Raw genomic sequence first — 72,089 nt, 5'->3', positions numbered from 1 at the left:
AATAAAAGTACTAAAAAGGTTTTTTTTTTTTTTGGCTTGCATAGTAATTGTGTGTGTGTGTGTGTGTGTGTGTGTGTGTAGATAGATAGATAGATAGATCGCTAGATAGATAGATAGATAGATAGATAGATAGATCTAACATCTGCACAGCTCTTGTTTGTGGTTCACACTTGTTTGGTCACTTGATGAACAACAATTTATACACTTGCATGTAGCAGGTGGTTTAAACTTTAACACTTGCTGCATGCAAGTGTAACTATGACCAAGTCACACGCTATGAGTAAATGTAAACCTAGACCTATTTTACTGCTGATTTTTAACCAATTTTATTCTGTTCATCTTATTTATTTCCATAAACTGTCAAACAAACATTTCAGTTGGAAACAGAATAACAGCAGTAACACTTGACTAATTTTAGACTCCTTAATCTCTAATCCATATATAAACTTAACAAATACCTTACTATTAACAAGCATCAAATTAGGTTAATTACAGGACATAACGTGTGACCATTAAAGGTACGGTATTAGAGATTAATATCTAAAAGATAAAAGACAAAAGCTCTTGTATATGGGTTAATGTCTGATTTTAAATAAAAGAAAACACACATGTGGTCAGAGCAAACCTGCCTTTAACTTCCTCATGATTGTGGTTAAAATCACCCTGTTATTTCGAAAGTGCTGAGGTAATGTTTATCTTTATAAATGTGTGAAAGAAACAAGACTGCACTTTTATGCACTTTTAACTTCAGTGTTTTAACATCCTGAAGGCCATGCAGCTTCTTCTCTTTGAGTTTATTGTACTTTATGAATATTTTAATTTTGTAAATTAATAAATTGACATTGTTTTATGACACAATGACGTTCCAAATTGTTTTGTATGTATGTGTGTGTGTGTTTTTATTTTATTATTTTCACAGATCTGCTCATATTTTGTCAAGCAACATAGACTTTAAAAGATCAACAAACATATTTTGATCATAAACTGTGATCTTGATGAACAGGAGTTATTACTGAAACTACCAGATTCTCCAGTCCTGATATCACTCTCTGCAACTCAACACTAACACGGATATGTTAAGGATGTTAGGAAAATATAAAGCATGATGTGTCTCTCAAAGTTAAAGTTTAAAGCTTAAATATCGAAATATAATAAAGCAAATGTACTGAAATTCAGGTCAACAGCACGATGAGAGTGTGATATTGCTTTAATACATCAGTTTAATGTATGTGCCGTTTATGGGCAAGTAAATTTAAAATAAAAATAACACCTAATTATGCATGTGAGTCCTGTTTAAGGATATTATAAGAACTACAACTAATGATGTGTTTTTTGGTCTATTTGTTATATCAAGATCCAATTAAAATGGATTAAGAGACTTTAAATTAAATATAATTTATGCAATTATGCTTTTTTTTTTTTTTTTTTTTTTTACCTAACATATGTTCCCTGGGAATTTAACCCACAACACTGCCCACCAAACGTTGCAAAAATGAATTGGAAAATGTAAATGTAAATACAGAAATGCATTGTCATTTTACATATTGCATTGTGATTTTGCATATTCCATTTCAAATTGAATATTGCTACCCATATGCTTCCATACTATCTCAGGGGGAAATAATAAACACTTTCAAAAAGTTGAAAAGATTGTAAAGCTCAAGTATTGTATTTTTATGTTTGTGACCACCAGAGGACAGCATCGGTCCTCTAAGGAACACGTCGAAGTGAAATCTGTTGAAAAAATACCTCACCTCTATCCTACTGGTGGTATTTGCTCATAACCTACCTGGCATATCCACCTTTTTCCTCAACGCGGAAGTAAGCCTATGGGTGAGACTAAGGCTTCATTAGGTGCTATAGGTAAATAACGAGGAGAATAACAACATGCAGTAAATAGTAAAACTGTTTGCTTTACAAACCAGTGTGTTCTCAATTAAGATAATAGATTAAAATAATATGATAGGACACATCAATTGTCAATTGTTTAGTACAGCTAAAAATAGCTGAAGGCAAATGAGACCGGTGTAGCAGTCAATTCGGTTCCTCTCTGGAATTCCTGTTTCCCCTCTGGTTGCCTGGTCCGTGTAATAAACCCAACCAAATAGTTAATCAAACATTTCCCCAAAGTAGCCTAAATTCTGCGGATTTGGCAACACTGCCGCATGCAAATACATCAAACACACCTGGACGTAAGGAAAGCAAAAAGAGACAAATCTCTTGCTGCACTGCAGCATAGTAAAATGATTCTCAGACTTCCTTTTATGTTCTATTGATTTTTATTCATCTTGCAATTGTTCCTTTATTTTTGCCTTATGTCCGAGTTTTTGCAGTTTAATTTTTCCACTGCAAATGAGTGTAATCTGTCCGTGCTGACATCCAAACTCAGGGTATTACATTACTGTTTCCATATAGAGCAACAATACATTTGAACTATATTCTGTTTGATTAATCTGTTTACCTTCTTACTGAAAACAGTGGAATACAGTTCCTCATATAGGTAAAAACTATATGAGGAAATTCTAAATTACAAAACTCAAGGTGTTTATCCATTTGTCTTAAAAAAAGAGAGCAGAAATATTTAATTTGCAGATGTTCCTCCACTTTCCAAGTTGATGGTAAACAAAGTACTATAAGTGATAACTTCTCTATACTGACACGTTTTCTCATAGTAAAGTGAGGTATAGTGATACTCCAAAACAAAAAGTCAGTTCTTGTCAAGACACTATACTTAACTGACTTAAAGCAATTATCACATTGACAATTACCTGTTTTCTAATTTCAGTTTAAATGGGTGTATTCCTTCAATTGGACCTTTAGAACCTCATTGCAGGTTATTTGTTTAGATTTTAACAATACAGCTATTTCAATAGATGGCAAACTTGATCACATCTCCTCAAAAAACAATGTAAAGTTTAGAAGAAAAGTGGTTGCTGGACAAAAAGGCCTGCCAATTTTTATTTTAGAATTAGAAAAAAGCAAGCTTGCCATTTCAGCTAGATTCTACTGTCCTGGAATGGGGGTGGATGTTAAAAAAATGGTTAAAAAGGCAACTAAGTATTTCCCTCTTCAACTTTGCTGTGAGACATAAACTGATTATGTTAACAGCTAGGATGAATTTAGTGGGGAAAGTCACCGCCAGGACCAACAATGTTAATAAGTACATTTATTGACCATTACACAAAATATGCTATGCTATTTTGACTAAATATTGTCACAGTGTCTGGTTTGTGTTCCCTGGGTAACCACTAGATGTCCTCCTTCCCCACGGTGTCTGTCACTTCCTGAAACACATTCCCCATGATCTCTGCCTTCTCACTGCACTCAGCTGTCACTAATCATTTATCATTGCACTCAGCCCATTCCCCATTAGCGTTTGTCATTTCCCTGTATATTCATACCCTTTCTATCTAAGTATGTGTCACGAAGTCCTTGTATAGTTATCACGATGTTTTCGTAGTCTTGCTCTTGCCTATGTTTTTGTCTGTTTATGTTGTTGGATTGCTGCTCTGGTTTTGACCCCTGCCTGGACTGTTTACGATTTGGATTACCCCTAATAAAAGACATCCCTGCACATGGATCTCTCTGTGTTTTCCTGTATCCCGATCGTGACAGAAGGACTCCATCAACACGAGATCCGGCGGTGTGTCAGTTGATGTTTCTTCCCCAGCCACCGAGCGGGAGAGAAGCAATCAGTTTGAGGGAACCCATCTGGTCGTGTTTCGCGGGACCAGGGGAAGTCACCGAGGAGGGAGTGGTCGAGAGGAGGCTCAGCATCGCTCTCCACCATGGCCCCCCTTCGACCCGGGGGTCGTGTGGGACGGATCAGAGTTGCCGTCTCACCATGGCGGACAGAGAAGGGAGAGGAAGCGCATGTCCGCCGAGCCAGCGCCACTGCCCATGATGGCCACAAGTCCAGTGCCATTGCACAAGATGACCGCCAGCACAGACCCAATGCACAGAATGGCCGCCGGTCCAGCACACTGCCCGAGATGGCCGCCGGCCAAGCGCCATGAGGCAATATGGACGCCAGCCCAGCGCCACTGCCCAAGATGGCCACTGAGACATTCTTGGATTATTTCTCCATGCTGAACAAGATCCTAGAGATTCCCAGGAGTGTTCACGTCACGTTTGCTGATCCAGAGACTGTTCACGGCACGTCTGCTGAGCCAGTGCCACGGTACAAGATGGCCGCCATCCCATTGCCACTGCACAAGGTGGCCGCCAACCCAGAGCCACTGCCCAAGATGGCCGCCGGTCCAGAGTCATGGCACAAGACGGCTGCTTGTCCAGGGCCTCTGCACAGAATGACAGCCACAGTTGACCACGTGGACCCGCCAGAGTCGAGTCAGGTTCCCGTGGACCCGCCAGAGTCGAGTCAGGTTCCCGTGGACCCGCCAGAGTCGAGTCAGGGTCCCGTGGACCCGCCAGAGTCGAGTCAGGGTCCCGTGGACCCGCCAGAGCCGAGTCATGGTCCCGTGGACCCGCCAGAGTCGAGTCAGGGTCCCGTGGACCCGCCTGAGTCGAGTCAGGATCCCGTGGACCCACCAGAATCAAGTCAGGTTCCCGTGGACTCTCCTGGTGCTCATGGACCCTCTAGAGTCAGGGCTAGTCACCGTTGACCCTCCAGAGTCAGGGCTAGTCACCGTTGACCCTCCAGAGTCAGGGCTAGTCACCGTTGACCCTCCAGAGTCAGGGCTAGTCACCGATGACCTTCCAGAGTCAGGGCTAGTCACACTTGACCCTCCAGAGTCAGGGCTAGTCACACTTGACCCTGATGTGCCCTTAGGGCCAGGCTCACAGAGAGGATTTGCTCTCCTGCCAGTCCGATCCCACTGTGGTGGTCTTCTGCTCCGCCCTGGGGGCTTCCGTCCCGACCACACGGTTATGGTGGTCTTCTGCTCCGCCCTGGGGGGCTTCCGTCCCGACAACACGGTTGTGGTGGTCTTCTGCTCTGCCCTGGGGGGCTTCCGTCCCGACCACACGGTTGTAGTGGTCTTCTGCTCCGCCTTGTAATCCTGCTCGGTTCGCACTGTCCTGGGTCCCTGAATGCCCTGACCCACCCTGATCGCCGGTTGTATTGTGTTGTTTTTTTTCTGGTTGTTTGTTCTCTACCTGTCCCTGTTCCCCTCTGTGAGCCTGGCCCTAAGGGCACGTCTGCCGGAAGAGCGCGCTCCCGTATAGCAGAGCAGAGAGATTCACTGATCAGAGCGAGAGCGTCGCGAAATGTCACAAAATGAGTGTGTTTTTGGTTGCCAGGGCAAGACAACCCTGCACAGATTACCAAAAGAGAAACAGCATTAAGGGACCAGTGGATGGAGTTTATTTTTACAGAGCATCAACGGAGTTGTGCAAGTGTTTGTGTTTGTTCCCCTGCATTTCGAAGATGCTTGTTTTACAAACAAGGCCCAGTTTGACGCTTGATTTGCACATTGTTTATTTCTTAAGGATAATGAAGTCCCAACGAAAAAGGGTCACGTTCGTGTGTTGGAACCACATGCGGTGAGTAAAACTGCTTCAAATATCTCTGTGTTGTTAACTTAGCTATCGGCGTGTAAGCACAGAATCTGACTGTTAGCCATGGTTTGTTTTGGTTGTCTTTTTTCCTCAGCTTCCAGAGGCTCTCAACGCAAAAGCCTACTGGCGCTCGTGATTCTTTAGCTCTGCCCACACGTCACGCCTCCAGCCGGTCGTGTTTTTCCGGGTAAAATCGGTACAGATTATCTTTCTCTTATGAATATAATAAAACCAAAGACTTTTTGGAGTTATGAAGGATGCAGTACTACTCTATAGGTACTCAAGATTAACAGGATATTGAGTGAAAACGAGCATTTCACCCCCCTTTAATGAGCAGAGTCAGGCCACCAATGATCTTCAGGAGCATCTTCTGGAATCCAGTCTAAACACCATGGGATTACCAGAGCCTCTCCATGTCTCTGCTGAACTACTGGAGCCTCTCCTTGTCTCGGCTGGATTACCAGAGTCTCTCCACATCTCTGTGGAACTACCAGAGCCTCCCCATGTCTTGGCTGATCTACCAGAGTCTTTCCTTGCCTCTGCGGAACTTCCAGAGCCTCGTCATGTCTCAGTCGAACTCTCTGAGCGCCTGACTGATTCTGTCGTGGCCACGGAGGCAACCCTAACTTGTTCAAGTTCTATGTTTCAGACTTGCCCAACCGGATTTGCTCTCCTGCCAGTCCGATCCCACTGTGGTGGTCTTCTGCTCCACCCTGGGGGCTTCCGTCCCGACCACACGATTATGGTGGTCTTCTGCTCTGCCCTGGGGGGCTTCCGTCCCGACCACATGGTTGTGGTGGTCTTCTGCTCTGCCCTGGGGGGCTTCCGTCCCGACCACACGGTTGTGGTGGTCTTCTGCTCCGCCTTGTAATCCTGCTCGGTTCGCACTGTCCTGGGTCCCTGAATGCCCTGACCCACCCTGATCGCCGGTTGTATTGTGTTGTTGTTTTTTTTCTGGTTGTTTGTTCTCTTCCTGTCCCTGTTCCCCTCTGTGAGCCTGGCCCTCCGTCCCTCACCCTGATCCTCCGCTGATCCACCTCCCTCCTGGTCTCCCTGTTTGGTGTTGCACTTCTGGTCTCTGTTCCCCGCTTTACATGTTCCTTTTTTTTCTGGCCCTCCGTCCCTCCCCTTGAGCCTCCACCTGTCCACCTCCCTACTGGTCTTGTTTTGTTAGTCATGTCTTGGAGCATCTGGTATCCGCTCTGTAGTGAGGGGGTATCCCTTACGAAAATTAACCATGGTTTTACTACATATAAAACCAAAAAACCATGGTTACTATAGTTAAATCATGGTAACCACAAATTAACCATGGTTTTGCTAAATTAACCATAGTATAACCATGGTATTTGTAGTAAATCTGTGGTTATACAAATGGTAGTCAACACGCCAAAAAACCATGGGTTACTACAGTTTTACTATAATAAAACCATGGTTATTTTTTGTAAGGGATTGTCACAGTGTCTGGTTTGTGTTCCCTGGGTAACCACTAGATGTCCTCCTTCCCCACGGTGTCTGTCACTTCCTGAAACACATTCCCCACGATCTCTGTCTTCTTATTGCACTCAGCTGTAACTAATCATTTATCATTGTAAATCATTGTCAGCCCATTCCCCATTAGCGTTTGTCATTTCCCTGTGTATTTATACCCTGTCTGTCTTAGTATGTGTCATGGAGTCCTTGTATAGTTATCCCAATGTTTTCGTAGTCTTGCTCTTGCCTTGTGTTTTTGTCTGTTTATGTTGTTGGATTGCTACTCTGGTTTTGACCCCTGCCTGGACTGTTTATGATTTGGATTACCCCTAATAAAAGACATACCTGCACATGGATATCTCTGTTTTCCTGTATCTCGATCGTGACAAATATGAAGCAGTTGTGTACTGCATTACTTTATTTCACAGGTTTGGGGCAACGAAGATCATTTTTTTCTGACCAAGGCACATAGTCTGTTAACCAGGTTTATAGTTTATTGAATAAAGAGTAAAAAGATCACTATGAATTAAAATTTTCATGTTTGCATAGGGTTCTGATTTATGCACAACATTTATGGTTCATTGTTTTGCACACACAAATATTTTTTAAGCTTTAAGTGCATACATAAATAAAACAACAGCAAAGCATATAATAAAAAGTAAAAATAAATTAGCAAAAATGAATAAGTATACGACAGTATAAAACAGAATAGCCAAAGCCTCAAGCACCACATTGTAATCGATAATAAATCTGATTGAAAAACTGAAAAAGGAAATAAATAGTAAGTTGAAAAACCTTTCGTCTTAAAACTATTTTCAAGTTTAGTATTTAGGATGGTATTTTGAACCATTTGACTTGCCGTACATCCAGTCGTGCTTCTTGCGCACGCTAGTTCTGATCATACGTATAGCACCTCGGCAACTACGCAAGAATTGTAGTTTGATTACGTAAAGGTGAACAGACATTCCGAGGGGAACAGAATCGACTGCTACACCGGAAGCTAGGACCATAGATTCTACAAATGGCGACGCCCATTTTTACATCAGGAAAAAGGTGGATAGGAAGAGATATGGGGGGGGGGGGGTTCGAGTCTCTGTCCTGTCAGGGATTGCCGGTGTGGGGAGTGAATAACCAGTGCTCTCTTCCACTCTAACATCCATGACTGGGGTGAGACCCTTGAGCAAGAACCGAACCCTAGGGCGCTGCAGCAAAAATGGCTCTGGTTGTGGGTTCATGCTGTGAGTGTGTGCACTTGGATGTGAGAAATGCAGAGCACAAATTCAGAATATGGGAAACAGTACTTGGCCACAAATCACTTCCCTTCACTACTACACTGGCAGCATGGTGGGTAGTTTTATAATCTTTACTCTCCAATCTCTCTCTAGTATGTGGTCTCTCTCTCTCTCTTTCTCTCTCTCTCTCTTTCTTTTTTTTATCCATGATTTTCTTGCGCTGGCATCTATGTTTATTGTGTCTATGTTTGTGTCTAGTCAGATGTTCCCCTTCAGTGTAGTTTAATAAACATCCCTATGTATTCACACTTGGTTGTCTGTGTTTTCTGCTCACATTACAAGGTTACTTTAACTTTCTGGTTTTGGTAGATGCTCTGGGAGCAATGTATTAGTAGTAAAATTATTTTTCATGGCCAGAGAAATAATTTTACTTAGAGTCAATAGACAGTGTCTTCCAGACAAGCAACTCACTTTATTGTTCTATTAATGATATCCCACATAGCAAATGGACTTGGCCCAAATGTGGTTTCAAGCTGGCACTGCTGGCCTCCTGTCGGCAATGGTATGTACTCTTTCAGCCAGAGGTGGGCCATGTGTGGCAATTACAGCACGGCGGGGATCCGGCAAACAATATCCAGGCCGATTGTTGATAGGGGGAGTTTGGCCCAGATTAGTCCAGTGATATGTGGCCCAAATCAGGCTAAGATCTGGCAGCATATTATGTGACCCATAATAAACAAGTTAAATACAATATTGCTTGATAATGGTTAAATGATCACAGACATTTTAATGAAGTGTAGTATTGTTAAAATATCCATAATATGCTATACATAATATGCTGCCAGATCTTAGTTCTGGAGAAGCCCATCAAAAGCCTTGGCCGCTGGTATGGAATGGAAGCCGTCGGCAGCGGTTGCGGCGGCAAAGGCTGCCCTCAAACACCGGGATATAGTGGGGCAGGTCCAACATGGCAGAGGGGGCCTTGGATTGGAAGCAGCAACACCCACATGGCAAAAGGCTACTCCAACCGAATGGCGGAACATGGTGGTGGAGGAGGTGCGCCACCAGGAGGAAGCAGCCAGGTGTGCCAAGGCTGTCTCCCAAGCCCAGCAAGGCCGTTGGATGAAGTGGGATGGTGTGGAGAGGAGAAAAATAACATGGAGTGAGATGTGGGGTATGGAGGCTAATAGACTAAGTTTCATCAACAGGGCCACATACGACGTCCTGCCCTCCTCAACCAACCTACATCTCTGGTATGGAGAGGACCCAGCCTGTCCCTTGTGTGCAGGTGCAGCCCCAGCAACCCTCAAACACATCCTGGTGGGTTGTAAGACAAGCCTAACTCAACGAAGGTACACCTGGCGCCACAACCAAGTGCTGAGGTGTTTGGCTGCTGAACTTGAGAACAAGAGGGCAACCACCAACGCCACGCCTCTAAATGCCCAATCTACCATCCCGCGGAGAACAACTTTCATGCGGGAAGGGGAGAAACAGTGGACTAAGCCATCACTCCCAGACTCTGGCCCACTGAACGCAACCCGGGATTGGGAAATGCGTGTAGACCTTAACCAGAGGTTCTAGCACCCAAAATTGCAGCAACCAACCTGTGCCCAGACCTTGTCCTTTGGTCCAAGTCCTGCCGGCGTGTCTTCATCGTTGAAATGACTGTCCCATGGGAGGATGCCATCGACGAGGCATTTGAGCGGCAGAGGCTGCAATATGCCAACTTAGCAGCTGAAGCAGAGGGGCGGGGCTTGAACGTGAAGGTGTGGCCAGTGGAGGTGGGATGCAGAGGTTTTGTAGCCAGCTCTACCACAAGGCCCTTGAAGGAAGTAGAGATCACAGGGCAGTCCCAACGGAGGGCAATCAAAGAACCTGCCGCTGTAGCGGAACGGAGCAGTTACTGGCTGGGGCTGAAACGTAGGGACGCAACATAGGCTGCCAAATGATCGCATGGTGCCACCACCGTGCGACACACACCCAGGTCTGATCAACCCGTGGTGGACCAACCCTGGCAGAAATGATAAGTGGCCGAAACACCCAATGAGGTCGGGCACACAACTGAAGATGTGTCACAATGATGGCACCATGAGAAATTTCACGTTAATGTAGTTTATTCCCAGACACAGCCAGAGGTTATGACTAGTAGTCCACCTCAGAAACCCAATGTATAACTTAGTTAAAGCTCAAAACAATAGTCAGCGGTTATGCTAGCACTATCTGTTTAGCCACCCTGACAGTCATATAATTATGTACAACTTAATTAAAGCTCAAACAATAATCAGCGGTTATGCTAGAACCACTTGTCTAGCCCTTGACAGTCATATAACTACTGATAACTTAATTAAAACTGAGACAATAACCAGCGGTTATGACCAGTACTTTGACTAGCCCCCCATAGTTAAGTACAACTTAACTAAAGTCAAGTGGTTAGTCAGTAATCTAAAATCTCACCTGATGTGCCCTATGCTTTTTTATGAGTTTTAGTATGCCTTTAGTAGCCTTCACTTAATCTACTTGAGAAAATAATTTCAGAGTAAATCAGAGTAAATCAAATGTAACAATTTATTATCAGTCAGGTAAGGATTATGCAAATTACAATTCAGAGATATCAAATCAATACAAGACATCAAATTTTCAAAGATGAATCTAAGAGTAAAAGATGCATACCTGGACACATTTCATGCTATGGGCTCAATCTGGCTACAGAAGGCCCTGATCCTTTTACTGCAGTCCTTTAAATACATCAGACCAAGACAAACATACCCCAAGATGGAGACAGGTCCCAAGACTGGGTGATTTAACAACTCAATGGGAACAGGGGGTAATTTACATGGAGGACCCTGGGAAGTGGCACTCCAATTAAAGTAGGCAAAATATCTCTTAACTCTTAGGATCTGTATTATCTTCTAATCTACTTTTGTAAGATTGAGAGCATTGTACCAGTTGCACTGAGACATTTCAAATGATACCAGACATGACTGTTAGTTCACTTGCATTGCCATTCTCATGTCAAATAATAATTTTGAGCTGACTAAGTAGAAGGAAGCATGGGTGAAGGGATTTATAATGAAATAAATGGCCAGAAGGGAAGGAGGTCTCCTGTTCTTGAAGATGCCAGCGCATGTTTGTATTGTCTGTTTCTCAGGAGATCAAAGTATCTCAGGTTCTTCCATCCTTACATGTTCATCTCACTTTGAGTTAATTTGCTACAGCATCTGAGCACTGGTGTTTTATATCAGTCAGAGAACATTGCGGATCCAATGGTTTTAGATATGCATGTGCATCACAAAGACTGTTCTTATATGCTGAATCCTGTTCTTCCACAGAGACTTTACCATTAATAATGTCATATACATTGAGTATGTTGTTTTGTTTCCAATGAACTGTAATGACTTCAACTTTAAGCTGAGGTTCTTCAGAAGAATACAGTAAATTGACAGAACTGCCAATATCACCCTTAACAGTGACCTGAGTCAACAAGTGGCTGACTTGAAGGAATGTGCTCTGGAGTTCAGGAGTGCTGTGGAGGAGCTGGATGACAAAGATGCTGCTCTTAATGACCTGTTTACCTACACCATTGATGAGCCCATCAGCACCTGGAGGAGGTTCAGCATGGAGCACCTGTCCTTTGGGGCATTTGTGGACTTTCTAGTCCACAACGCGAGGCAGTCAGAAGTGCCTTTTCCCATCATGGCTGCCATTCCAGAGTCTCGTCCTGAGATGGCCGCCCGTTCAAAGCCTCTTCTCATGATGGCCACCAATTCTGAGTTTTGTTCCACCTTGTCCCATCATGGCCACCACTCCAAAGTCTAATTCCATCATGGCTAGCACTCCAGAGTCTTGTTCCGGCATATAATCCGACGTCTTTCAGACAAAAGTGCACAAGAATACGTTTAAATATTCACCATCTTTCCATGTTTAAAATCACATTAACGCTGTTTGAATACAAACATTGATTTGTTCTAATGTACAGTTTCACCCATACCAACATTACAATAAATAAACCATGTGTAAATAAATACATTAATACATTTAAGTACAAATGAGTAAATATAAAAAACAAAAACAAATAAAACTCTGATGTTTCACTAAATACTGTCCTGGACATATTTCAGGTAAATACCACTTGCTTGATTAAAATTTCTACAAGAATTTAGTGTCATCATGTGGTAGAGATATGAATAGCAATACAAATGTGTCAATGGAATAAATTGTGATCAAGGACCAATAGTGTTCATATTAGTTCCATAAAAGTAACAATAGTATACTTTTAAAAAGGTAACAGCTTTAAAAATAATGTGGAAAGATCCTGGTTGTTTTTAACACTTTTTGCTGTGTATTTTCTGAATGATCTGCAGTGTTGGTCTTTTTATCTTTAATCATTTCTGTCTGTTCTCGATAGTGTGGCACATTTTAGTGAGGACTGTCTTGTGAATCTGTTACAATCTAAAGCAAGCTTTGCAAACGAACATGAGGAGGATCTGACAGGCAAGGGTTTGAATTCAGTGTACATTTTACAACTTTTACAACTTTTACTTCTACAACTTTTGGTATACAACTTTTTCTAACGCCGATATTATTATTATTATTATTATTATTATTATTATACTGAATACTTATGTCTGAATACATATGTCAATGTGATATTTCAGTTTCTGCCTTTTTAGAAAATTTGAATTTTTTTTTTTTTTTTTTTTTTTGCATAAAGCTGAATGTACTGAATTGTTTGTTTATGACAAAATGCATTGTAATTTACAATTCTTAGAATTGCACATAGGATTGTTATTTAAGTTATATATAAAATGTATGTATGTCAAATTTACATTTTTGTTGTTCAGGTTACAGGCCTGAAGATGGCTGAAGTGCTATCAGAGAAGCCCAGCTCTGACTTCCTCTTCTCTGTGTGCTTGAGGTTTCACTGTGTTTCCGCTCACAGTGAGAGATGTTTGAATGATCACAGTATAGAAGATATTCATCTGGATCACACGATGAAGATCATCCAGCTTCAGATCTGTGAGTTAATCACATATTAGATTGAATCAGTAAATGGGGTTTCTTTTTATTTAATGTCTTAATAAATGATTTAAACTATAAAATAAATTATTTCTCTCATAGATCTGTTCATGTGGTCTCAAGTCACAGAGAGTCTAACAAACACATCAGTAACTTTAGGAGCTGATGTGATTATAAGCTGTGATCTTGATATAAAAGATATTTACTGGTTCAGACAGAAATCACCGGATCCTCCAGAGTTGATCTTACGCACTTTCAGTAGCAGAACTGAAGGAGCTGACTATGAAAACAGCATCTTTGAAGACAAATACTCAGTGAAAACTAACAGTAGTCTGTTCATCAGAAATATCAGCGCTGATGAATTAGGAGTTTATTATTGTGTGAAAACTAGTGAACCACAAAAATTCAGCAACGGCACCAAAATCTACATCAGCGGTGAGTTACTTTCTCATTTCAGATGGATTTTCAATAATAAATATATTATACACATTTATGAATAACTAATATTTTTGAAGTGTCTTTGTTCTGTTAAAGACTGAAATTGAATAAAGACTGATAAAACCAAACGTATTGTACAGAATCAGTCTACAGGAATCAGACAGAATCAAATGCTGCTCCAGAACAGGAGACACCATGGGGAAACCTGACCATCATCACATCTGTTCTGCTGAATGTGCTTCTGATCATTGCATTAATAGGTTTGTACTGCTTTTACTGCGAGTATGTTCAGGTCTCACTGAACTAAATACAAGAAGACAAGACTCTAGATCTACACAAACATAACCATATTACACATGCTGTGTGAATTCAGTGATGGTTCATTCATTGTTTCAGGTTTGGTGAAGAGCAACACTGATGCAACTGGAAGATGTAAAAATGACTCAAATAATCTACAGGTAAGATGCTTGTTTAATAACTTATCTTGTTTTTGTTTTTTTTCATCCAATGTCCTGATTCTTGCAGTAAATCCATTAATTATCTGAATGACCAGAAATGTATAATACGTTCTGCTGTTACATGACTTGATGAAATACCTGATTGTGATTGAAAAAAGTAAAAAAAAAATAATAATAATAATGTAAAATAAATTCTCTTCATCTACGGTTAGAATTTATTGGCATTAATGACAGGATGAATGTACATTTTGTCTTACATATTATAATATCATCTTCTTTCAGTGTGCTGAAATAGATTTCTCCATGTGTGCCGGTAACATCAGGTCTTGTCCAGAGCAGAGCAAGATTGTCTACCGCCAAAGTATGATGTAAAATATACATTATAAATACAAACTGTGCCTTGTACATGTGCTGATATGTTCACACTTGTTCTTAGAGTTGCAAACCACAGGGCAAATGAGGTTTCTTATGGCTAAAAACGCTTTTTGCCGTTGCAACTTTCAAGAAACTTCATGCAACAAATTATACTGGATCATAAATCAGCTGGCAGTCCTGAATATATATTTCACTCCTTCATTCCTAATGTATGTAACATTGTCATGAAATCAAATAATTTTCTGCTAGTTCTTCATTTTTATATTTCATTATTTGTCATGGCACTGTAAATCAAGGAAACAAACCTTAATACATGTACTAGAGAGATATTTTGCCTTGCATACTAAATGTTTTGTATGTTTTTTGTACATATTGAAATGTCTATGTCTTGCACAGCTCTTGTTTGTGGTTTACATACAACATATTTCAGACACATGAGGTTTTCCACTGGTTTAGACACTGACAGACAACACAACTGTTCACACTTGCACTCAGCTGGTGGTTTAAACTTTTACTAAGTGAACATGAACAAGAAACACTATGAGCAAATGTTCACTTGAACCTATTTTACTACAGAGATTCTCAGTTCCTATTCTATGCAGCTTATTCATTTCCATAAAACTGTCAAACCAAAACAAACATTTCAGTAGGAGACAGAATAACAGAAAAAAAACAGTGTAGACAAATGTAACTTTCACATGTATGAATTTAAAGATTAATACTTATTAATAAAAATGTACCAATTGAAAAAGGAAAACACTACATGTGTGGTCAAAAAAAACTTACCTTTACTTCCTGACTGTGGTTAAAATAACCCTGTTAATTTAAAAGTTAGAAACACCATTGTCATGCTGACGTCTTTGAACATCCTAAATATCATACAGCTATACAAAACCCCACCTTTCGGTAGCATACTGTGTTCTGATTGGTCAACTGACATAGTTTTGATTGGTTGTTCCACACACAACTTCACGGTAAATAATGCGTAAGCATCTTTTTGGGGTGAATTATGTCTTATTCCTCTCATCGCGAAGCAAACAGTAAAATAAAAAACTTGAACAGTCTCGCTGCTTTTTCTTCTGTGTGGGTGTATTCAAACCGCGCGCTTCAGTTTGAATCTGAATAGCGAGTTCAGCGCGGGGGCGTGGTCACATTAGATATAATGAAGGGAGACGTGAAAAACAGACATCGCGTTGTTTTCATATGGATTACTTTATCACAGAATATCTGTTAGTAGCACTTGTTACACTTCATTTTAATGATGTGTTTGTAAATGAAGATCAGCACAGACAAAGGCTGCAGACAGCACACATACTGATAAGATGCTCGGGAGAAAACAAACACATAAATTCATAATCATACTTCGCGTTGTGATTCGGAGATGCTTGTCGGTCTAAATAAAGTTGGTAATGAACTCTCTTTTATGGCCAAACGCTTTGAAAATCCCGCCTTGTACTCACCAAGATTAGAAAAGCAGTCATCAGTGAAATGTTGTGAACACAACAAAAGGGATTTGTTGTACTGCTCTGTTATTGTGGTAAAAATTAATTTTTGCCATCGGTTCTTGTGATCTTCAGAGTTCCGTTTCTCCCAAGATGGTAGGCGGAGATTATTATGCAAAGTGCTCCTAGTGACCTAGATAGAGATGAGGAAAATATTTGAAATCTGATCTGAGTCTGATTCATAATGAACGAACTGAGTCTTTTCAAAAGAAACTTTTAAATCGGATCGCGAATCGCACCAAACGATACGTTTACGAATTAGAATGATCCGATTGCAGCTGTTCTGGAGTCGATCACTCACTGATTCAAATGAACCGTTTAGTGCGAGTCACCAGAAGTACGAACCGGGAGATCTTGTGAGCGCGCGTGCGTCTGATGTTGCTACAAGTAAGTTATGTCGAAAATTTTGGATTAATTATTGTAACTGAAAATCATATTTAGGTCAAAACTGTCAGTTGTTTGGGAACTAAATCCGTTGTAAAGAGAGATCTATTTAAGCCCACTGAAATGCTCGAGTGCAGACGATGCAGACAACAACAAAAAAACAACAACAACAAAAACCTTAAAACAACACAGATTAAATACAATAACTCATGCATGTTCAAATTCACCGCTGCCGTAATGTTATCAGTTTTATTAAAATGTCCTATGTGACGTCTGTTTTTATATGGTTTATCGACAGTAACGTTATACATATGTATATTGTTTGGATTAACTAGACGAGTAGACAGACATGAATGTTCATCGTACTGAAAATAAGTAAATATTGTTAGCTGATGCTAACTGTCTAGCTAACAAGCTTGTTGGTGCTAAGTTGATGTAATTTTTATAAATGTCCAAATATTTTTATTCAGCCACATATATATATATATATATATATATATATATATATATATATATATATATATATATATATATAGATTACATCTGGTTAGAAAAGAAAGGATGTGATGTTCAGAACATGGTAAATACAGTAATTATCAGTGGGAAGAGATGCACCCCGTTTGGCCAGGGGTGTTTTTAAACCACAGACAAGATTTGTGAAGAAAAAAATCATTATGAAATTTGTTTTATTATTTTTTTCCTTAAAATGTTCTTCCTAACTTCAGGCCTTATTATCATGTCATATATACAGTACAGACCAAAAGTTTGGACACACCTTCTCATTCAAAGAGTTTTCTTTATTTTCATGACTATGAAAATAGTAGATTCACACTGAAGGCATCAAAACTATGAATTAACACATGTGGAATTATATATGGAATTATATACATAACAAAAAAGTGTGAAACAACTGAAAATATGTCATATTCTAGGTACTTCAAAGTAGCCTCCTTTTGCTTTGATTACTGCTTTGCACACTCTTGGCATTCTCTTGATGAGCTTCAAGAGGTAGTCACCTGAAATGGTCTTCCAACAGTCTTGAAGGAGTTCCCCGAGAGATGCTTAGCACTTGTTGGACCTTTTTCCTTCTGTCTGTGGTCCAGCTCACCCCTAAACCATCTGGATTGGGTTCAGGTCCGGTGACTGTGGAGGCCAGGTCATCTGGCGCAGCACCCCATCACTCTCCTTCTTGTTCAAATAGCCCTTGATGCCTTCAGTGTGACTCTACAATTTTCATAGTCATCAAAATAAAGAAAACTCTTTGTATGAGTTTTCCAAACTTTTGGTCTGTACTGTAACTGTGATGTTCTGTAAAACAACTAACTTTAAAATACTTTGTTCTTACTGGTGAAAATCAGATGGTCATCTCTGTTTTCTCTCAGGTACATCACAGTGTAAGCTTCACAGTGAACATTACTCTAATCAGCGTAGTCCATATCAACAACAAAAATATATCTTGACTCTATATAGTGGTTATTTTGGAAAAAATCAAAAGTATTTTGAGCAGTAGGATTATAAAAAAATGTGCTAATATAAAATTAAATTAAGTAGCCTATGTAAAATTGCAAACATCTATCCTGCAGTACTTTTTTACTTAAGTACATAAACAATTGAGTACTTTTGTACTTTCACTTGAGTAAAATTGAAAAAGGAGTACTTTTACTGGAGTAATATTTTACCATATGTATCTGTTCTTTTACTCAAGTACTTGATTTGTGTACTTCGTCCACCTCTGATGGACAGTTACATCATACACTGTAATACAGGTAATTTTTGATTTCCCATCTGTGTGGCTCTTTAATCATTATAACCTACTGTAAAATAAAAATCTGTTTCTATCAGAAAGACTAACAGTTCCCTGACCTGCACTCTTTCAGTCATACCAAGGGCTTTGTTGGTTCAGTTGCTGCACATGCCCTGCTTTGTTTGCTTCCCCCACAGTGTTTCCTCTTCTGTGCTTGTTTCTTTTTCTTTTTTTTCTTTTTTTTATGGTCTTATGTTTAATGCTATGTTTAATTTATTATTAATAAAGAGCCTATTTTACCTTGTGTTTGATTCCTTGTCTCGTCCCTAACGCAATACCTGAAATTTCTGGGCCAAGTTATTATGAAATACAAATAATACCTAATTATGTATGTGAGATATTAAATATTTTCATAATTCATTATAGAATCTGGAATATGTAAAAAGGACGCTCTAACTGCAAGCTGTAGCCCCCAGGGGGTTCAGGCAAAATGGTGGTTAAAAACCAGAGACACTTGGGAAAATATGCATAGTACTTTTTAAGAATTGAATGCATGGGATGTGTTATATTCTAGCTCTGGAATTTGCTAAACTAAAGCAAGATGTTTTTTTTATGGATGTAGAATGGTTAATTTAAACAATTTAATAACTTTTCAAATGAAAGTATTTCATTCAAGTTGCCTGCCACCAAAGAATGAGTAGTGCTACACTGAGGGAAAAACTACATTGGACACATACAGTAGCATGTAAGTAAACACAGATGCTGTTTCAAAGAGGGTATTTGTATAAAAATCTTAATGATCTTATGTATTGTCTGTACTTGTGTCCTTTGGACTGTTTAAATATCATCAAGTATAATTCTAGGGTATGTTTCCCAAAAGCAATGTCAGGCAACTACAGTTACAGTTTTGATGTTACTAGTTTCACAATTCAGCTTTTCTTGAAAGCAGAGTTCAAATGAACTACAGAATTAGTAAACAGCAGCACAAACTTACATGGTTGAAACTACAGCCTTCAGCCTGTGGTTAGAAGCACAGTTTCTTGTTAGTAAGACATATGGACTTCAAAACACTGCTCTTGGTCTTCTGCTCCGCCCTGGGGGGCTCCGGTCTCAACCACACGGACGTGGTGGTCTTCTGCTCCGCCTTGTAATCCTGCCCAGTCGGCACTGTCCTGGGTCCCTGAACGCTCTGACCCACCCTGATCACCTGTTGTATTGTGTTGTTGTTGTTGTTTTTTCTGGTTGTTTGTTCACTTCCTGTCCCTGTTCCCCTCTGTGAGCCTGGCCCTCCGTCCCTCCGTCCCTCCCCCTGATCCTCCGCCGATCCACCTCCCTCCTTGTCTTGTTTTGTTAGTCATGTCTTGGAGCATCTGGTAGCCGCTCCGTAGTGAGGGGTTATTGTCACAGTGTCTGGTTTGTGTTCCCTGGGTAACCACTAGATGTCCTCCTTCCCCACGGTGTCTGTCACTTCCTGAAACACATTCCCCACAATCTCTGTCTTCTCATTGCACTCAGTTGTCACTAATCATTTATCATTGCACTCAGTTGTCACTAATCATTTATCATTGCACTCAGCTGTCACTAATCATTTATCATTGCACTCAGCCCATTCCCCATTAGCGTTTGTCATTTCCCTGTGTATTTATACCCTGTCTGTCTTAGTATGTGTCATGGAGTCCTTGTATAGTTATCACGACGTTTTCGTAGTCTTGCTCTTGCCTTGTGTTTTTGTCTGTTTATGTTGTTGGATTGCTACTCTGGTTTTGACCCCTGCCTGGACTGTTTATGATTTGGATTACCCCTAATAAAAGACATACCTGCACATGGATATCTCTGTGTTTTCCTGTATCCCGATCGTGACATATATGAAGCAGTTGTGTACTGCATTACTTTATTTCACAGGTTTGGGGCAACGAAGATCATTTTTTCTGACCAAGGCACATAGTCTGTTAACCAGGTTTATAGTTTATTGAATAAAGGGGAAAAATATCACTATGAATTAAAATTTTCATGTTTGCATAGGGTTAGGGTTCTGATTTATACACAACATTTATGGTTCATTGTACTGTATACTTATTCTAATGCATGTTTTGCACACACAGATATTTTTTAAGCTTTAAGTGCATACATAAATACAACAACATCAAAGCATATAATAAAATAGTACAAATAAATTAGCATAAATGAATAAGTATACGACAGTATAAAACAGAATAGCCAAAGCCTCAAGCACCACATTGTAATCGGTAATAAATCTGATTGAAAAACAAAAAAACATTTGACTTGCCGTACATCCAGTCGTGCTTCTTGCGCACACTAGTTCTGATCGTACATATAGTAACTCGGCAACTACGCAAGAATTGTAGTATGTTTGCGTAAAGGGGAACTATGAAGGTATTTTTGATTCAAATTAACTGAGCACCTGTGGCAGTGCGATTTGTAGTTGTAGAGAAAAGCCACACATGTGCATCAGTGAATCTGAAGTCACAGAGTGAAATGTTTTAAGAGTTGCAAACCTGTAGACATTTTTTTTCTCTCCCACAAACACAACACAACAGTTACACCTTCTCAATTTCTTCATTGCAGGTGCACAAATCCTATTCTACAAATCACACATTTAGAAACTCGTACGCTCACATTTTTGAAACAATTGCTGCAGTGAATGTGGTGCAAAACGCATTTACACACCCGCATCAAGAAATGTGCAGTCGTGGAGAAATGTTGAACATCCGCAAATCAGTATGTGAATTCATCAAATGAGAATCTCTAAACAGTCCCGCCCACTACCTCTACAGATGCACAAATCACTTTTGAACCAAATATCTCGGTGCAAAAGGGAGAGCGCGAAACTTGTCGCTTGAAAGCGAAAAAACAGTGTTTGAGCTTCATCGCAGCAGATTCAAGAAGCTGTAGTTATGTACTTTGTGTTTGTGTTAGAAAAATATACAAGACATTTCTGAGAAAACATTCTACAAGTGTGCAACTCTCATTTGATGAATTCACGTATTGATTTGCGGATGTTCAACATTTCTCCACAACTTCACATTTCTTGATGCGGGTGTGTAAATGCGTTTTGCACCACATTCACTGCAGCAATTGTTTCAAAAATGTGAGCGTACGAGTTTCTAAATGTGTGATTTGTAGAATAGGATTTGTGCACCTGCAATGAAGAATTTGAGAAGGTGTAACTGTTGTGTTGTGTTTGTGGGAGAGAAAAAATGTCTACAGGTTTGCAACTCTTAAAACATTTCACTCTGTGACTTCAAATTTACTGATACACATGTGTGGCTTTTCTCTACAACTACAAATCGCACTGCCACAGGTGCTCAGTTAATTTGAATCAAAAATACCTTCATAGGAACAGACATTCCGAGGGGAACAGAATCGACTGCTACACCGGAAGCTAGACCCCTAGTGTTTACAAATGGCGACAAATTCAGAATATGGGGATCTGTACTTGGCCACAAATCACTTCCCTTCACTACTACACTGGCAGCATGGTGGGTAGTTTTATAATCTTTACTCTCCAATCTCTCTCTAGTATGTGGTCTCTCTCTCTCTCTTTCTCTCTCTCTCTCTTTCTTTTTTTTATCCATGATTTTCTTGCGCTGGCATCTATGTTTATTGTGTCTATGTTTGTGTCTAGTCAGATGTTCCCCTTCAGTGTAGTTTAATAAACATCCCTATGTATTCACACTTGGTTGTCTGTGTTTTCTGCTCACATTACAAGGTTACTTTAACTTTCTGGTTTTGGTAGATGCTCTGGGAGCAATGTATTAGTAGTAAAATTATTTTTCATGGCCAGAGAAATAATTTTACTTAGAGTCAATAGACAGTGTCCTCCAGACAAGCAACTCACTTTATTGTTCTATTAATGATATCCCACATAGCAAACGGACTTGGCCCAAATGTGGCTTCAAGCTGGCACTGCTGGCCTCCTGTCGGCAATGGTATGTACTCTTTCAGCCAGAGCTGGGCCATGTGTGGCAATGACGGCACGGCGGGGATCCGGCAAACAATATCCGGGCCGATTGTTGATAGGAGGAGTTTGGCCCAGATCAGTCCAGTGATATGTGGCCCAAATCAGGCTAAGATCTGGTGACCCATGATAAACAAGATAAATGCAATACTGCTTGATAATGGTTAAATGATCACAGACATTTTAATGAAGTGTAGTATTGTTAAAATGTAGTCTTTGAAATGAAAAGTCAAAACAGAATGAAACATTATCATTTTGAAGCAATATTTAACCGTTATCATGTAATATTTATTTGGTTTACTATGGGACACACACTGATCTATAATAGAGAGTGGGGGTACATCATTTTTATTGATCCTGAAAGTGTTTTATTTTTATTTAAATCCTGTATCCATGTGATGCTTGGTGTGAGGAACAGATCCAAATTCAAACCGCATCCGTTGGCGATATGTATCTCCTTCCTCTGTAGCTATAGTAACATGTAAAAAAAATTATGTTAAGACGTTTTACAACAAGTTTTATGGCAGCGATATCAAATGCTCATTGGCTCTCGCCGGTTTCGTCAGAGATTGCGACATGCCGTGTTTTGAATGAGAAACGCACGCCTTGAAGGAGTGAATCTGGATAATATTTTCAGCCTATAAAAACTTAAATTATTCCCTGCTCCTCGCACTAATATTATATTCTGCCAGAGTGGACTGTAACTGCAATGTGTCATCATTTGGACTACTGTGGTACAGCTCTTTGACACATCTGTAATCAATGATTACATTTGTATTGTACATCTTATAGACTATATACTTTATTCACTCACTCTTTATTGGTTGATTTGTTCTTTATAAAAATTAATAGAAAAATCAATGCAATACATTTGTTTATTGCACAGTTACATGATTTGTGGGATTTCTAATTCTGTTTAATGTAGTTTATTCCCAGACACAGCCAGAGGTTATGACTAGTAGTCCCCCTCAGTTATCCAATGTATAACTTAGTTAAAGCTCAAAACAATAGTCAGCGGTTATGCTACACTGTTTAGCCCCCCTGACAGTCATATAATTATGTACAACTTAATTAAAGCTCAAACAATAATCAGCGGTTATGACCAGTACTTTGATTAGCCCCCCATAGTTAAGTACAACTTAACTTAAGTCAAATGGTTAGTCAGAAATCTAAAATATCACCTGATGCTTTTTTATGAGTTTTAGTATGCCTTTAGTAGCCTTCACTTAATCTACTTGAGAAAATAATTTCAGAGTAAGTCAATCAAATGTAACAATTTATTATCAGTCAGGTGAGGATTATGCCAATTACAATTCAGAGATATCAAATCAATACAAGACATCAAATTCTCAAAGATGAATCTAAGAGTAAAAGATGCATACCTGGACACACTTCATGCTATGGGCTCAATCTGGCTACAGAAGGCCCTGATCCTTTTACTGCAGTCCTTTAAATACATCAGACCAAGACAAACATACCCCAAGATGGAGACAGGTCCCAAGACTGGGTGATTTAACAACTCAATGGGAACAGGGGGTAATTTACATGGAGGACCCTGGGAAGTGGCACTCCAATTAAAGTAGGCAAAATATCTCTTAACTCTTAGGATCTGTATTATCTTCTAATCTACTTTTGTAAGATTGAGAGCAGTGTACCAGTTGCACTGAGACATTTCAAATGATACCAGACATGACTGTTAGTTCACTTGCATTGCCATTCTCATGTCAAATAATTTGCTACAGCATCTGAGCACTGGTGTTTCATATCAGTCAGAGAACATTGCAGATCCATTGGTTTTAGATATGCATGTGCATCACAAACACTGTTCTTATATGCTGAATCCTGTTCTTCCACAGAGACTTTACCATTAATAATGTCATATACATTGAGAATGTTGTGTTGTTTCCAATGCACTGTATTGACTTCAACTTTAAGCAGCGGTTCTTTAGAAGAACACGGTAAAACGAGTCAACAAGTGGCTGACTTGAGGTAATGTGCTCTGGAGTTCAGGAGTGCTGTGGAGGGGCTGGACTACAAAGATGAATTGATTGATTGAGTACTTTATTGAACAACGACAATCAACACGAAGTGTTCAAAAGGATAAAAACACAAAAAGCCCGTAGGCTTATTTCCATTGTGGTCCTTAAGATGTAAGATGAGTAACAGTACATGTACTAACAACATTTAGGACAATGAAGAAAGGTAGCATAAAAAAATACATGTAAATAAACAAACAAAAAAAAAAACACTAATAAAAACACAATAAAAAAAACTAAATTCCCAAAAGACAAACAGACACACAAGCAGACAATAAAAGTATTCCTACTACTTCAAGGATTTCCTTACTTTTTTTCTTTTTTTCCTCTTTATAAGTTTAATAACCAAATTTTTATTGAAGATTTAAAATGATAATAGGAAGAGCTCAACAGTTTAAGGTTTAAAGTTAACCCATTCCATAAGACAGCTGCAGAGTATAGACAAGTTTCCCGGGCACTTCCGGTTTACTTCCTGTTTCTGCCAAGAATTTCCGGCGCGGGCTGAGTAGTGGTGCAAAAATGGTGTTGGAATGGCAACATTCGACCGAAAAGCTTGTTAAAAATGGTGTTTTGACCATTCCACATCCAAGTAAGGTAACATCATGGGTGGACAACATGTCGATATGGCCCAGCATAACAACATCCAAGATCTTTTCTTATTTTATTGATTCCATGGCGGTGGGTGGGAATGCAATTAATAACCTGAAAAGCTCTGAGGCGTTTCAGTATCTCCATTCAGACAAAGTGGGCTGTGTACTTTTACACGATATGGGCAGTTTAATTTACCTAAAGGCCGATGTTCAACCAAGCCAGTCCGTTAACAATTCAGCGCATAACGCCTGGGTTTTAGTTACCAAGACGGGAGATGTGGAGACTGCAGGTTGTACCTGTATCGCCGGACCCGGACGTTCCTGTAGCCATTCAGCTGCCGTGCTTTGGAAGGTACGTTAGCCCATCTTATGCTTGTATTAAGATGTTTGTATGTAACGTTATCCGTGTGTTAATCTATAACAGAACACGTCGAGTAATACAAATGTGTGTGTGTGTGTGTGTGTGTGTGTGTCTTTATGTGTGTGTTTGTGTGCGTATGCATGTGAGAGAGAGATTGTGTCTAAGTGTAAGAGAGTGTGAACTACCCCTGACGTTCCCGCACAAGGTTGCAATTCTTAAATTTGATCTAACAAAGGAAAAGGTAAAATATTAACCATAAAAATTGTTTATTGCTTGTACTTGGGATGAAGTAAACATCTGTTGAGTTTTTTTTACATAAATTGTTTGATAATGTTGAATTAAAAACACAGAAATGCAGTGGGTATTTTCTTTTATTATTCTTTTCAACTCTTTTTCCAGATTTCTTTATCTAAATAAGTCTAAATATACTCAGGCATAAAGGGGTTAAACATTGATGTTAATGTTAATGTTATTTTGATTTACAAAATATTTATCTAAAAGAATTGTGCTGTGATGCTCAAACAATTATTTAAAAAGTGTGTGATTTTGTTTCTATCTGTCTGCAGGTAGAAAAAGCTGTGAGGCAAGGGAAGACAGGGCTTGCCTGCACTGTTGTGCAGAATTACTGGAATGCCGGGACAAAAAGCAATACTGGGCAGCAAAAAATCAGAGATGTGTCTTTCCGAAGACACAGCAGAAATAACCTATACCAACCAGCATCACAGGCCTCCTCCTCCAGCATAGTTTCTACACCTAGTCGCAAGGTAAAAGTCCATGAGACACTGGAAGAATGGCTAAATTACTGTCTCTCCACACCAATAGCGGCACTTTTCACTGCACCTGGCAGTGGACTAATGCAGCTCACTTTTAACACCAGCCTCCCTGCTCAGTCTGCCGAGACATCAAAAGCTCCACTGCCCCTACATCATGGTGATCACAACACACAACTGTAATGTGAGAAATGTAGGGCATTCTACACCACATACATTGACATGACCACAACCCAATTTGTGTACATTGAGCAGCACACAAAAGAACAGAGCAGGGAACAACTGTGGCATGACATGCGACGGGTACGGATAACAGCAAGCACAGCCAAGAATGTGCCAGTTCGGGCTACCACAGCACCAGACAAATTCTTGTCTGAACACCTCCATCCTACCTTTCAAGGTAACGCAGCAACCTGGCAAGGAGCAGAGGGTGAAGAGCACGCCAGGCAATACCTGCAAGACCAAGGTCATGACATCGATGTGAAAGGTTTGGTGGTTTTGCCCGAGTGAGCCATGGCTTGCTGCGAGTCCGGATGGTGTCATGAACAGAGACACACTACTGGAGATCAAGTGCCCTGTCTTAGTCAGAAACCAGTCCCTTACTGAAGCACTTGCTGCTAAAAGCAGTGAGATCAAACGTATGCCCACAGGGGAATTCCATCTGTCCTTCAATGGGCCAAAGGGATATTACATGCAGGTGCAACTGGGCATGCACTGTACAGGGCTACGGCAAGCCTTGTTGGTGATTTGGAGTACCACTGAATGTCTGCAGCTCAACGTGCTCTATGACCAAACCTTTGTTGAGGGACATATCTCAAGACTACACTCCTTCTATTTCACCCACATGTTGCCAAAAGTTGTCGATGACTTCGATGATGGAAGGCTGGAGTTGTGTTCCAGATACATGGATGCTGTAAAATGACCTGCTTATGTGTACTGGGGTGATTAGTCATTCCTTTTTTAACCCCTTGTCCCCTGTTGTCACAAATTTGTGACAAATCCTTTCTAGCTTTTATTTATTTTTATCAAACAGATTTATTTTCTTTTACTTACTTTTATTTATTTTTATATCAGTCACTTATTTCTTTATTTATTAATTTTATTTATTTAATATTTTATTCCAGTCTTTTTCTTTTTGTGATATTGTGAGATTTTTTTTTCCTATATTTACTTTGTTTTTATTTAATTATTTAAAAAAATCAACCATTAAGGAGTTAATGAAATTGTTTGTATGGAATGGGATCAATAAAAATTTATTCATTTCTTCTTAAATCAATTTGTTTATTGTCATGTGTCAATATTTACAATACAAGAAAAAGAATAGCACTCACATGTTTTTCTTAGTTAAAACTCTGTTTTTTCTTATCAAAAATCACAACACCAGAAAGGGAACAATAACAATAAATTTACACAGGTTTTTCTACCTGAAATTATATATATATATATATATATATATATATATATATATATATATATATATATATATATATATATATATATATATATATATATATAAAATAAAGGAATATGTACAATAAAAAAAATAAAAAAAACAACTGCAGGTAACCCAGGTTTTGATTTTCATAGGGACTTAAACCTCATTTGAAAAAGAATAGCACTCACAAGTTTTTCTTAGTTAAAACTCTGTTTTGTCTTATCAATAATCACAACACCAGAAAGGGAACAATAAATTTACACAGGTTTTCCTAGCTGAAAGTATATATATATATATATATATATATATATATATATATATATATATATATAGGTTTTCCTAGCTGAAAGTATATATATATATATATATATATATATATATATATATATATATATATATATATATATATAATAAAAAAGGAATATGTACAATAAGGAAAAAAAACTGCAGGTAGCCCAGGTTTTACTTTTCATAGGGACCTAAACCTCATGTGGCAGTCGGATGAGTCTGGCCCTCATGTTTGCTAAAGCAACACATATGGTAAGAATCTTGTCCAATCGCGGGATCATGGAGATGGGGACAGTTTGGGACAGAATTTTGAAGACTTCAAGTCCCTCTCCACATGTATACGGACATTGGCCACTCGTCTAGTGCGCGTTACCTCCTCATTGGTCAATTGACCACGCTTGTGGGTAAAGGCAGGAATATTCAATTTCACCTTCCTTTCATGTAGTACATCTTGAATTGTGAAACCCCTGTCAGCCATTACTTCATCACCAGGCCTTAGGGCCTCCAGAAACCCACTGTTCATAGTGATAAACTTGTCACTGCTTTTACCAGCATAGGCCTCTGATATAAACATTATCAGCCCATGAGGTGACACAGCAACAAGATATTTGGCAGTATTGGTTCCCTTGTAATGACTGAAAGTGGCACTCCTACAGTTAAGGTTTGTTGCTCTCTGAATAGCCGTTTCAGCACAATCGATGATGCAAATGGTCTGGGGGTGGTTTTTTTTAAAGGATGGTGGCATGTTAGCACGTATAACACTTCTTGGCAGCCAGGCAACCATGGGTTCAAGCTGCTCACCCAATGTATCAATCCAGTGAGCAATCACCTTACTTACTTCACCTTTAGACACTTTAAAGCGCTTTGCCACATCCCCTAACACAAGGTTCAGTTTAAGTTTCATGAGGGTCATCAGTATTTGGTCAACAACAGGAATACTACATGATGGTTTACTAAATGGCAACATCGTTTTCACCAAAGTAAAAAAATATACCAGACGCAGTCCTGTGTACAGCAGCAAGGTATCATCATCCAGGAGCATATCATCAGCCACAGTCTGACCCCCAGTCTGCGTCGATTTGTTCACGTGATCCAACTTTGCCGCGTAGCTGTGGTCAGTTTTTGTTAGTTCCTCCCATTGTGTTGCAGCATCTTTAAACTTCGGCTCGATGCACACTTCTAAAAGACAAACAGCATCAACTATAAATGTATACCCAGGTAAAAAAGTAGTATACTTTAGTGTATTTGAAATATGAATAAAGTACATGAATTATAAAAGAAGTATGCTTCTACTTGTTGTACTTTATTTAAAGAGTATTTGATTTGTACTTTTTAAAAGTATACTTCAAAAAAGATGTAGTTAAGTTCAACTTAATAGTCCAAACAGTAAGTATACTAATTTATCCGTAATCAAATTATTTTTTAAATATACTTTTTGAAAGTGTACTTTGTTGTTAATGTATTTTAAATTGTATTGAAGATAAACATTTTAAGTATATTAAATTTGACATACTTACAGTGGCAATTCAGTGTACTTATTGGAAGTATATTTTTTGGAAATTAATTGTTAGTATACTTTTTTAAAGTGTACTATGTTCTCACTTCATTAGAAGTGTGACGTCTGTACACTTTATACAGTACACTCTAAATTAAGTGTATTTCTAGTGGCATATCAGAGTACTCTCATAAAATATGTTAAAATAAAAAAATGTATAGTGGTAATTTTGTGTACTTTTAGTATGTAAGTTTATTTGTAATACAAAGTATAATTATTAACATGTACAATGATTTCACTTCATCTGTAGTGTAATCTTAGTACACTGTAAACAAAGTGCACTAAATATAAGTGTAATTTTTTAGCATATCACAGTACTGTCATAAAATATGCAAAGATGCAAACACTTTTAGTGGAAATTTAGATATGTATTAATTTACTGTAGCCTACTAATGGAAAGTGTATTGACATTGTTAGGCTGATTTCTTAAAGGGTCATATGCTACAATGCTGCAGTGAGTAAGACAAGTTAATTTTGTTTACTGTTACATCTTGTATTAATGCACACACACTTTATTGAAAGAAGGGTCACTTTATGTAACAGGTAAAGAACAGTAATTCTTTGTACAGATATTGTATTTACAAGTCAATTCAATAGGTCTCAGGAATTTTGGGACTTCTTTGCAGTATTCAATTTTCTTGATGCCACATTAGTCTCGTTCAATGTTGTTTGGCAGAGGAATAACATATACCTTCTCCCTGGATTCAACCATGACACATTTGCGTGTCAATGACTCTGGATGGATGGCATACACTATATTGCACTCAGACACTTCATACACAAAGCTTGATGCAATATTAAGTGTTGTGTCTCTGCACAGCTTCCTTCCAGACTTAACAAGCTCCTTGACCAAAACACAATGTGTTGCACCAGAAACAACCAAATTCACAATTCTGACTAATGTGCCATTCTGCAACTCAACAACAGAGTTGATTCTTTTCTGTAGGCGGTTGTTTGTGTCAGAGTGATACAGTATTCCATTCACAATGAAACGATTGTAGTAGGAGGCTTGTTTCACTCTAACACCTAGTAGGTCATCTATTGCAAACATGTGTAAAACCGAGACATCTTTCTGTACTGATTTACCAAAAACTCTGACATGGGCACTGATCCGAACTGATTTATCAGTTGAACACTTTCTGCCCTGTAGTTCATAGAAAAGATCTGTGACATACTCATTGGCATTATGCATAACTGTTGCTCCTTTCTTTGTGAGGCTCCTTTCCCTTAGGTACCTTTTCATTATTTGGACAGGGACATGAGTTGTGCCATTGAAATATGTCAACAGGGTGCCGTTAAAAGATTCAAAGGAAAATGTGGATGTGGCCCACAATGGTCCCCAGTTCCTCACACTTGCAGCCAAGTGTGTCATGAGGTGCACATTAAATGACACATTTGCTGTGCCATATAACCCCTGAAACTCCCTGACAAATTTTTTCAATGCCTGCTCGGCTATCACCACCGCTGCCTCTCTGATCCTTTCTTGCAGTAGATGATATACTGCAAAAACCAAAAGGAAAAGATGATTCCAGTATTTTCTGGGGAGGATCCCATTTAAAACTGGCAAAGCATAAAACAAAAGAAACGACCTCCACTCAGACGCCTTCCAGAACTTCCTTTCTTGCATAGATCGTGGTACTCTTGTGATCTCAGTTGGTGGTGAAATTTTTTTAAGCACTTCGTCAATCTGCTCAGTTTGGGTGCCTATGTACCAACCATGCTGATGGTTTGTGGAATCTAACCACAGAGAAGTCAGCTGTCTAGTAACTCCAAGGCATACACTATGCTGATATTCTGGAACAAAGCCTTGCACCATTTGAAATTTGTCTAGTTTCATTAGTTGACTTGGGCCTTTCACTCCCATTATGGGCTGCTGAGGTGTTGCATTCATGGCATTGTCAAAATGCTCAACTTCTGTACGAAGACGGGGTTCAGGAATAACATATGGATAGGAGCCTCCACCTCTGTGGTAACAGAAGTCACAGCCATAAATGCCATTAAACTGTTTCTTATTTTGGAGAAGTGGCCTTGCAACTGAATCTGCACTACATACAAGTGCATGCACCTTTGAAGTGCAACCATCTCCCCAGGTGATCCCATTACTTTGAAGTTCCTGTAGCTCTTGTACAAATGGAATTAGGAGAGTCTGTATATTAGGCTTGCTCTCTCCAAACCAAAGACAAGGAACACATATGTTGTTCTTCCTCTCTGTAGGGTGTAGCTCTATGATTTGGCACTGAATAGGCCATATTTGGCATCTAGAGCTTTTAAAAACAGGGATCCCATCACTGTTCCAGATCAGACTGATGTCATCATCACCTATTTCACCACTATCTTTAAGCCTCCTATACTCCCCTCCACATTGCACATCACAAATAAAACCTGGAGTTGATGTATGTCTTTGGATTTTGATGTTGGGATTTTCCAGAATCTCTTTAATTTGCAAAGATAAACTGATAACCAAAAAATATGAACCCTTTTCAAGACTAGCTTCCACATCAAATTCTGCCTCACACAGAACACACTGTGTCAAACCACATTCTTTTGTTCCAATATAATTAGAACACTGATAGCAGTAGAAATGGGGCACATACTCGCCATATTGGCCATAGGATTTATGGAAGAGATATGAGGTTGCTGGTATCAGTGCAGGGAAAAGTTCATGAAAAATTCTTAAAAGATGGTCCAGAGCAATCCCAGTCAGGTTATGCCTCAGGACATAAGCCATTAGAAGGAGTAAACTTTGACCTTTGGTAATTGGTGCTCCAGGGTACAAAAGGTCATCTCCACAATTTCCATCCTACAAAATGACACATTGAGATTGAAAAAAAACAAAAAACATTCAGTACAATGAACAAAACATTCTCAAGTATTCAGGTTTATCATATCTTGTCAAGTTTCTAATCATTTAAAAATGCCCTATATGAATGACACAGAACACATTAACTTTGCTCTACTACCTGAGCAAAATCTAACACTAGTAAAAGATTTTAATTATTTGTGATGTTATTTTCTAAATATGATTAAACATGAAATGTATGCATTATTCTGGGAACCCTTGGGATCGAGCACTTTTAAATAAGAGTTCATCTAACCATTTTTAGTTTAGTATTAGTCTCTGATGGGTCCCTTATGCTCGGTTTTGAAATTTACATACAATTTATGGATTCCTTGTGTGTAGCTAGCTTTGGGGGGGTCCCATTTTCTAGAATCTTGTGCCTTGCTGCACTCTTTGGGCATGGTTTTGTGTCAGCCAGAGATCTCAATTCAGCTTTATTGTGGCCTGCTGAGCAAAATGGAAGTGCCTGACATGAAAATAAAGTCTTTGTAATTCTATTCTATTCTATGGCAGAAGAATGAAATTTGTTGTTCAGATTGTGTGCATCGAGTCATCATAGCAAATCACTCCTGTAAAAGATACCCTAAACGCACAAAGATGAACGATAGCCTGTAATTAATTGTAATCTTACCTGTGACTGATTTGGGTTGGGTCTCTCAGCCTCTGGTTCTTGCATGGTCTGGTGGTCTCCTATATCAACCACATCGTCCTCAGCAGCTGATCCATTCTGAAGTTTGCACAAAGTGTGTGGCAAGTTAGTCACTGAATCTGGTGTTATTTTGGTATTGAGTGGGATCTTATAACACTAAAAGTTAAGCAACTTGCTCCAACCGCTGCACTCTGAAATTAGAAAACTGTGTTAGCTAGTTTGTTATGTTGTAGGAGTCAGTTCCTCAAAATACCAATAAACAAGCATAGTGAACAAATGTGTAATACCTGTGTCCTGTCCTGCATGTTTGTTTTTGTTTTTTATTCTGCACACTATTGCCACTAATCTATACGTTACTACTACTAGATATTTTGTTGTACTACACTCTGCCCCATATTGTATTGCACACACAAACACATATAGACAGAAACCCACTTTTATTGGCCATCCTGAACAATTTGGTGTATGATTTATGTGAATATCATACATTGTTCCATCAAATTGAAATTCAAAGTTTAAGTAAGCAGATCTGGTAGATTTTAAGTTTGTACTTAAACATTTCAAGTTAAGAACAATTAAAATCTTAATACATTATTTCATGCAATTAACTCAAAACCTTTCATTAGTATTAATTTATAGTTTTAACAAGCTAGTTTGCTAACAGATCAGTTTACTTAAAATATATTAGGTCTGTGAACTTGAAAGAAAAAGAAAGTATAAATACTTATAAATACTTATAAAAGTTAATTTGACTGAACTAATTAGTTTAATTTAAGTTTGTCCTACTCAAACCAATTGATTATTTTAAGCGTTAGGGTTTATAGTAAGTTTCCAAACAGACATCAGGTACAGACAGGAGTAGTTACAGGGTAGATCATTACATTAGCCTTAGACACAGGCCTACAGGAAACCATACAAATGTAAGTAATTCAACAATTGTTGGTCACATTGTTACAAAGTAAAAAAGTAAAGAATAGACAGTTAGGCTATAAGGAATGATTTGTGCATTGTCAGTGTCCTGACCTTACTGTCAGCTCTCTTTCTTTTTCCTGCTGTTGGCTGCAGTGGTGCATCATGGTGAGCTGGAGGCTGTAAGCAAAACAAAAGTCACCATCCATGTTACTGCACAAAATAAAATATAACCAAGTGTAAGTAATCTTATATTAAGATGAAAATATAATTTTGGTATTGTTTTTAGTGTCAAGGCAATTTGGGAATTAAGATTAAGATTTTTTGGCTGAAAACATTACACGTTGTAATCCATGCAATGTCATAATCATAAAAAAAAACTTTACTTCATCATATATGCTAGCATACTTCTCTGTCATGACGTCCTAAAATTCTGTCAGGGACTTCAACACCAGTGCTGCAAAGGTACTGCTTGTACCGTTTATGTCTTCTGCCTTTTCCCTGAAACAAAATACAATTTCAAGACAGTATAGCTTTATCCTATTATTACCATTATTATTTATTATTAATATTATTAGTAGTACTGCTATACTAGGGCCTTCTTCTTCTTATTATTATTTTTATAAGTATAATTATTATTAGTATTATTGTAGAAGTAGTAGGCCGACTACTACCATAATTATAAGAAGAAGAAGAACAAGAAAACATATCAATTTTTTTTTTAATAATGATAAAAAATTATAATTACCTTCCTGTGTCTGTATTCTGTTGTCCTTGGTATTTTCTTATTGGTGACCATTAAGTAGGATTTGTAGTTTGATTGTACAGGTGGCATATTTGAATAACTATTGTTGAGCACTGCAACAGATCAAGATTCAAAAATCAAGACTAAGCAATATGGCTACGAATGGACCCAGGAATTGGACCTACCCCCCAGTCGGTTCCCACATCCAATCAGTGTACGCAGCATTATCGACATCCAATCACGATGTAGAAGTTTCGGCGGCAATTAGCTATCCATATAGTAACGGTTAATGTTTGAAATTCTTCACTGAAACGCAGGCGGTAACAGGGTAAAGTTAGCACTATGTATGGGTTGTTTTATTTCGTTGACGGGTCCGTTATTGCAGAGAGTACATCTATTATACAGGATGCATATATAAATGCAGGTGTTACAGTGACCTGCAAGGAAGACATCCAGTCCCAGGAAGGCTGGATAGAGGTGATTTTGCCAGCTAAACGCAGGCAAGATCCGAAGCCGGTTGCAGCCAAACTGCTGTTCATGGCGGGTAAGTTCTAAAACATTGGAAATATTCGGAATACTTTTTGTAACATTAACTAACCGACTACTGTAATGTAATTTAACGTTACTGATGATGAAGTGCCTGAAACATGGCGCTTTTCCATTACATGGTAACGTTACCTATTCGACTCGCCTCGACTCTTACGAAAAAAGTACCTGGTAACTTAACGTTAACGTTAACGTTACCTGCTTACAGGTACTTTTTAGTACCACCTCAGCTAGGTTCCAAGCGAGCCTGAGCCAAAAGGTGACGTGAAAGCGAAGGGTGGGTGGGGGAGGGGGTTCCTTAATAAAGCGGGTTTTTTTTTTTTGCCAGCATCATTTGAAACAAAACGTGTCTTCTGGCTGTAGCAACAACAACACACATTCTACGTTGTGTGTGTGTGTCGCGTTAGGTCACGGCAGTTGGCGCCGCTTTTTTACAGTTCCGCGGAGGCTCCAAGCAGAGCTTTAGCCGTAGCCTACGTAACGTTACACACTATGATGGCTCGACGCACACACCAGCGCACAAGTATAATCATCAGGCCACTTACATAGGCTGATGTTTATACTTGTGTGCTGGTGTGTCCACCGAGCCGTCATATAAGACGACCAGCCATGCTGTTGAGGATATACTAAAATCTGCAATGGAAAACGGACGCACAATGTGTCGAGGCTAGACGAGCAGGTACCATCATGTAATGGAAAAACGCCATAATTAATAAGTCCTCCTACAGAGAACGCCCCCACACTAGCGTTTACAGACCCATAGCTTATCTTTGAAGTGTTTGGCTTAGGTTCTAGTGAAGGTTTAGCTAGTAACGTTATACAAATTCTGATAATTAGTTAAAACAAAGTTACTAAAGTCATTCGGTTGTCGGGGACAACATATTTATAAGGTGCAACAGGCTAAAATATAGGACAAATAAATTTTGAATGTACAGAGGGATGGACTCCTGCTGTAAGGTGGTATGGACATTAGTGCCCAATACTGATGAAAGTCATAAAGTACAAATAAAATTAAATGACAGTGACATTGCTGTCTTGAAATTATGTATTGAATACTTGAATTTGTATTTTATGTCTCTTATTCACAGAAAACTACAAAGAAGTAGTCCAGAAGCGTGTTGCTTTTCTCAAACGGGGGGATATATGGTCTTCCAGTCAGTCTGGCCAGGAGAAGGGGGTGGTGAAGCAAGGAATGACTGTAAGTTTGATTTATGACTTAACAGTTATGGAACATTGTGATTCCAGTAGGGCTGAAACGATTAGTCGACAATATCGTAAAAAAAATTGTTGAAAAATATTTTTGTTGTCAAGTAGTCGTTTTATTTATTTTGACCTAATTTAGAGCCTGCACTAATGCGGTTTGACCAATGTGGCACTGTAGCGCAAGACTGTAATTCAGCTCTCCTCGATGCAATTCAAGAGAAGAAGAGAAACAGCACTCAGAAACCAGGCGGCAAGGAAGTCGACTGGAAGTTGAAGTCGGCCGCATTCCGTCATCTTGTAGCAGAACTTCACTTGCGTTAGCATCCCATTGACTCCCATTCATTTTGGTGTCACTTTGACAGCGAACAACTTTACATTTGAGGCGTTTAAAGACTCTGTTTGTCCATTATTTATTTCTAAAGATACACGACAATGTATAAAGTGCTCCATTACCTTCTATGTTACATTATGGCCCCGTACAAACTTGTAAAAGTAGGCTAACGATTGCGTCATAACCACGCGTCTCTCTGTCGCATTACTGTACAGACAGGAGGAGAAGCTTGCAGGCAATTAACTTAATATGGCGTACTGGCGTTACATTTTAAAATCCTATACAAAATAATTAATCAGAATGCACGCACAGCCACTTAGAAGATTTACATCTGTCAGACAGGTTGCTGACGTCGTCAAGCTTAGCTTGAGTCTGCGTGTGAGAAACGGAAGTGCTAAAAAACTGTAAAAATGGGCTTCACTTGTCTTAATTGAGTTCCAATGGGGTCGCTGTGTCCATTTCTTTTACTGTCTATGTCAGAAACGCACCGAGCCAAACAGAATGGCATTTGGATATGAAAATATATGACACACGCTTTCCTCTCAATAACGAAATAACAACAAAAACAAAATTCACAGCAGTATGAAAGTAGCAGTTAAAAATGCATCTTATTACACCAATGTGGATGTTTGCACGAGCTCAGTAAAGCATTCACGTCACATCAATAGTTTTTCATTTAAATCAAGCAGCTTTATGGTATTAAACATTATTATTAAATATTTGATTAAAGTGATATTTTGGTTTGAAGAGATCAAAGCTTAATCTAGCTCAGGACCGTTTTGATTATCATAACCCATGATAAAAGTAAGGTATTTTAAGAGAGATTACTCTACCAGTCAAATGTTTTTGAATGCAACTTTAAGATTTTTTTTTTAAAAAGAAGTCTCTTCTGTTCACCAAGCCTGCATTTAGCAGTATTGTGCAATATTTTTACGATTTAAAATAACTACTTTCTATTTGAATATATTTAAAATTGTATTCCTGTGATCAAATCTGAATTTTCTCCAGTCTTCAGTGTTACACAATCCTTCTGAAATCATTCTAATATGCTGATTTGCTGCTCAAGAAACATTTATTATTATTATAGTCTATTTTGAATAATTTATCTTCATTTGCTGTTCTCATTCCTCAACGGTGTGTGACATTACTTAAAGTGGTGGTGTTGACATTTTCAAAATCATTCTCTTAAACAAGATGTATGTTGTCAGTCTGGTTCACAGATGGCCAAGATAGGCGAACAGCTCAAGAGGGACCTCAAACAGCAACCTCCAAGACAACTCAGTTCTACTCCTGCTAGATATGAGTCTGATTCTGATGAAACATGTTGTGATATTTTTGATCCTCCCAAAAAACGAAAAATGGTAAGTTTAAAAATGTAACTGACTTCATCAAATGTGCAGTGTTCCCCAGAAAATTTTACAGAGTTTACAGTGAAAATGCATGTACTATCGCACTTTGTGCTTTAATTTAATTATGTACCAGTACCAAAGTCCAAACCCAACCTACAAACCTATATGCCCTTGGTGCTCAGGGTACAGCTTGTGATGTAGCAGAACTGCATTTTTGTGAAAATGAGTTACTATTCAAGAGTGTATGAACTGTTAATTTCTACATACACTAACACCACTAAAATTGTGTTTTGGCATGTGTATGATTAGGAGTGTATAGCTGACATTGTTGTTTAAGGTAATTAGGTTGATGTTTTCTGCATAGGTGATTAACACCAGTGAGGAGGAGGAGGATGCCATCCCTCAGGCGGATTCTCAGCGGCCAGGGACAGTGCCTGCAGTTTTTGTTGAACTGGATGAGGACAGTTTAAAGGCTCTGAAAGGTGGGTGGGTGTATGTGTATGCTAGTAATGCCAGGGTTATCTCTGCCACCATCTAAACACTCCCATACACCTGCAGTCATTGTCATTGAGGCCCTGAAATCAACTTTATGTATTCAAGACATGCATCCCACTGTTAAAGGGTTAGTTCGCCCAAATAGCAAAATTTTGTCATTAATAACTTACCATCATGTCGTTCCAAACCCGTAAGACCTCCGTTCATCTCCGGAACACAGTTTAAGATATTTTAGATTTAGTCCGAGAGCTCTCAGTCCCTCCACTGAAGCTGTGTGTACGGTCTACTGTCCATGTCCAGAAAGGTAAGAAAAACATCATCAAAGTAGTCCATGTGACATCAGAGGTTCAGTTAGAATATTTTGAAGCATCGAAAATACATTTTGGTCCAAAAATAGCAAAAACTACTACTTTATTCAGCATTGTCTTCTCTTCCGTGTCTGTTGTGAGAGAGTTCAAAACACAACAGTTTGTAATATCCGGTTCAGGAACTAATCATTCGATGTAACTGGATCTTTTTGAAACAGTTCACCAAATTGAACTGAATCGTTTTAAACGGTTTGCGTCTCCAATAGGCATTAATACACAAATGACTTAAGCTGTTAACATTTTTAATATGGCTGACACTCCCTCTGAGCTCAAACAAACCAACATCCCGGAGTAATTCATTTACTCAAACAGTACACTGACTGAACTGCTGTGAAGAGAACTGAAGATGAACACTGAGCCGATCCAGATAATGAACAAAACATTGACTTCTTTCGGACAGTTTGATTCAATAAACCGGTTCTTTTGCGCTCAATGTAATGGCGTCATTGGCGATGATTGCCCTTGATTCAAGCCTTCGGTTTACCCACGCTCATAACACTAGCACAGAATCAGTTCAGAATCAATCACCAAAAGAATCAGTTCAGTTCAGACGCTCTGTGTGTCGGTCTGCTTCACGCTGAATCACACATGCGCAGTATCATCAGCTCCTCGGTTCTCGAATCGAACGCGTCTGACAGAAACGGGTCTTGACTCGAGAACGAGTCAATCGTTCGTTCGTTATCTGGCTCGGCTCGGTGTTCAACTTCAGTTCTCTCTTCACAGCAGTTCAGTCAGTGTACTGTTTGAGTACATGAATTACAAAAGTTAACAGCTTAAGTAATTTGTGGATTAATGCGTATTGGAGACGCGAACAGTTTAAAACGATTCAGTTCGATTTGGTGAACTGGTTCAAAAAGATTCATTCGCGAACCGGATATCACAAACTGCTTTGTTTTGAACTCTCTCATAACAGACACGGAAGAGAAGACAATGTTGAATAAAGTAGTGGGGTTTGGAACAATATGAGGGTGAGTTATTAATGACAATTTTGCTATTTGGATGAACTAAACCTTTAATTTGAAGAACATGCATGTTACGTGTTATGTCTTGGAATACAGACCTGACTTCCCAGATTACAAACTTAAAAATCCACTTAACTCTACCATTTTTGCCGTCATTGACTACTGTTAATACTTGTTTGAATTTCACTGATTAAGCAATATGGTAAAAGTGACAGTGGGTTGGTACTGATTAGGGCTGGGATAAACAATTATTATTATTATTTTTTTTTTTCAATTAATTTTGCGATAATTTTTCAGTTCATCGATTAATCTAACAACATTTTTTGCCTCTGGCAAATTGGCGCAGGTACCACTAATGTGACCACAAGACATATTGCGTTTATACATCTGTTCCCCTTCCATAGCGATTGAATATATAAAATTGTGTTTTCAATCATTTATGTAGATTTATTTATTTCATCCACTCCAAGAAATAGTTCCAATCTTCTCTGTTGCCAAGCAATGCAGCATATCAGTCAAGAGAAGGGTCCAGTAAGACTGGCTATGGCTTCTCTACACTACACAAGCTAAACTGAACATTCGCCCTACTCCATCTTCATACTCAATAATGGATTTACTGCCCTGTGGCTTTGAGTGAGTGGAACATTCATGTCAAACATGCATGCTAGCTGTGAAAAGTATGAGTAAGGATCCTCATCCAATCAGAAATAAATAAAAGTTAAACCAGATGTAGCTGTTGTAAAATGACATTTATATAGGTGCTATTTGTGTCACAATGTGATACTTATTCTTTGTGTCATAATGTGATACTGACCCTTTTTATACTATATCTTTATTTTAGAGCTTCCAGGACTGGTGTCTTCTCTCAAAACAGTCCTAAACAAAATGGAAGATTCACCTATGTCTTCCATGATTTCCAGCCAAAGCCAATCACCGCACACTGGCAGTCACACTGGCATTGAAGAAGACATGGTATGACTGAAGGACCTTATACCAATCCTTGTTTTGTCTTTGTTATGATTGGGTGCAAAAAGCATACACAAAAAAATCTTACAAGATCGCTCAAGTGACTGTTTGTGTTAAAACACAAGTGTTTGTAATTTACCTATTGTGTTTATCTGCTTGTGTGTTTTCACAGGTGTCATTGGGCAACTCATCAGTGCAAGTCCCAAAACGCCTCTATCAGAGGCTGAGTGGGAGGAGGATGTCCCTCTTCACACAAGAACTGGCCACATTGGTATTTGGCAGGGAAACTTTGGCCAAGGCAACCCTCACAGGGAAAGGAAAAAAAGGCGAGCTGAAGGAGCAGCTTGAGCCAGAAAAAACGAACGCAATCATAGGTACAGTAATGTCATAGTTATGAATCCAAATCCATTGTCATGATTGATTAACAAATCCATTATCATCAATGATTGTATTTCAATGTTATACATTGTCTATCCTGTTTTAATTCATCCCCATGTCTCTTTCCGGTTTTCACAGATGCAGTGAGGGAGAAAGTCGACTGTTCAAGGTTCCTCCTTTTGCCAATATCTGCTTTTGTGTGTTAATAATAAAGATCCTTTTCTTAAATTAAATTTGTAGTCTGTTGATTTAATGTACTTGAACTGAATTGTAATATAATACACTTGTAGTGTAATACCAACATTCATGCTTAAGTATAACAAATTGGGGATAAAATTACAAATGAGATGTACTTTCTATTTGTTTCACCTTAAACTATAATAACATTGTACTGAAAGTACGTGTCTATGATGTTTAGGTTGTAATTGAACTTCACTTTAAAAACATTATTATTGTCATAGTGGGACACTTTAAAATCACTAAATATAGTTAGGAAGTACATTTGTAGATCACTTGAAATGTTGCAGAGGCATACTAAATTAACAGTTTATGGTAATTATAAGTATGATAGCAATATGCACAAAATGTACTTAAACACAACTATAATTTGCACTGCAATGCCTTTTCAAGTGTATTTCCATTAGAATGTCAATACAATGCAATTGTACTGTTAGTGTGCTTAATTGCTCATGAATCTTGATTTCCATTAGTGTATTTCAGTGCACTTAAAGTTTAAAAAAAGTTGTTCCATTTTAGTATACTATTTACACTGGAAGTGTAATCAAATAGATGTTAAGTTGAAGTTAATGCATAATTGAATACACTTAACTATACTTGGATTTGACGAAAATAGTACAAAATGTAGAAAATATACTTAGTACACTTTATTAAAGTATATTTTTAATAGAATTATTTTTCACCTGGGTATACCAGTCTAACTAACACAGGACAGAGACACATATATCAACAGTTGAACTTATGCTACAAACTTTAGCTAACCAGAAAAATATCAAGATACACTTACCATCCGATTGCGTGTCACTTGTGTTTCTGTCGAGTTTACATCTCTTTTGCTGGGGAGGTCGCTCGTATCCCAACCAAAGTGCCGGGAAAGGGTTTTCCTCTGTGGGCTTTTTATCAATGAAGTGATAAGAACAAACAAACAGTCTTTTGGGCGGATTCTTCAACTTCAAAGCCGCTAGCCCCTTCCGAGATTCAACATCTGTTTTTGGTTTCTCATACAACGCATACGGGGGAGTACATTCACATTGGTGCCTTGTAGATGGTTGATGGTCGAAACATTCTCCTTCCGACCAAACATTCAGCAATCGCCACGAGTTGCTGCAACCGCGAACAGCACAATATGTCCCGGAGCCGTGTCGCCGTGTAATACCATCCATAATTTACTTTTTCTGCACGCTAACCAAAGACAGTAAAAGACGCTAACTCGCTAACCGGAAATTATCGGCAGACACAACCGGAAGACATTGGCAGAGTAAAAGGATAATGGCGGCCCGCCTATTTCACATAGGAAACTCGTCTATAGGAAAGAGTACTTTCCCAAACACCTCTTAAAGCGGCAGGAACTCCCCCTGGTGCAGTAATTGTGCGTATCACTAATTTTTGAAAAGTAATCACATAAATATTTGGGTGCCAGATTATTTCTTATTTTTTAAACTAAACACAGTTTAAGTTGAGAAACCCTCTCCTCCACTCTGAGCCACCCAAGACTTGAGAAATGGTTAGGAAGAAGATGAGTTCTAGGATGTAATTTAAGGATCACTCTGATTAGTTTATTTTGACAGATCTGTAGCTTGTCTTTAAGACCTTTAGTAGTGCCTGTGTACCAAGATGTACAGGCATAGTCAAGATGACATTGAACAAGCGCATCAGCCAGGATTTTTAATGTTTTACTATCTAAGAGGCTGGATATTCTTGCCAGGAACTTAGTCCTTTGGCTTACCTTTGAGATAATTTTTCGAGCCATAAGCTCCCCTGATAGTTTGTTATCTAATATACAGCCCAAGTAAGTAACTGCTTCCTTGGCTGTAATTTCAACATTACCTACGACTACCCTGAACCCCATAGCCTTTTTCAGTTTATCTCTGGACCCAAAAAGAATTGATTCTCTTTTGCCAAGGTGGATAGACAACTTGTTGTCTGTTAGCCAAACACTGAGGTTAACGAGTTCTGAACTCTGATTTGTCTTTATGAGAGACTAGAATAGCTGAGTCATCTGCAAATAAAAACAAATTACAGTTTATAGCTGACGACATATCATTGACATATAATAGAAAAAAAAAAGAGGACCCAAAATACTCCCCTGGGGGACTCCGCAAGTTAATTTAAGTGGTGAGGACAAGGACCCTTCCACATCTACCACCTGTTCTCTGCCCACCAGGTATGACCTTACCCACTGAAGAGATGCAGGAGAAAATCCTAGGGCTTTTAGTTTGTTCTAAAGGACATCATACTGAAACGTATCAAAGACCTTTTGAAGGTCTATTAACGCCATGCCACAATAATTCCCCTTTTCTACCTCTTTCCTAATAAAGTCTGTAAGATAAAGCAGACAGTTATCAGTGGAAATCAAATAAAAGGTTATGTTCTGCTAAATAACTGTCTAGTTGCTCATAAATGATCCTTTCCACAATGTTTGATATTGAACACAAGATAGATACAGGGCAAAAATTTCCAGGATCAGATTTGGGCCCCTTTTTATATAAAGGTATCACTCTTGCCACCTTAAATTTACTGGGGAATGATTTTTTTTTAATAGATAAATTAATAAGATAAGTTATGACAGGAGTGATTATTTCAGCAGCATCCTTAAGAAATCTGTCAGGGGTGTTGTCAAACTCAGTAGCCTTGGAAATACTTAGGCCTTTGAGTTTGTTTTAGTACCAGCTCCTCTGTTACTTGTTTGAAATAAAAAGTGTTTGGCTGAACTCCCTTTTCTTCATAAAACTTATGCACTCTCTGTGGATCACTAAAAACACCTGATGCACATGGAAGCTTCTGCATCAGATTACTTGCATTTTTTGTGAAAAAACTATTAAAAGTATCTGCCACCACTTTTTTATCATACCATATGGACCAATTAATATCTAGGCCTATTTTACCTTGTTTTTGCTTAGGGTTCTCTTTTATCCCCAAAGGCCTAAGAGTTGACCATAATTTCTTGGGATCCTTTTTATGCTCCTCAATTTTAGACATAAAAAAATCATTTTTCGCCTCATCCACCATTCGCTGAGCCTTATTTCTAATAACTCTGTATTCTTTAAAAAGAACAGGCAGTTTTGTTCTTTTAAACTCACTTAAGATTTTATCCATCAAGTAAATGGTGTCCAAAATATCATTATTTATCCAAGGCTGTGATCTTTGTTTAATCCTGGTCTCTTTTAAGGGGGCTATGTTGTCAAGTATTTTCAAGAAAATAGATTGAAAACAATCCCATGCTGTATCAACGTCACATATGTTAGTAATTTCCATCCAGTTTATATTATTAAGTATGTCCTGAAAATTATTAACATTATTCCCTTTTTAACTTCTGCTATTCACAGATTTGTGACATTTAATCTGAGCTCTCTTGACTTTCCTGGTACAGTGGGTTAAAAAATGGTCACTAATTCCATACACAATGGCACCACTTTGTAGGATTTTACTTGTGTCAGATACAATGATGTGGTCAATAGCAGTTTGGCTATGCTCAGTTATTCTGGTTGGAACGCTAATTAATTGAGTTAGATCATGCATTTTCAGAAAATCACAAAAGCCATTGTATAGTGGACCTTCTATATTCAAAACATCAATATTATTATCTGCCATTAAAATGACATCCTGGTTTAAAAAATCATGACAGCCTGCAGAAGCTCTCAAGAACCTGTTTACCTACACCCTTGATGAGCCCATCTGCATCTGGAGGAGGTTCAGCATGAAGCACCTGTCCTTTGGGGCATTTGTGGACTTTCTAGTCCACAACGCGAGGCAGTCAGAAGGGCCTCATCATGGCTGCCATTCCAGAGTCTCGTCCTGAGATGGCCACCCGTTCAAAGCCTCTTCTCATGATGGCCACCATTTCTGAGTTTTGTTCCACCTTGTCCGATCAAGGCCACCATTCCAGAGTCTCATCCCATAATGGCCACCACTCCAAAGTCTAATTCCATCATGGCCACCACTCCAGAGTCTTGTTCCGGCATGTAATCCAACAACGTAATCTTTCAGACAAAAGTGCACAAGAATATATGCTTAAATATTCACCATCTTTCCATGTTTAAAAACACATTCATGATGTTTGAATACAAACATTAATTTGTTCTAAGTGAAGTGACATTCAGCCAAGTATGGTGACCCATACTCAGAATTTGTGCTCTGCATTTAACCCATCCGAAATGCACACACACAGAGCAGTGAACACACACACACACTGTGAGCACACACCCGGAGCAGTTGGGGGTTCGATGCCTTGCTCAAGGGCACCTAAGTCGTGGTATTGAAGGTGGAGAGAGAGCTGTTCATGCACTCCCCCCACCCACAATTCCATCCAGCTCGAGACTAGAACCCACAACCCTTCGATTGGGAGTCAGACACTCTAACCATTAGGCCACGACTTCCCCAATTTCTAATGTATATTTTCACCCATACAAATATTTCGATAAATAAACCATGTGTAAATAAATAAAGGAATAAAGGAATTAAACTGCACTGGAACCAACAGAAAATAATGTTAGGAAGCAAATTTAAAGAACTTGTATTAACAGAAATTCTAGAAACATGACAGAGACACTATGCAGAAAGCATAGAGACACTGTGCTTTAAAAAACTTTTTTTTTTACCGAATTTTACATCTTCGTTAATTTCTTTCCTGTTATATTTTCCTAAATGATTCAATGTAAAGCACTTTGAATTACTACTGTGCATGAATGTACTGAATGACTAAACTTCCTTGCCTAAATTTGCCATTCTAGATTGTGTAGATGGAGGTTAACTTATTTATTTCTGGATCTATCTACAGGCAAAGGTTAGAATTCAGTATACTTTTTACAACTTTTACTTTTACAACTTTTAGTATACAACTTTTTTCTAACGCCGGATTTATTATTATTATTTTTTTATCCTGAATATTTATGTCTGAATGCATATGCCAATGTGATATTTCAGTTTCTCTCCTTTTAGAAATTTTGAAAATCTTTTTTTTTTTTTTTTTTTTCATTATGGAATATGTATGATGTCATATAAAAAAAAAAAAAAAAATAAAAAAAACCATTATATTATAAATCATTTTTTTGCATAAAGCTGAATGTACTGAATTGTTCTTCTATGACAAAATGCATTGTAATTCACAATTCTTAGAGTTAAGTGGATTGTTATTTAAGTTATATATAAAATGTATGTGTCAAATTTACATTTTTGTATTTAAGACATTTTTCTAAACTGTATTTAGTTCAGGTTACAGGCCTGAAGATGGCTGAAGTGCTCTCAGAGAAGCCCAGCTCTGACTTCCTCTTCTCTGTGTGCTTGAGGTTTCACTGTGTTTCCTCTCACAGTGAGAGATGTTTGAATGATCACAGTATAGAAGATATTCATCTGGATCACACGATGAAGATCATCCAGCTTCTGATCTGTGAGTTTATCACATATTATATTGAATCAGTAAATTGGGTTTCTTTTTATTTAATGTCTTAATAAATGATTTAAACTATAAAATAAATGATTTCTCTCATAGATCTGTTCATGTGGTCTCAAGTCACAGAGAGTCTAACAAACACAGCAGTAACTTTAGGAGCTGATGTGATTATAAGCTGTGATCTTGATATAAAGGAGATTTACTGGTTCAGACAGAAATCACCGGATCCTCCAGAGTTGATCTTACGCACTTACAGTAGCAGAACTGGAGGAGCTGACTATGAAAACAGCATCTTCAAACTCATATACTCAGTGAAAACTAACAGTCGTCTGTTCATCAGAAATATCAGCGCTGATGAATTAGGAGTTTATTATTGTGTGAAAACTAGTGAACCACAAAAATTCAGCAACGGCACCAAAATCTACATCAGAGGTGAGTTACTTTCTCATTTCAGATGAATTTTCAATAATAAATACATTATTCACATTTATGAATAACTAATATTTTTGAAGTGTCTTTGTTCTGTTAAAGACTGAAATTGAATAAAGACTGATAAAACCAAACGTATTGTACAGACCCAAATGCTGCTCCAGAACAGGAGACACCATGGAGAAACCTGACCATCATCACATCTGTTCTGCTGAATGTGCTTCTGATCATTGCATTAATAGGTTTGTACTGATTTTACTGCGAGTATGTTCAGGTCTCAGTGAACTAAATACAAGACAAGAATTTAAATCTACAGAAACATAACCATATTACTCATGCAAATTGTTTGTTTAGACTGTTATAATGTATGAATTCAGTGATGGTTCATTCATTGTTTCAGGTTTGGTGAAGAGCAACACTGGTGCAAATGGAAGATGTAAAAATGACTCAAATAATCTACAGGTAAGATGCATATTTAATAACTATTATCTTGTTTTCTTTTTTCCTCCAATACATGTCCTGATTCTTGCAGTGAATCAATTTATTATCTGAATAAACTGAAATGTTTAATATGTTTAGCTGTTACATGACTTGCTGAAATACTCGATTGTGATTAAAAAAAGTAAAAAAGAAAAGTGTTTTAAAAACTGAAATAAGTGTAAAATAAATAATCTTCATCTACCGTTAGAATTTATTGGCGATGATGACTGAATGAATGTACATTTTGTCTTACATATTATAATATCATCTTCTTTCAGTGTGCTGAAATAGATTTTTCCATGTGTGCCGGTAACATCAGATCTTGTCCAGAGCAGAGCAAGATTGTCTACCGCCAATGTATGATGTAAAATATACATTATAAATACAAACTGTGCCTTTGTATGATTTTTTTCTTTTTCTTTTTTACAAGCTATAGTTATTTTCATATACATTTTTTAAGTTTAGCATATCTAAATATGCAGAGTGGTATACATTAATATAAGTTTTTTTTTTTTTTTTTTTCTGGTTGGTTTGAGTGGAGATCTTGCTTATATATATATAATAGTGATAATCATCATGTTTTTTTATTATAAATGCACTGACGTTTACATTAGTAGTTAGAGTTATAAACCACAGGGCAAATTAGGTTTCTTAAAAATGCTTTTTGCCGTTGCAACTTTCATGAAACTTCATGCAACAAATTATACTGGATCATAAATCAGCTGGCAGTCCTGAATATACATTTCAGTTCTTCATTCCTAATGTATGTAACATTGTCATGAAATCATGGAATTTTCTGCTAGTTCTACATTTTTATATTTTATTATTGTCATGCAGCTGGAAATCAAGAGAACAAACCTCAATAAATTTACTAAAGAGATTTTTTTGCATTGCATACTAAATGTTTGGAATGTTTTTTATACATACTGAAATGTCTATATTTTGCACAGCTCTTGTTTGTGGTTTACATGCAACATATTTCAGACACATGAGGTTTTCCACTGGTTTAGACACTGACAGACAACACAACTGTTCACACTTGCACTCAGCTGGTGGTTTAAACTTTTACTAAGTGAACATGAACACGAAACACTATGAGCAAATGTTCACTTGAACCTATTTTACTAGAGATTCTCAGTTCCTATTCTATGCAGCTTATTCATTTCCATAAAATCTGTCAAACCATTTCAGTAGGAGACAGAATAACAGAAAAAAAACAGTGTAGACAAATGTAACTTTCACATGTATGAATTTAAAGATTAATACTTATTAATAAAAAAAGTACAAATTGAAAAAGGAAAACACTACATGTGTGGTCAGCAAAAACTTACCTTTACTTCCTGACTGTGGTTAAAATAACCCTGTTATTTTAAAAGAAGTTAGAAACACCATTGTCATGCTGAAGTCTTTGAACATCCTAAATATCATACAGCTTCAGCTCTGTGAGCTAATGTGCTTTATAAATTAATACATTTATTTAATGTTTCACATTCCATATTATTTCAAGTCCCTAACACATATATGTATTTTTTCCTCTTTAAGTGGTTGGCATCCAGCTAACTGGTACATTACTGCCACCTTCATCAAACAGGGATTTCTTAATCATTATAACCTACTGTAAAATAAAAAAACCTGTTTCTATCAGAAAGACTAACAGTTCCCTGACCTGCACTCTTTCAGTCATACTAAGGGCTTTGTTGGTTCAGTTGCTGCACATGCCCTGCTTTGTTTGCTTCCCACACAGTGTTTCCTCTTCTGTGCTTGTTTCTTTTTCTTTTTTTTCTTTTTTTTAATGGTCTTATGTTTAATGTTATGTTTAATTTATTATTAATAAAGAGCCCATTTTACCTTGTGTTTGATTCCTTGTCTCGTCCCTAATGCAATACCTGAAATTTCTGGGCCAAGTTATTATGAAATACAAATAATACCCAATTATGCATATGAGATATTAAATATTTTCATAATTCATTATAGAATCTGGGATATGTAAAAAGGACACTCTAACTGCAAGCTGTAGCCCCCAGGGGGTTCAGGCAAAATGGTGGTTAAAAACCAGAGACACTTGGGAAAATATGCATAGTACTTTTTAAGAATTAAAAGGCATGGACTGTGTTATATTCTAGCTCTGGAATTTGCTAAACTAAAGCAAGATGCTTTTTTATGGATGTAGAATGGTTAATTTAAACAATTTAATAACTTTTCAAATGAAAGTATTTCATTCAGGTTGCCTGCCACCAAAGAATGGGTAGTGCTACACTTAGGGAAAAACTACATTGGACACAAACAGTAGCATGTAAGTAAACACAGATGCTGTTTCAAAGAGGGTATTTGTATAAAAATCTTAATGATCTTATGTATTGTCTGTACTTGAGTCCTTTAGAATGTAAGTATTACATTCTATGTATTTTTCTAGGGTATGTTTCCCAAAAGCAATGTCAGGCAACTACGTATAGTTGCAGTTTTGATGTTACTAGTTTCACAATTCAGCTTTTCTTGAAACCAGAGTTCAAATTAGCTACAGAATTAGTAAACAGCATCACAAACATACATGGTTGAAACTACAGCCTTCAGCCTGTAGTTAGAAGCATAGTTTCTTGTTAGTAAGACATATGGACTTCAAAACACTGCTCTTGGGCACAGCAGCAAGCTAACATGCAGTACATCCTACATCCTTAAAGGGATAATTCACCCAAAAAGGAAAATTATGTCATTAAAACCTCACCCTCATGTCATTCCAAACCTGTAAGTAAGACCTCTGTTCATCTTCGGAACACAGTTTAAGATATTTTAGATTTATCTGAGAGCTTTCTGTCCCTCCACTGAAAGTGTGTGTACGTTATACTGTCTATGTCCAAAAAGGTAATAAAAACATCTTCAAAGTAGTCCATGTGACATTTTGAAGCATCGAAAATACATTTTGGTCCAAAAATAGCAAAAACTACGACTTTATTCAGCATTGTCTTCTCTTCCAGTCTGTTGTGAGTGCGTTCACAGCAGTGTAGTGATATCCGGTTCGCGAACGAATCATTCGATGTAACCGGATCTTCTTGAACCAGTTCACAGAATCGAACTGAATCGTTTGAAACGGTTTGCATGTCCAATCAGCATTAATCCTCAAATGACTTAAGCTGTTATCTTTTTTAATGTGGCTGACACTCCCTCTGAGTTATAACAAATCGATATCCCGGAGTAATTCATGTACTCAAACAGTACACTGACTGAACTGATGTGAAGAGAGAAGCCAGATAATGAACGAAAGATTGACTTGATCGTTCTCGAGTCAAGATCCGGTTGATTGACCAGGATGATTGCTCTTGATTCAAGCCTTCGGTTTACCCGCGCTCATAACATTAGCACAGATTCAGTATAGAATCAATCACCAAAAGAATCAGTTCGGTTCAGACGCTCTGTGTGTCAGTCTGCTTCGCGCTGAATCACACATGTGCAGTATCATCAGCTCCTCTGTTCTCAAATCAGATGCGTCCGACAGGAACGGTTCTTGACTCGAGTCAATCTTACGTTCGTTATCTGGCTTGGCTTGGTGTTCATCTTCAGTTCTCACTTCACAGTTAATAATTCTCTATAGCTACTTCAATTTCAGATGCCCATTCACTGTCCCTCACGCCATTCAAAACTAAAGGAGTGACACGTCTTTGGTATTCTCTAGTCTTTGCTCACGCAGACCAGCCCGTCTCCCTTCAAAGTTCAATTCTATTTTCAAATCTTCTTTTCATTCTCTCCATCCCAACCTCCCTCCCTGCCTCCCTACATCTTGCAACACACCCCACTCACAAACATCCTTCCATCCCAACATCCTTTTTCTACCCTAACTTGAGCTGTGCAGGAATATGGCCTTGTGTCTCTATTATCTCTATTATCTCTAACAAATCTGAAATCAACCATGTCGTAATTAGACTTGTGCCGTTATTCAGTAATGCAATATATTGTGGTGATTAATATTCACAATATTGTTATCGTGGGCACTTCTAAATACCGTGAATAACATCTCTAGGTTACGTATGTAACCCTAGTTCCTCGAGGGAACGAGACGCTGCATCAAATGCACTTTGGGGAACGCGCCCAGCGTGAGCGACTCTGAATATTGTGTGTAATCAGTCCAATTGAAGAGCGTGACGTCACAGGCGGGATGACGTAAGCAACCAGGAAGCTACAAAAGCATGTGCCGCGCAGCTGGCATCAGCTTCGAGTACCAGCAAGCGCCGGGAAGGGGTGCCGGAGGTATGGCTCCGAGACATAGCGTCTCATTCCCTCGAGGAACTAGGGTTACATACGTAACCTAGAGACGTTCCTCTTCAAAAACTTGAGCTGCATCAAATGCGCTTTGGGGAAAGAGTACCAATGCCACCAGACTACCAAACCCCTGCCTAGTGTGTATCCGAAGAGCACAGCTTAGGACAGGAGGACAGAAGCACCTGGAGTGACTGGCATGTCTATGCCATAGAATTTAACAAACGTAGAGGGCGTGGACAACCCTGCAGCATTGCAGGATACACCTACTAGGAAGACCTTGGAGGCCGCCTTACCCCGAGTAGAGTGAGCCTTGGCTCCCTACTGCGGTGGACGACCAGAGGACTCATAGGTGGCGTTGATAGCCTCGACTATCCAACGACTAATAGTCTGCTTAGAAGCAGGAGAACCCCTCTTGGGGGAACCGTAGCATACAAGCAATTGGTCAGTTTTTCTTCATAGGGCAGCTCTGTGGACGTATGTGTCCAGCGCTCGAACTGGACACATATAATTTAGCTTCACTTGATCGGGCTCACGAAAGGGAGGAGGACAGAAGGCCTGCAGCACTACAGGTCATGGTGTAACAGAGGGAACCTTGGGAACATATCCAGCTCGAGGGTATATGAACGCTTTAGTCATGCCAGGTGCAAATTCAAGATAAGTGGGGGCCACAGAGAGGGCCTGAAGATCTCCTACTCTCCGCAGAGAGGTGATAGCCAACAGAAAGGAGGTTTTAAGTGTGAGATGTCTGTCTGAGATATCTTGAATAGGTTCAAATGGGGGTTTACACCTTGCCTCTTACACCACAACCAAGTCCCACGGGGGAATACGAGACCGTACTGGAGGTCTCAGCCTCAGTGCACGGCGGAGGAAACGTGTAACTAGGGGGTGTCTTCCCAGAGACTGGCCATCGAGAAGGGTGAGGTAGGCCGCAATGGCCATAACGTAAATCTTCAGCGTGGAGTGGGTCAACCCTGCGGAGAGCCTAGCCTGTAGAAACTCCAGAACTGTACCAACTGGGCAGTTTGCTGGGTCTAACTGGCAGTCTCTGCACCATGAGGTGAAGAGTTTCCACATCAGGGCATACAGTTTCCTCGTTGAGGGAGCTCTGGATTGGAGGAGGGTCTCAACAACCTCAGTTGAGAGACCAGCTGCTAACATTTGTGCCCCCCCAGTGGCAACACCCACAGCTTCCACAACTCCGGGCGAGGGTGAATTATCTTACCCTGCACCTGCAAGAGTAGGTCTGTCCTGATCGGTATCTCCCACGGAGAGCTGTTGAAGAGCGAGACTAGATCTGAGAACCATACTCAGCCCGGCCAGAACGGGGCTACTAATAACAGACGGACCTCGCCAGAACTCCCTGGAGCAGAGCAATAGGGGGAAAGGCGTACAGACGAAGCCTTGGCCAGGTCTGTACCATAGCGTCCAGTACCAGAGGAGCTGGATGAACTAGAGAGAACCAAAGGGGACATTGTGATGTCTCTTGAGTTACAAATAGGTCTGCCAAATACTCTCCATATCTGCTTCACCACCTCTGGGTGAAGTCTCCATTCCCCGGGCCTCGGCCCCTGCCTTGACAGTATGTCTGCTCCCATATTTTGTTTCCCAGGAATATATACTGCTCTTAATGAGAAGAGTTTGCTTTGGGATCACACCAGGATCTGTTGTGCCAGCTTGTACAAAGGGTGCGAACGCAAACCTCTCTGGTGGTTGATGTAAGTGACCACCGATGTGTTGTCGGTGCGGACCAACACATGGTGACCCCTTAGGTCTGGGAGGAAGTGCTTCAGTGCACGGTTAACTGCTAGCATTTCTAGACAATTGATATGCCATGTTAGATGGCGACCGGTCCACAGACCACGGGCAGGGTGGCCACTCATGACTGCACCCCAGCCGGTGAAGGATGCGTTCGTTGCTAGTATTACACGGCGACAAGGAGCTCCCAGCACCGGGCCCTGATTCAAGAACCAAGGTTTCTTCCACATGTCTAAGGCACGGAGGCAGCGCCGCGTGACCTTGATAGTGCGAAGTAGATTGCCCCTCTGGGAAAATCCCTTGGTTTTGAGCCACCACTGTAGGGGTCTCATGTACAGCAGGCCAAGAGGTATCACGTTGGACGCAGCTGCCATCAGACCCAAAAATCTCTGAAATTGTTTGACAGTAAGTGACTGGCCTTCTCTGACTCTCTCGACTGAGATGAGGATCGACTCGATACGAGCAGAATACAATTGTGCCTGCATCGCGGTCGAATCCCATACTACATCTAGATAGGTGGTTCTCTGAACCGGAGAAAGCACACTCTTTTTGGCGTTCAGTCTCAAACCCAGGTCCCCCATATGTGCGAGAATGACATCTCAATGCTGAGCCGCAACCTGCTCTGACTGAGCTTAAATCAATCAATTGTCGATATAGTTGAGAATGCGGATGCCCTGCATGTGCAGGGGGACCAGAGCCGCGTCTACACTTTTTGTGAATGTGCGGGGTGAGAGTGCAAGGCCGAAGGGAAGTACTCGATATTGGTAAGCTTCGCCCCTGAAAGCGAACCTCAGAAACTTCCTGTGTTGTGGAAGGATGGATATGTGGAAGTATGTGTCTTTGAGATCTATTGTGACACACCAGTCCTCGGACCTGAGCTACAACATGCTTGATTGTGAGCATTCTGAACTTCAATCACATAACTGAACGATTTAAGACCCTCAAGTCTATAATCGGACACAACCCCCCATCCTTCTTTGGAACTATGAAATACCGGCTGTAAAACACGGACTCCCTGTCCTGAGGAGGGACCACCTCGATGGCCTCCTTCTCTAATAGGGTTTTCACTTCCTGTTCCATAACCAGACCCTGCCTGGGGCCGACTATCGTCTGAATGACCCCGTTGAATATTGGTGGCGCGGAGCCAAACTGAATACGGTAGCCTTTTTCTACTGTGTGCAGGACCCATCGAGATACATTTGGCAGTAGTTTCCACGCTGCTAAATAATCTACTAAGGGAAACAGTCTCTCGAGACTGACTTCTGGTGTAAGAGGCTCCCACAAGGGCGGCGAGCATCTCAGCCCCGCTACGTGCACGGGTGGAAGATACTGAGACCAATGCACGCTGGGGACCGCTGTGCCCTGGAACACTGGCAGGGTTGGCAGACCGGTCCCCAGAGGGCGCTGAGGCGAGACGGGCACCGTGTACTGCAGTGTGTACCGCTCTACCCCAGCAGAGGCTGCCCTCTGAAACCCTGGGCTTTTGGCGTCAGGGTTTCTTGGCCGAGGACTTCTTAGCTTCAATAACTTCTCTGAGATCTGCTTGGGCTTAGAAGAGCTCTGCTTTTGGGCCTCGCGATACGAGGAGCTAGGGTGCGGCTGGGAAAGCGACAAGGGAGGAACTTATGGAATGCCGCCGCTTGTTTGCAGGCCTCCCGAAACCTGTCGACGACAGAATTGACTGCATCGCCGAACAGGCCAGTAGGCTGAATCGGGGCGTCCATGAGGCAGACCCTGTCCCGCTCTTTCATATCAAATAGGGTTAACCTTAAGTGCCTCTCTGCAGCCACTATAGCTGCCATGGACCGCCCAATCGCTCGGGCAGTCTCCTTGGTGGCTTGGAGAGAGAGAGATCAGCGGTCCTTCTTAGCTCTGAAATATCATGTGACTTGATCTCCTCTCCATCGTCTAGCTCTTTAAGCAGGTCGGCTTGGTACGCCTGCTCGCGTGACTCACTCTTGCGGTGTGAAAGTGGGGTAACATTACTAACTACCTGTTGTCATGCTGTTCTCTGGCATCTTTAGCTTTCAGGCCAACCAGTTACTTCAGTCAACTCCTGTTAAGAAAAGTAAAGTCATCTTACTCGGCTAAAACTCATGTCACTCCACTGTTATCTCATTAGGCTGGTTACCAGTGCATTACAGGATCCAATACAAGATCTTGCAAATATAATGCTGATATCCTCAAACAAATTATTAGTAACAATCCCAAGATTGTGTCTTAAGTCTAAGAGTGACCATGCTTTTGCTGTCACATTTGTGATATACATCACTTTGGATTTACTGTGCAGCCTGAAAAATGATCTATAAATAAATAAATAAAACACAATACAATGTACAATACTAAGTGTTATAACATTTATTGAAATCACCTTTTGACATTTGTTCTATTGACTCACCTTTGAATAAATGTCAGTTTGTTGAAGTTACCCTTGTGTCATCTTATTTTGCGACAAAAGACAAGACTGACATTTTGCAGATGTTAGCATGGATCTTGAGCAATTGTCACGGTTCATGAATGCACTGTCTCCTGCTCGATTCATGATCGTTGTTTGAGGTCCTCTGTGATTCATGTCAGTTCGTCATCCAGCTCTACTGCTTCGTGCCTTGTTCCCGGTTTCTGTCTACAGTGGATTACAGCCTCACCTTGGATCTTTCACCACCATCACCACTACCAGTGCACTCAAGACACCAACTCACCTGTCTGTGCTGCCATTGAGGTTCCTGCGTCACCCTCCGACATCTCCTCGTCATTACAAACCTTCAATAAACATTCTTACTTGCATTTGCCTCCTGTCTTCCATTATACCTGTCACAGAACGATCTGACCAACAATGGAGGCAGCGAGTAATCAACCATCTGCCCTGGAAGAGTTTCTCAGTGCCAGTGCTCGGAGGATGGACTCCCAGGAGAGGAATCTTAACGACACTGGTCACGCGGTTCAGGCTTTGGTGGCGCAGGTGTCCGAGCTCACCCAACAACTACAGCTACTACGAGTTCCCACTGCGCCGCTCACACCGCCCGTTCCTCCCACACCATCGAGAGCCCCCTCCCAGCCGGAACCACGTCTCCCTATTCCGGAGTCCTACTCGGGTGAGCCAAACTTTTGTAGAGCTTCTCTTTACCCGATGCGATATTCATTTTTCTCTCCAACCCAGAACCTTCGCCAACGAATGAGCCAAGGTGGCTTTCGTATTAACCCTACTCACTGGGAGGGTGGCGTTATTGGGAACAGCGGTGTTGGAGAACCAGGATCCATGCTGCGCCTCGTTCCTGGAAGAGCTGCAGTGGGGCATGTTCCTGCATGGGCTGGCTGACCGCGTCCAGAGAGAGATCTACGCCCTGGACCTTCCAACTTCTCTAAATGGGCTTATTGAACTGGCTTTGCGGGTTGATGAACATCTGATGCAAGTGGAGCGACGGAACCTACCCAGCTCCACACCCAGGACCCAGACTGACGTGCGGGCCAGCGGCGGGGACGCGAACAGCCCCTCCTACGATCACAAGCCCATGCAGGTAGGGCGAGCTCGGCTTTCCCGGGAGGAGAAGGAGAGGCAGAGGTCCCTGGGCCTGTGCCTCTACTGTGGGGGAACCGGGCATCATGCTTACACCTGTCCGGTAAAGGGCCAAGCCCGGTAGTACGTATGAGGCTACTATCGTGTGGGATCTCCACCGAGAAGACCTCATCATCATCCACGCTCTTCCCAGTAAGACGACTGATTCACGACTGTCAAGCACTACTGGGCGGAAAGTAATTTCATGGACAGTACACTGGCACACAGACTACACATTCCCCTCAGACCCCTCACGCACCACATCACGGTTCACGCCCTCAATGGACAGAAACTACTGGTCATATCTCACGTCACTGAAGACCTCACCCTCATCACATCAGGCAACCACTCCGAGACTATCTCCTTCCACATTCTTGACTCTCCCCTGGAACCCATAGTCCTCGGTCACCCCTGGCTCCTCCTTCACAACCCCAAAATAGACTGGTCATCCAATTCCATTCTTGCCTGGAATAATAAATGTCATGAGTCTTGTCTAGTGCCTGTCTGTCCATCTGTTTCTATGTCTGTGTTTCAGGAGGAGGCAGTGGATTTGTCTAACATGCCCGCTGAGTACCTCCACCTGAAGGAAGTGTTCAGTAAGTCTCGTGCTGCTTCTCTTCCTCCGCATTGTCCCTATGACTGTGCCATAGAATTACTGTCAGGCAAGTCTCCGCCTAAAGGCAAATTATATTCACTTTCTGTTCCGGAAAGGGAGGCTATGGAGAAATATATTTCTCATTCTCTAGCTTCGAAGTTCATCCGCCCTTCCTCGCCCTTCCGCTTCTCCAGCGGGGGCGGGGTTCTTTTTTGTGGGGAAGAAAGACGGATTGCTGCGACTTTGCATTGATTACCGGGGACTGAACAACATCCGACTTTGGTTTCATATCCATCCTCCTTCTCCTCGACCTCTCCGCTGCATTTGACACTATTGACCATACTGTCCTTCTCCATCGTCTTCAATCTATTGGCATCTCTGGTACAGCACTTCGCTGGCTCACATCTTACCTCTCTGATCGTCACCATTTTGTCTCTGTTAATAACTGCAACTCCCACACCTCCCCTGTCACCCATGGCGTCCCCCAAGGTTCCGTTCTCGGCCCCCTCCTCTTCACCATCTACATGCTTCCCCTCGGTCAGATCATCCGCAACCATGGACTCCATTTTCACTGCTACGCAGATGATACCCAAATCTACTTTTCCACCAAATCCATCTCCCCGGCTATTCTCTCCACCATCACCGATTGCATTTCTGACATTAAAACCTGGATGGACAATAATTTTCTTAAACTCAACAGCAGTAAAACAGAACTCCTTATCACGGGCCCAAAATCTCTCCTCTCCTCTATTCAGAACTTTACTCTCCTTATCGACGGACATATTGTCACCCCCTCCCTCTCTGTCCGAAACCTTGGCATCATAATGGACCCCACCCTCTCATACCGAACACACATCAACCATATCACTAAACTATCTTTTTTCCACCTCCGCAATATTGCTCGCATTCGCCCCTCCCTTACCTTGGCAACAGCTGAAATTCTCATTCATGCATTTATAACTTCAAGACTTGACTATTGCAATAGCCTTCTATACGGACTTCCTACCAATCAACTACAAAAACTGCAATACATCCAAAACTCAGCTGCCCGCCTCCTAACCCACACCCGGTCAAGAGAACACATCACCCCCGTTCTCCGTCAGCTCCATTGGCTACCTGTTCACTATCGCATTCAATATAAGCTCCTTCTCCTCACCTATAAGTCCCTCCATAACCTGGCCCCACTCTACCTCACTGAGCTCCTGGAACAGCACCAACCCACCCGCCACCTCCGTTCAGCTGGCACAAACCGCCTTGCTCCGATCGTCCGCACTAACCGACGGACTTTGGGGGATCGAGCCTTCGCTATCACTGCCCCCACCCTCTGGAACTCACTCCCTACATCCATCAGAAACTCGGACTCACTGCCAAACTTCAAATCAGTACTCAAAACCCACCTGTTCAAACTAGCTTTTCCCTAAACCCTTGTTGTTTTGTTTTGTTTTGTTTTGTTTGTTTCCCCATGTGAAGCGTCTTTGAGTGTCCAAAAAAGCGCTATACAAGTTTGATGTATTATTATTATTATTATTATCACGGTAAAGAATACTTATCCTTTGCCGTTAATGTCTTCAGCCTTCGAGAGGTTGCAGGGAGCGTAGATTTTCACGAAATTGGACTTACGTAATGCTTATCATTTGGTCCGTATCAGGGAGGGGGATGCATGGAAGACCGCTTTTAACACCCCCAGAGGGCACTTTGAATACTTGGTCGTGCCCTTCGGGCTCTCCAACTCCCCAGCGGTCTTCCAGGCATTTGTCAACGACGTACTGCGAGATATGATTGATCAATCCATATATGTCTACCTGGACGACATATTGATTTTTTCTTCTTCTATCCAGGAACATGTGCAGCACGTTTGACGAGTGCTTCAGAGATTGCCAGAGAATGGGCTTTTTGTCAAGGCGGAGAAATGTGAGTTTCATGCACAGTCATGCACAGTCGTGTCAACTGAGGGAATACGCAAGTAACCCAAGAAAGTTAAGGCTGTGGTACAGTTGCCAAGTCCAGATTCCCGTAAGGCCCTACAGAGGTTTCTCTTTATATTCGCCAACTTCTACCGGCGTTTTATTCGCAACTTCAGCCGACTGCTTTGACCTCCCCCAAAACTACGTTCAGGGGGTCAGACACAGCTTTGTTTAAGCCCCTATCTTGATCACCCCTGACCCATCACGTCAGTTTGTGGTGGAGGTCGATGCGTCGGAGGTGGGGGTAGGGGCAGTGTTATCTCAATGTTCTCCCTCAGACGACAATGTGCACCCATGCGTGTTTTTCTCTTATTGATTATCCCCTGCCGAACGAAATTATGATATTGGTAACCGAGAATTGTTGGCAGTCAATATGGCATTGGAGGAAGGCACCACTGGTTAGAAGGATCGGGGGTTCCTTTTATTGTATGGACAGACCACAAGAATTTAGAATATATTAGCACTGACAAAAGGTTGAACTCCAGGCAGGCTCGGTGGGCACTTTTTTTTTGACGTTTTGACTTTACTCTCTCATACCACCCGGGTTCCAAAAATATTAAACCCGATTCCTTGTCACGTATTTTTGACCGCTCCAAACGCCCGTCCACTCCCGAGTTTATTTTTCCTTTAGACATTAGTGGTCTCCACACTCACATGGGAGATCAAATCGAAGGTCAAGACCGCCTTAGAAGGGGTAACGCCTCCGCCCGGGTGCCCACCGAATCGCTTATTTGTGCCGGAAGGATTTCATCAGGGTTTCATCCCCAGAGAAATGGTCAAACCGAGAGAGCCAACCAAGATTTGGAAAGGGTGTTGTGATGTTTGGTTTCCAAGAATCCTTCCTTTTGGAGCCAACAATTGTCTATGGTGGAGTACGCCCACAACACCTTACCAATATCAGCTACGGGCCTATCTCCATTTGAGTGTAGCGTAGGTTACCAGCCACCTTTTTTTCCCAGTCTGGAATCCAAAGTCATGGTCCCCTCCGTTCACGCCTTCATCCAGAGGTGTCAACACACTTGGACTAGAGCCCGCGAGACTCAACTCCAAGTGGGGGCGCGCACCAAAGCTAATGCCGATCGCCACCGGTCTAGGCCTCCCGTATATGTCGTGGGTCAAAAAGTGGGGCTTTCTACCAAGAACATTCCTCTCCGCTCCGTCTCTAATAAGTTGGCCCTGGGCTTGCCTTACACAGTCGGTGAGGTGGATGACAACACCAACCCCATGTAGCATAATTTCCAACCTATTATACTGTAGCTCTCCTGCCACCAGCCGTCCTCACTCCAGAACCTTACTCAGAATTTCTCCCAGATGTTCCTGAGTCATTTTTGGAGTTCTCTCAATAATTCACTTCAGAATCTTCTCCAGATCATGAATCCAAAGCTTATTCAATCATCTGAGCTCAGTAAAAGATGTACACTTAGCTCAGCCCAGATGAGGAGGTTCAGGAAAAATAAACTGTTTTCTGCATGTCCAGCCCTAAAGTTCATTAAATAATCAGCTCCAGAATGCCCTCCAGTGTCGGCTCCAGCCCCTGAGTCCACTCCATGTCGGCTCCAGCCCCTGATCTCAAAAGCCCCCAAATCTCCAGCAATCATGAATGCTAGACTGTAGTCTCCTGAAGTCATAGCCTGTTAGTCAGTGCCTAATTTGATTGTTCCCAGTCTGAATGTTTCAGACTCCTTTCGGTCATTTATTGTTCTTCCTGTTACTGCGGTAGCTATAATGTGCAATTGGGCAACATACTGCTTTCCAGTCTATGAGTTCACTCCAGAGCCCACCTGATCCTCAGATCTCAGTCTTTTGTTGATGCCAGCCTGTGAGTTCTCTGTAGATATATGTTCTACCTCAAACATATAATTCATCTTTGAGCCTCCAACCTGTACAGTTTTGACTGCAGTGGTTAGTGATCTCTCTGCTTACCCTGTCTCAGTAAGGAGACTCTTTGTTTGGTCTTTGTCGAGCTCTTTGTTTACCCTGTCTCAGCTAAGGATGTAATGATTACCGGTTTAACGATAAATCATGATAAAATTCATGTTTAGTATTACTAATTCATAATTTTATTATCATTAAAACTGTATTAGATTACTGCGATTTGAACAACTGGCGATAAATGAATAGTGTCCAGCATAAAGCACAGTTTTCAGTATCAGTCTTAGGTGTGCACAGCAGAGTAGTTTCGTTTTAAGTCAAAACAGGGCAGAAAGATGGGAGGTTGTAAAAGAGTGCTAAGGGAATTATTCAAATGAACTAATTAATTATATGAATGTACCTCTGAAGGTTTTGACTGTCTTCATTTGTTCTATTCAAACATAAGTGCCCTGTGAAGTGGAGATCACAGGATATTCCGCCATGATTCCAGTTCGAAGCAAATGTACTGTAGGCTATATGTTCCAGTCAAAGTGCATTGAAGTGTGCGAGACAAAGTATGTGAGGGAAGCGACGTGATTTTGTCTGGAGCTATGAGCAGATTTTTTGAAAGTCGACAAGCACAAATTATGCCAATTCATGCATTGAACATACTGTAATTAGGGACGAGTGTGCAAGGTTAAAGCGTGTTGTAAGTTGTACAGTTTGTTAATCTCCGCTCAAAACTAATTTGCTGCTACATTGCTGCACAAGGAGGGAGCACTCAAGCTTGCACATAATGTAGCCTACAGATCATGCGCATGCATTCAGGAATGAAAAAAAATGAAAAGTTATGTAACATTTTCTCTCTGTTTCTGAAGTGACTACCCTCAGCTTTGCCATAGTAGGGAGGGATGTCTTTGAGAGCAGTCAATTAATCATTTAATATGGATTTGGGCTAATTGTAGTGTTCCAATAAACCATGTTAAAACTAATCTTCTAGTATTATGCATTTATTTTTTGTTTAATATAATTTCTGAACAAAACAAATTTTTCAAGCATAGTGAAATAATTTATCTGCCGAGCTGTGTTTCTGATCAGTGGAATGAGGAGCATGAAATGGTGAGCCAGGAGCGGAGTGATTTTTGAATACTTGCAGCGCGGAGGGAAAATTGTTGCCGCTCCACTCTGGTCACATAGGCTACTCTGATGCAGGACGTGAATTTAAATGTCCGTGTGTGAAGTCGTAGCGCAGTGCAAATTCATGAATGCATTTTTCCGAAGTGAGGTAAACTTCAACAGAGTAGGGAGCAAGGAACCCAATATAGGGACCATGTCAATGTGAACAGTTCATGCACGGAACTCACTTCTAACAAGCTGATGATCTGAGTCAGTGTGTTAACAGAGAGAGCTGTGTGAAATATGCAGAGCTGGGGGGTGCGAGGACTGGAATTGAGAACTGCTGACCTAAAGGAAGTGTTCTTAATAGCAATGCTGTTTATTAAGTTTATTAAGTTTATTAGGTTTATTAAGCAATTATAATTTTGACATATCTTTTCTTTATTTAAAGGCTGAAATGTGAGGTTTATCTTTTTACTATACTTTTTCAAAGCCTTATTTGAACATTTACATTAAATATCTCAGTCTTGAAATCTTGAATGCTATTAAACTTTTGTCAGAAAAGTTGTCATTTAAAATCCGGACATCATTGGTAATGCTATTGTTTTAGTGATTAAGCAAACAAAAAGTAATTTTATTTGTTGTGTGTTGATTTTTAAATATTAAACTTGGTTAAGTGATTTATGTGTATGTACCTTTTTTTAACATCTCCAGCACATTATAACAGTACAGTGATAATACCGATAACCGTGATAATTTTGGTCACTACAATCGTGATAAGAAATTTTCATACCGTTACATTTCTAGTCTCAGCCAAAGAGGCCATTTCTGAACTCACTACTTCTGTTGACCTTCTCATTAGGTCAGCTGAAACTAGCCTCTGAATCAGTCTCTCAGCCGGCCCTCCATATCTCAAGCCAGACATCCTGTGTGGACATGGCCCTTTGGGCCATTGTTAAAGGAACATGAAACCCAAAAATAAATTTTGAGACGATAACAGATATACACATGTTGCACATTGGTTAAAACAGTAATAGCTGACACAAAATGCTATATTACAAAGTGCAAACTGGTAATTTTGGGGCTTTTTGGGACCATTTCGTTCATCTGGTTTAAAAAATTACATGCAAGGCATGTGACATAAACCTGATTCATTTGAGTACCCATTGGCTGCGTGGCTGACATTACACATTTATGTCATTGGGTTGAGCTCCCATTATTCATGAAGAAGGTAACAGTATACATGACAAAGGACTCGTCTAATCCAATAACTGCATGAGCTATCCCAGTATTTATGCATTGGAAAGTAGCACTCGTGTCAATGTGTTTAAAACATTGATCGTGTTTGTCTTTGTTCAGTGCAACAACACAAAAGTATTGTTCCCTTTCGAAAGGTTTACTCTCATTATTATGGGTAAACTCCTCTTTTCCGTTCTGCTGAAGCCTGATTAGTTCACATTTGTGTAGCTCCACAAACCAATGGCGCTTCAACCCGCCAGGAGGGGCGGGGCGGGCCGCTGTATAAGTTGACCCATAACGCCATTCACCAGATTATTCTGCTTCAATGACAAGGATCGTCTTTTCGCTGACTCTTCTTTTCAAGAAGAAGCCGTGGAAGAAGCCGAGACAGTGACATAAGCAATCTCTGCAGGCATCCAGCATCTGGAGAAAAAGAGCAAATTTCTAAGAGCAATTTCAGCGTGTGTTGTTGCAAATGTCGTGCCATGAGTGTGGTTAGTGCAAGGAACTCTTGCACGATGAAGACCGACACAGCGAGTGCGCTGCCTGCCCATAAGGTGTATGCGTTTGCTGATGGCTCATGCTCTTTCTGCGAGAGCATGGGTCTCTCTCGTCTACGCTTACGGGTTGCCTTGTTTCATTATGGTGATTCCCCCGCCAGGCCATCCCGTCTTTCTCCTCCCCTAAGAGGAAAAAACAGAGGGGCAGCAGATCTTTTTCAGCATGTTTGGGCAGTGTCACGTCAGCTAATCGTCTTTGTACCCCACCCTCCCCGCGTCCTCTCAAGCCGGTGTGCTCCACAAGGGACATTCTCTCACATATGAAAGGCATGATTTGGCATCCCTGCTCAGAACTGTAGAGCCTTCATTTCTGGTGCCTCAACGGGAGTCTGATAGGCTCCCAGCGAGAGTAAGTAAGATGCAGCAACAGTGCATGTAGATGAGGTCCAGTTGGATGCCTGATTTGATGCTCTCTATCAGACGCTCTCTACCACAGCTGTAAACCTCCAAATCTGTTTTTTTTTTCCTTTGTCATTATGTAATTTGTATGATATAATATAAAATAATAAAACAAATGATATTATAAAGAATTTTTGCATAAAGCTGAATGTAATACATTTTTCTTTTTTGACAACATGCATTGTAATTCACAACTCTTAATTACACATAGGATTGTTGTTATTTAAGGTATATGTCAAATTTACATTTTTTTTTTTATTTAAACGTTTAAAAAAACTGCATTTAGTGCATTCTGAATGTGCATTCAGGTTACAGGCCTGAAGATGGCTGAAGTGCTACCAGAGAAGCCCAGCTCTGACTTCCTCTTCTCTGTGTGCTTGAGGTTTCACTGTGTTTCCGCTCACAGTAAGATATGTTTGAATGATCACAGTATAGAAGATATTCATCTGGATCACACGATGAAGATCATCCAGCTTCAGATCTGTGAGTTTATCACATTTATATTTTAATTATTAAATGGGGTTTCTTTTGATTATCTGTCTTAATAATTATCTATCTTCTTTCTCTCATAAGTCTGTTCATGTGGTATCAAGCAGTAACTTTAGGAACTGTTGTGATTATAAGCTGTGATCTTGATATAGAGGGTTTACTGGTACAAACTGAATTAGGCAGTGCTTCGCTGATGTTTGGTCATGTGGTGGTGTCATTTTCACTCCGAGATCGCCTGATTCGTAGATTAATAAAACCGTCAATTAATAAGCAGTTGCATACCAGCCTATTGCATGTCAGCCGGAAATGTCCCGGTGCTCCCGATGGCCAGTCCGCCCCCTGCCTGTATCCATTGCGAACATATTTTATTATTAGTCTTAAAATGTCCATAACATAAAATCATTGTTGAGCCACAACATTGTCAACATACCATAGTTTGACTAGTACTATGCTGCACTGATTTCTAAAGACTGCTGTACTGTGGTGGTGACTAGAGTCTTGAGCTCAAACAAACTTACTAACTTAATATACTGATAATAATAATAATAATAATAATAAGTTTATTTTATATAGCGCCTTTCTCAGACCCAAGGTCGCTTTACATAGAAATAGAATAACAAACATAATAACAGAATAAACAGATTAACATTACATAGGAAACATAAGAATTAGTGATACAAACAGTAATACAACAAAACATACAGTAAATGGATTATAAATTGTATGAGGAGAAGTGATCATTAAACAGAAATGTCTTGAGATGCGTTTTGAAGAAAGGAAGAGATGAACAGTTACGAAGAGGTTGTGGGAGGGAGTTCCAGAGTTCTGGGGCCAGGGCACTGAAAGACCTACCACCCACGGTGGAAAGTCTAGTGCGGGGAATAACAAGAAGGTTTTGGTCGGAGGATCGGAGTGAACGGGAGGGGGTGTATGTAATCAGGAGGTCACAGATGTATGGAGGAGCGAGGTTATGGAGAGCTTTGAAGGTGAGTAGTAGTACTTTGTATTTAATTCGGGACGGGACTGGTAGCCAGTGGAGTTGATGGAGAATGGGGATGATGTGAGCAGATCGTTTTGTATGTGTAAGGATCCTGGCTGCCGAGTTTTGAATGTATTGCAATCTTTGAAGGGATTTGGTGGGTAGACCAAGGAAAAGTGAGTTACAATAATCTAAGCGGGACATGATGAAGGAGTTAACCAAAGTCTCTGCATCACTAATAGAAAGGAAAGGTCGGAGGCGGGCAATGTTACGGAGGTGAAAGAAGGCAGTTTTAGTGAGTGATTTGATATGATGATCAAAACTGAGAGTGGAGTCGAATGTAATGCCAAGGTTTTTGACAACCGGGGTGGGGTGAACGGGTGAATCATCAATATTAAGAGTAAAAGTGTACGGTTTGGAGAGCATGCTTTTGGGGCCAATCAGCAGAATTTCAGTTTTATCCGTGTTGAGTTTGAGAAAATTGTTTTCCATCCATGTTTTTAAGTCAGAAAGGCAGTCAGTGAGCGAGTGTGTGGGGGGGGGGGGTCAGAGAAGGAAGTAGTGGTAAGATAGAGTTGAATGTCATCAGCATAGCAGTGGAAATTTAGACCGTGGCTGCGAATAATCTGACCAAGAGGGAGAATGTATATGAGAAAGAGGAGTGGCCCGAGAACCGAACCCTGAGGGACACCAATAGTGACTGGGGACATAGAAGATTTATGTGAGCCAAGTGCGACAAACTGCTTTCTGTTGGTGAGGTAAGATTGAAACCAACTTAGGGCTGTGCCTGAAACACCAATGGTAGACAGACGGGAGATTAAGACATTGTGATTTATTGTATCAAAAGCAGCACTAAGATCGAGAAGGATGAGAATGTTGAGTGAGCCAGAGTCCACAGACAGAAGGAGGTCGTTAACTATGCGTAATAGGGCAGTCTCTGTACTGTGACACGGGCGGAAGCCAGATTGAAAAGGCTCGTACAGGTTGTGATGGTGTAGAAAAGTGTGTAGTTGTAAGGCCACCACTTTTTCTAATACCTTAGCCAGAAAGGGGAGGTTGGAGATTGGACGGTAGTTAGACAGTGATGTAGGGTCAGAATTAGGTTTTTTGAGAATGGGTGTGATTACAGCAATTTTGAGTGCAGCAGGCAGATCACCAGAGTTGAGACAGGCGTTTACAATCAATGTAATGGATTCAGTTAAAGATGTGACACAGGCCTTGAGTAAAGAGGTGGGGACAGGATCGAGCTGACATGAGGAAGAGTTAGACTTAATAATGATGTCAGTGATAGTGGTAGAGTCAATAGCAGTAAACTGGGAGAGCTGTGGGCCCATGGGAGGAGGAGTAGTTTGAGAGCTAACGTGGGTGTTAAAAGTGTTGTAAATTTGGGTAATTTTGTCTTCAAAGAATTTTAAGAAGGCATGGCACTGTTCAGGGGTCTTAGGACAGGCAATGAGAGGGGGTTTGAGAAGTTTGTCTACAGTCCATGGAGGAGGTGATGAGTGATGAGTAGTAGTTTGAGCGGGCAGCGTTAAGGGCATCTCTATATGTCTGGGTGTGTTCAGTATAGAGCAAAGAGTGAATTGTAAGGCCAGTTTTTTTATATAGCCGTTCAAGACGGCGGCCAGCGGCCTTTAGTTGCCTGAGCTCAGGGGTAAACCAGGGACATCTACGGTTTGCTGGTACAAGCCTAGACCTGACAGGGGCTAAGCTATCAAGCAGGTTGTTCAGGGAGTCATTGTACATATCAACCAGGTTATCTGGGGATGAGTTCTCGTCCAGCTCAGATAACGGTGAGGCCTGTATAGAGGCAGCAAGCATGCTACGGTCAATTGATCTGGTATTACGACCTGTGATAGTTATTTTCTCAGAGGAGGTAGGAGTTGTGACCGTATGAAAACAGCATTCAATTAACTTATGGTCAGATACACCAGAGATGGAACCAGAAACAGAAATGTCATCCAAGCCAGAGGAGCAGAGCAGATCCAGAGTGTGGCCATGAGTGTGAGTAGGAAAGTTAACATGCTGTGTTAAACTAAAACAATCCAGTACAGAGTTAAACTCTGAGGTGTAAGAACAGTTTATATCCACATGTATGTTAAAATCCCCTAACATAATCATGGCAGAACAGAGAGATGAAATTACTATGAGAAGTTCATTCAATTCAGACAGAAAATTTGCAGATGGTTTGGGGGGGCGGTAGATTAACAGTAATAGTAAGGGTATAGTAACAACCTTTACAGCAATGTATTCAAAAGATGTCACTTCAAAAGGCCTGAGTTCTTTAACAGACAGGTCAGAGCGGTGTACTACCGCCAAACCGCCTCCTCTCCCTACCAATCTTGGTTTGGATATATAACAATAGCCAGGGGGAGTCAGCATATTTAAATGAATACAATCGCCAGGTTGCTGCCAAGTCTCTGAGATACAAAACAAATTCCACTTTTTGTCAAGGATAAGATCATTCATTAGGGACATTTTGTTTGCGATTGATCGCACATTTAGATGGGCAATATTAAAGTTCTGATTTGACGTCGAGGCAGAAGCAGACAGTCTGGAGGGGTGACGGAGATTTCCAAAGTTAATTCCCCTGTTCTTATGCTGGGGTCGCCTACAAAAATCGGGCGTGTATGTCGTTGGAATGAGCGCATCATGTCCGTAGATAAGAGTCGGTCCTCTTTTGCCGCGATGAATATAACGTGGACGACGAATAATACCGAGCGAGCTGCAGAGTTTATACAGCGTCGAGTCCAAGGGGGTGTAGCAACGCAACAGTTTGAGAGTAGTAGGGGTGTAAACATGCTCCATTTCCAAATTGTAAAAAACATACACACACAGTATAGAGCAAGGTAAGAGGACTTTAGTACAGCTGCCAGTGGAAAACATGACAGCGACAGTGTCAACACAGTAAAGTTTCCACACGCAACAACAGCAAAGCGACAGAGTAAAGTTCACACAAGCAACACAGCAACACCCCGCTAATGCTACATGTTAGCCGACCAGGCTCACAACACAAACCAGTCCGAGATGTAATCAGCGTAGTGCAGTACGCAGACCACAAAACAGACTAGGGACAAAAATGAGGCAGGTGGGTAAAAACACACTCACCACAAGTAGTCGCAGTGAAGGGAGCGAGGAAGAAAGCTCATGCAGGAAAGGAGCCGGTGTGCTGGGCCATAGCAAACAGAACAGAAGGAGCAGTGTGTATCAACGTTTGTAGCAATAGTCCACAGATGGAGAGTTTGTAGCAATAGTCCACGGATTGAAAGTTTGTAGCAATACTCCACGGATGGAAAGTTTGTAGCAGTAGTCCACGGATTGACACAACAACAACGGAGATTGTGGCAAAGTTTGTAGCAGTAATCCACGGCAAATTGTAGCAAAGTTTGTAACAGTAATCCACGGGTTGGCACGACACACGAAAAAAAAAAAAAAACGACACAAAGAAGTCCAGCAGGATAGATTAGAATAGAGGAGACCCGGTGAGTAGCGGCAGACACACACGCACGGCGTTCACTCAACCGGAACCGGAAATAACTGCCTCATCAAGTAACAGGACTTCTCCTCCTGATGGTTATAAACATAAATAAAATTGTGATAAAAATAAACGTGAGGCTTCACCAATCTTTTTTTTCATTTGGTTTAGTGAATTAACCTATTTATTTATGTAATTAATTTTGTGTTTTGTCTGTTTGTTTTGTTGCTTGTTTCTGACGTTGTTGTTCGTAAGTACCACAGAAATGGTAAAAGCAAAGATGCCTAAAACGCCTTTATTTTTATTAAAACGTCTTTATATGTATTATCATATCTATCACTACAACACGTTACCTGTACAAAAAATATGGTTTTCAGTGCAGTGTTAAAATCTGTAGTCACTTTGGGATTTTGATGTAAATTAGAGTTTAACAGTAATATTTTGTATTTCAGTACGTGTCATTTATGGTTGGTTAGACTAAGACTGTCTGAATGTGGGCTAACCAGCCATCTGACAAAGTGTTGACTATAATTAACTGAGCATAATTATGTTGCCAGTAGTGTGCTCATTACGATTTCAGTACCTGCTGATGGATAAGACAGCAGTGTGTAGAAAAACTGCTCAAGACAGCACTTGCACTCTTCTTTAAGGCCTCAGAGATTATATTAGAAGGCAAACTTCTTGTTTTTCTTCATTCTTCTTTACAGACTTCTACAGTACATTCAGGAGATATGAACTCATAGTGTCCTGAAGAAAGATACTCCTGCAGAGGAATATGAGCAGGATATGAGCAGGTGAAGAGAGACACGGAGGGTGAAGAACTGCTCTTCCCATCACATTTACTCAAGCATTCATTTAGAGACAACAGACTGAGTGTGCATATTCTTATTATGTGCAAGTCTCTCACATGAATGTGCATTTTATAGCCTGTTTATAGCCCTTAACTGTGTAAATCTAATACTTGAATGGTTGTGAATAATATAGCTCAACACAGCAAGAAAGAGGCAGAAAATGCAATGTCATGAGAAAAAAAATCATGTCATCATGCTTTAAAGAAGAGTGGCTTGATTAAGTGGTGGAAATAGCGTATGATGGGAACAGAATCCAGGGGGTTGCTAGGGTTGGAAAAAATGGCCCCATTTACTAAATCTTTAATGCTTTTTTTCCTGAAATTAAAGTCTTTTATTTGTTTACATGACATGTGGTTAAATTATCTACTAAATCTGCACAATTCTGTATAAACTGAGAATGGATTATCAAAATAATAATATAAATCCATTTTCTCCCACAATTCTAAAAAAGAAAAATAGACAACTAAGCAAATTCTTAATGTGTTATCAAAACTTCCACAAGAATACTATTTGTTATATACTTGAACAGTTTGCCTTAACCTAATTGCTGTATAAACATTTAGTCTAAAAATCATTGTTGCACACATATTTTGCACATCATATGTTGGGTAAATTTATTAAAGACACTTTGTATAGTTGCAAGCTCGACATTGTGTACCAAAAATATAAGTGTTATAAAGAGCATTTTTAAAGGGGTCATATGCTAAAAAAAAAAAAAAAAAAAAACTAGTAAATATTAAAAAGAAAAAAACAAATAAAACATTGATGTTTCACTAAATGCAAAATGCTGAACATAAATCCTAAACACATGACAGAAAAACTATGCAGAAAGCATATTGACATTAACGGTCACGGTTTACGCTGCCGGAAGGAACACGGAGCCGAGGATAAACGAAATAAGGTTTTATTATCCAACATAGGTGTTGTTATCCAAACATGGATCACAGAGGAAGACACACGTAAGTAGCTAGTGAGTATCAAGTAAGTGAGTATCAAGTGAGTAGACCCGACAAAACGGAACTGAAAGGACAAGGCTTACGTACAAAGGATAATGGGGAAACACAGGTGGATGGAATCACCAAATTAACAGGGACATGGAACACATGAGAAATAGAAAAGACACACCTGGGAACTAATCAAACCAAATACGGAAGACAGAAACTGGGTCACAGGGGCAAAAACACACTAAATGAGTCCAGGTATGTAACAGTACTGCCCCCTCCCGGTAGGTGCGTCCTCGCACCGTAGAAACAACTGAGGGAGGCGTGTGTGGGAACTTTGGAGGAGGTTCCGGTGGAGGACAGACTCCCAGGAGGGGGCCAGCAGACAGGGACCACGGAGGAAGGAGCCAGGAGCCAGGGAGGAGACAGGAGCAGGAGGAGCCAGATGGTCCACCAGAGACCAGCCAGGAGGGAGATCCAAGGTGGAGTCGACGGCGGGAGGAGCCATGGTGAAGGAGGGGTCGACGACACCAGGGGGCCGACAGGCGGAGAGGTGAGGTGAGGAGCCCAAGATGGAGCAGCACAGCCGCAGAGCCAGGGTGACGTCGAGGATCCAGAGGGCCTAGGTGGAGCAGAAGGCTCAGGC

General features: G+C 40.3%; 4 protein-coding genes across 4 annotated transcripts in view; 3 read left to right on the top strand and 1 right to left on the bottom strand.

Annotated features, from left to right (window-relative positions):
- LOC113064571 (uncharacterized) overlaps positions 1-1,714 on the top strand; it is a 6,042-nt gene extending 4,328 nt beyond the window's left edge. Inside the window, exon 5 of the mRNA XM_026235423.1 lies at positions 1,694-1,714. Within this exon, the coding sequence (XP_026091208.1) occupies positions 1,694-1,714 (21 nt within the window). The remainder of the gene's footprint in view (positions 1-1,693) is intronic.
- Positions 1,715-27,872: 26,158 nt separating this feature from the next.
- On the bottom strand, positions 27,873-34,418 carry LOC113064570 (uncharacterized). Its single transcript, XM_026235422.1, has 6 exons — positions 34,296-34,418; positions 33,956-34,048; positions 33,662-33,727; positions 32,621-32,716; positions 30,867-31,950; positions 27,873-28,156 (listed from the first exon to the last, which is right to left on the bottom strand). The coding sequence occupies exons 1-6, from the start codon at positions 34,380-34,382 to the stop codon at positions 27,873-27,875; spliced, it is 1,710 nt and encodes a 569-aa protein (XP_026091207.1). The 5' UTR covers positions 34,383-34,418.
- A 184-nt stretch (positions 34,419-34,602) lies between these two features.
- On the top strand, positions 34,603-41,037 carry LOC113064569 (uncharacterized). The gene is made up of 7 exons (XM_026235421.1): positions 34,603-34,836; positions 35,927-36,036; positions 37,581-37,733; positions 38,086-38,203; positions 40,388-40,518; positions 40,685-40,891; positions 41,029-41,037. The coding sequence occupies exons 1-7, from the start codon at positions 34,635-34,637 to the stop codon at positions 41,035-41,037; spliced, it is 930 nt and encodes a 309-aa protein (XP_026091206.1). The 5' UTR covers positions 34,603-34,634.
- Positions 41,038-44,897: 3,860 nt separating this feature from the next.
- On the top strand, positions 44,898-56,149 carry LOC113064568 (uncharacterized). The gene is made up of 6 exons (XM_026235420.1): positions 44,898-45,044; positions 46,339-46,513; positions 46,616-46,948; positions 47,092-47,187; positions 47,346-47,407; positions 56,009-56,149. The coding sequence occupies exons 1-6, from the start codon at positions 44,898-44,900 to the stop codon at positions 56,147-56,149; spliced, it is 954 nt and encodes a 317-aa protein (XP_026091205.1).
- The last annotated feature ends 15,940 nt before the right edge of the window (positions 56,150-72,089 follow it).

Source organism: Carassius auratus, chromosome 47 (genome assembly GCF_003368295.1).
Source record: "Carassius auratus strain Wakin chromosome 47, ASM336829v1, whole genome shotgun sequence".
Classification (NCBI taxonomy): Eukaryota; Metazoa; Chordata; class Actinopteri; order Cypriniformes; family Cyprinidae; genus Carassius; species Carassius auratus.
Note: the sequence above shows the minus strand (reverse complement) of the source record. Positions and strands in the feature narration are given on the sequence as shown.

Coding starts and splice junctions, on each gene's coding strand:
- LOC113064570 (XM_026235422.1), bottom strand. CDS start 34,382: ATGCCACCTGTACAATCAAACTACAAATCCTACTTAATGGTCACCAAT. Junction 34,049..34,295: donor CAGAATACAGACACAGGAAG/GTAATTATAATT, acceptor ATTTTGTTTCAG/GGAAAAGGCAGAAGACATAA. Junction 33,728..33,955: donor TAGGACGTCATGACAGAGAA/GTATGCTAGCAT, acceptor TTTTGCTTACAG/CCTCCAGCTCACCATGATGC.
- LOC113064569 (XM_026235421.1), top strand. CDS start 34,635: ATGTATGGGTTGTTTTATTTCGTTGACGGGTCCGTTATTGCAGAGAGT. Junction 38,204..40,387: donor CAGTTTAAAGGCTCTGAAAG/GTGGGTGGGTGT, acceptor TCTTTATTTTAG/AGCTTCCAGGACTGGTGTCT. Junction 40,519..40,684: donor CTGGCATTGAAGAAGACATG/GTATGACTGAAG, acceptor GTGTTTTCACAG/GTGTCATTGGGCAACTCATC.
- LOC113064568 (XM_026235420.1), top strand. CDS start 44,898: ATGGCTGCCATTCCAGAGTCTCGTCCTGAGATGGCCACCCGTTCAAAG. Junction 46,514..46,615: donor GATCATCCAGCTTCTGATCT/GTGAGTTTATCA, acceptor TTTCTCTCATAG/ATCTGTTCATGTGGTCTCAA. Junction 47,188..47,345: donor TCTGATCATTGCATTAATAG/GTTTGTACTGAT, acceptor TCATTGTTTCAG/GTTTGGTGAAGAGCAACACT.